Consider the following 72089-nt stretch of genomic DNA (forward strand, 5'->3'; position numbering starts at 1 on the left):
TGGAGAAGAAGGGGATGCTGAGATGAAGCCATATATACACAGCCAAGAAGAATGGACAGCTGAATTAAAAAACTGTCAACAATTTCCAGAATTTAAAATCCTGAATCATGACAGGACACTAGTGGAATTCAGGTGTTTCTGGTACGTGGACTGCTCTCACCCAATGTGAGGTTGAACTGTTGACCTTGTGTACATCCTACTTCACAAATGAGTCTGTCAGATACACTAAGCCTATAGGCTGAAGATGATGCCCCAACACTGCGGAGAAACCTCAGGTGACTGCCCAGGCAGCTGGCTGTTTCTGTCAACTCACAAAATTTTTTGGAAGTTGCTTGCATGCACTTCCTGTTTTTATTTTTGTTAGCTACTATTATTCCCTTCTTGGGTCTCTGAGGGAGTTGAAGATTAGTTAGTTATGGTTGAAGATTAGTTAGTTATAGTTGAAAATTAATTAGGATAGAAAGTACATTAGATACATCTTGGATTTACCAAAATAGGATAGATAATGGAATTATTTTCTCTGATTTGTCAAATACCTGTTTAGGTATTTATTACTTGTATATATTGTATATAGTTATTGTACTTTTGTATATAGTTTTTCTTTTGTTAGTCATAACCTTTTGCTTTTTTTCTTTTTATTAAAATAGAAAAGGGGAAATGTGGTGGTAATCTAATTGTATTGAAATATTATTTTGATTTGTACTGAAATATTAATTTGATTGTATGTTAATAAATAAAGTTGTCTGGGGGTCAGAGCTATTAGAGCCATAGCAAGAGTGTGGCGGTGGTGGCACACGCCTTTAATCCCATAGATATCTGTGTGTTCAGGGTCAGAGCTATTAGAGCCATAGCAAGAGTGTGGCGGTGGTGGCACACGCCTTTAATCCCATAAGATCTCTGTGTGTTCAGGGATACAGCCAGCATTGGAGACATATGCCTTTAAGACCTAGGGGGCTGTACATTCAGACAGTGACGAGGCAGTCATGTGTTTGGGTTTACAACCAATGAGAAGGCAGAACAACATACTTTAAAAATACGAACCGAGAGGAAGTAGGTCTCTTTTTGCGAAGCTGGGACAGCAGGAGGAAGGGTGAGATTTTAGCTCTGAGCTCTGACCTCTCGGCTTTCTCTTTTACATTGTTTCTGTGTTTCTTATTTAATAAGACGGTTGGTTACATCTACAGGCATGCACAGAGCCCCGTCTCCCAGGGAAGTATAGATTTTGTCAAACTGACATTAACACTAACCATCTCAATAAGCAAATAATAGTCATTTTTAAACTAGAAAATAAAAGACACCACATATATTCTAAATCTTTCCTCTCTTCTCTATTTGCAAGCCAAGAAGGATAGAAACCTTGTATCTTGATTGTCTTAGTGAATGTTCTATTGCTGTGAAGAGACACCATGACTAAAGTAATCTTTAGAATGGAAAGCATTTAATTAAGTCTGGTTTACAGTTCAGAGGTTTAGTCTATTGTCACCATGATGGGAAGCAGGGCAACATGCAGGCAGACATGGTGCTGGAGAAGCAGCTTAAGAATTTTATGTTCAGATCTATAGGCAACAGGAAGAAAGAGAGAACCACTGGGCATGCCTTGGGCTTCTGAACCCCCAAAGCCCATCCCCAGTGACACACTTCCTCTAACAAGGCCATGCCTCCTACAATAATGCCACACCTCCCAATAGTGCCACTCCCTGATGGGTAAACATTCAAACACATGAGCCTATGGGACTCTTATTCAAACCACCACACTTAATATTCGATCAATACAAAAATCTAAAAACAGATTTTTTTTTAGGTTTTTTTCTTTTTTGTTCTAACTTTTCTGACACACGTGGGCACTTTATTTTCAGTCTGATCTCCTTCCATGTTAGCTGGAATCTTTCCTCTAATGCTGTACCTAACAAGTTGAGTAGAAATCAGTCTGGTGCAGTATTAATGGAGCAGACAGATAAGGAAGCCAGCACTTCTCCCAGGGGAGGCCTCAGAAGAAGTTAGTTCAACCTGAAGTGATGTCAACATCCCAAGATGAACCCCCTACACCCATGCACAATTGCCCGGAATTTGTGTCGGGAAGCTAACACCGACTCGGCTCAGAGTCTAATCACATCTGCAGTGAACAAGCTCACACCTGTTCAGGGCAAAGGGCAGAGGCACAAACAGAGGGAGTGGACATGGAACATGCTTTCTGAGCCAGTTAAGGAAATTAAAAATAGTCTCAGAACCATCATTCATCAGATGCTATCCTCAATACTTAAGGAATCTCGAAGAAAGTAAAAATGGAAGGGCACCTCATCTTGAAACGTCCTTGACGATTCAGTAGTGGTCTATTTAAGGAACCTCCTGAACGTGGACCAGCTGTGTGGGAAGATCCACCCTTATCTGGCTTCCTAGGAGAGAATTAATGATGGGTGAAATCCAACCAGAGCTGAAAGCAAGGACACTCTTCACTCCTGCTTAGGACTAGAGAGGATCTACACTACAAAGAAATCCGGCCCTTTGTAGCAGAGTAACTAGAATCCAGACCTTGGATTGGCAAGGTCCCAGATGCCAAATTTAGAGAATCGTTAGGTGATTTTATTTCTCACAAGCATGATTCTTCCTCTGAGTTTTCCTCTTCAGTCTTTTTCTTTCCTTGAATTGGTTTGTGCATCTGTTTATTCGGGAACTTCACATTAAGCATTTGCTATGTCCAAAGCCCTGCCAAGTACTTGCCATGACACAAAGTCATGGATACTTAACATCCGGGGGTGTTGCTGTAGGGGCCCTCCATTCCATTTTTGTTCAGACCAGGTGTGCCTCTGGACAGCAGACTTCTCTGCAACCCACATGAACTGATTCAATGGAGATCAGGAATACAGATGAATTTCAAGTCCATATATTTTGAATAACACACTGAGGCTCTCTCTCGTGAACTTTGCTCTATCAGGGTCTCCCAGTGATTTTTTTTTTCTTAAATCTCACTGTTGCCAGCTACCAATGTCTCCTCCATCCTTGCCGCCTCAAAGGAAAGAATTCAGCCAAGAGACAGTTTAAATACAAGTTTATTTAGCAAAACAAATCAAACACGAACCCAGAGACAGATAGCAGGGAGCCTAGCTGACGGGTATTTGCATTCCATTGGTTTCAATATTTGGCATTTTCAAAGGTTTGTTTGTGAATATTTACGAGGTGAGCAAATTGACCTTTTTTCCCTGCTAAGTCACGCTGGACAGGATCTCCTTTTCAGGATCCCAAATGTGCATTCAAAAGCCACAAGGCAGGGTGTGGGGCCCAGAACAGCTTGGCCACACTGCTGCCATGACAGGCTTACTAAAAACCAGCGAAAAGGTAGGCCTGAGTTTAGGTTTACTGGCAGGCAGCACCCAGCAGTTCCAGGAAAAAGGCATAAGCTGACCCCACCCGAGGATGGGGCAGCATCTAAGGGAAGGTACCTGACATTCCCAATGTTCCAACCTTTAGGTAAGGTTAGATAAGATCACCAGATGTCCCTGAGCCCAGCATGCACCTATTTCATTTTCACCAAGACACCCTGAGACAAATGTCAGCCAATCAGGGTCCTGAACCCTGGAAATTCCCTTACCCCCAACCTCTACTATGATTAAAAAAAACCCTACCCCATCCGCGCTCAGGGTTCTCTGCTCTCATCACTGCGTTGGACAGATGGAGAGGCTTGAAATAAAGGCTCTTTGCTTTTACATACGAGATTCAGTCTCCATAGTGGTCTTTGGGGGGGGGGGGCTCCCGAAATCTGGGCATAACAGCAGGAATCAAAACCACAAAACAAATATACTATTATGAAGTCTTTGGACCATGTAGACTGTGTGTGTTTGCATGGCAACTGAGGCAGTTCCCTGGGAAAATACAAACCTGGGTTTCTTTTCTTTTTCTTTCTTTCTTTCTTTTTTTTTTTTTTTTGGTTTTGTTTGTTTGTTTGTTTGTTTTTTCAAGACAGCGTTTCTCTGTGAAGCAGTCTTGGCTGGCCTGGAACTCACTCTGTAGACCAGGCTGGCCTGGAACTCACAGAGACCTGCCTGCCTCTGACTCCCAAGTGTTGGGATTAAAGGCCGCTGCCACCACCACTCGGCCCAACCTGGGTTTCTGACACAGCAGAAAAACTCAGCTGAAGCTGTGAGGGTGTTTAACCACATAGAACTGTTCTGACCACAAGGAGACACAACTGTTGTAATTCAGCACAGTTACTTCATCTCTAACTCCCTGGCAACCAGGTCCCAGGAGGTCCCAGCATCAGAATCTGCTGGAATGAGTCTTGGTATTGATATTTTTGTTCTTACAACTCTCCAGGTGATTTCAGTGAACAGTCAGGGGCAGAGCCAACCCCCTAAGGGACTTCCAAGCAGCTCTGGTGTTGTCCCTTTGTGTTTCTTACAAATGGATGCTGAAATATTCACTCTGTGATCATTGATACTTCCTAAAGAACATAGAAAATTAGCTGTTCGTTTTAGAAGTTAAAGACAGCCAACCATTCCTTGATACCAGATGCCAAGCATCCACACCAGTGTGTCTCCAATGAAGAGTAGAATACCACGGTTCTACCATGAGGGAAATGACAAATCTCCTGAAGAAATGTAGTCTACAAGTCACCAAACATTGTTGGTGGCAAGAATTACAGTAGCTGTGCCTTTTCTTGAAGAAAAACTTGCCTCCCTGTGTCCCCACAGCTCTTCCTCCCATTAGCAATCCTAAAAGGCAAATGTACCAAAAGAGTACATTTTTATACCTAAGTGAAACATTATAGCCAAGCAACATAGTCTGCCCAAATTTTTCTAACGGAACCAATGGGGAAAGCAGGAGAAGATTGCGTGTGGCTTTTCACAGAATAATTGCATCCAAAAAAGGATAAGGCCAGTGTTGGAAGTGGTGAAGTGTATGTGAAAGCCATGCAAACTCCAGTAAATAAAAAATAAAAAAACTGCATAAAGTTGGTATAGGTTAGGCACTTTTAAAAACTTGTATCTTCTACAAGCAAGGCATCACACTATAACTGTCACATTTCAGCACTCCATTGATATTTCCAAACCATTAAAAAGTCTACAAATGTACATATACATGTCAAATGCAAGCAATAAAACATTGTAAGTATAATGAAACTCTTCTAACTTTTAATCCCAGTATTTGGGAGGCAGCACCAGGTGGATCTTTGTGAGTTCAAGGCCAGCCTGGTCGACATATCGAGTTCCAGGACAGCTAGGGCTGCACAGTGAGAACCTGTCTCAAGAAACCAAAGGAAAAAAAAAAGGAAGAAAGAAAGAAAAGAAAAGAAAGAAAAAATCTACATACAAAAACAAAAACATCCAATCCAAACAACAAAGAAAAACTCTTCTAGTTAACACTTTGAACTTTATTTGATCATTTAATCTGTCTCTATCTCTCTCCCTCCTTTTTTCCTCCCTCTCCCTCCATCTCTTTCTTCTTCCCCTCCCCCCTCTCTTTCTTCCCCTCCCCCCTTCTCTCTCTCTTCCCCTCTCCCTTTCTCTTTCCTTCTCACTCTCTCTTTCCTTCTCCCTCTTTCCCTCTTCCACTCTCTTTCACCTACAAAGAAACTATCTTGAATTAATGGCTTATCTTTTTTATTAATACTATTATCCACCCAGGCTTGTCCAGCCTCTTGGTGTTGTGATACAACAGTGTCATCTAAAAACAAAACAAACAAAACTCATAATATGTCAAATAAGTTGATGCCTTTTGAGTTTGACCATATTCATAGAGGCCCTCGGGTACCTGTGCCGCTCTCGGGCCACTGGTTGGATACACTTGTGAGTGAAACATTAATATTAAACAATACAATAATGTGTTTACATATCCAAATTTTAAGACAAATACACTTCTGTTACTTGATCTTTACTCTTTCAATGGAAAATGTGAGTCTCAGCTATGATATTTTATTCATTTTTGCTCCTTATGATTATTACATTGAGTTAGTTTTATCAATGGTTTATGTATTTATTTATTGTGTATTCACCTTGTGTACATCAAAGTCTTTCTCCAATGTTGGGACCCAGTGTTGGGGTCTAGCCCCAACTTATCAAAGGGTCCCTTGAAGTGGGGAGTGAGGACTTGAGAAATGATAGGAAGAAATATAGATGTAGACAGAGAGAAAGAGACACAGGATAGCTTTGGGAGGGCCTTGGATCAATACCCAGCAGCTTTGAGTTTATTTCTAATGGGCTTTTTATACATTAGCAAGGAGAGAGGAAAAATACATTCCCCTTTCAAGATCAAAGTACAAGGTACAAGCAAGTGTAGACCCTTCAAAACATCTGATAACCATACCCCAAGGTAAAGCATCTTGTGATTAGGCCTTAAAGTATAAGACACCTGGTAGCAATACCTTTGCACCCTATTACGCAGCCTTGGAGAACAACAAACTCTGACTCTCTGACCTTGACTCAAACCATATGGTGGTATTTTATTTGTACTGAAATGTGATTTTAATTGTATGTTAATAAATAAAGTTGCTTGGAGGTCAGAGCTAATAGCAAGCCATAGCAGAGCTGGGCATTCATGGCGCATGCCTTTAATCCCAGCATTTGGTAGAAGAGCTAGGTAGATCTCCATGTGGTCAAGGATACAGCCAGCATTGGAGACACACACCTTTAATCTCAATACCATAGAAGACCTGGAGGGCTGTTCATACAGGCAGTGACGAGGCAGTCATGTGTTTGGGTTTACAACCAATGAGAAGGCAGAACAGAAAGACTATATAAAGATAAACACACAGGAAGTAGCTCTTTTTCAGAGAGGTAGGACCACCACAGGAGGAAGGGTAAGGTTTTAGCTCTGAGCTCTGACCTCTTGGCTTTCTTCTCTACATTGGTTCTGTGCTTCTTATTTCATAAAACGGTTGGTTACATCTACAAAACCACAAGTTGGAATCTTTGTGGGCTCCCACAAACCAACCTCTGCAATGCATATTTCCATGATGTCATGGTTGAGTATCACTAATTCATTTACTTGAGCCTAGAATCAATGACAAATTGATCTACAAAGCATTTATCCCATAAAAAATATCTTCCCCAAACCAGAGGGTGCGCATTACTAACTTAATTTTCTTGAAGTGATACAGAAATTCTCTTAGGCAAAGCCTAGCTACAAAGTCATAATAAGTAGCATTCTTATGCTACCGAATACTGCTCTGTGCTTCCTTGATAAAGTTGGAGCCCAAGAGGGCTTGGGATCTCTGAGGCTTTTAAGGAGAGATAATTTGGGTAGGTATTGGTTGGTTATAGCTGTCCTTTAAATTCCAACATCATTTTTACAAATGTACAAAATGTGAATGTAGTGATAGCAATTGAGTCTACCAGAATACTTTTGTAAAAGTTTTTGTAATGAATCTTGACTAAGAAAAGCAGACACAGAATTGAAAATGCCCATTCTGTGTATTAGACATTAAAGTTAATGATTAGAATAAATCTAACCAAGTACACCTTTTTGGTTTTTTTTAAGCCAGAGAAGGACAAGATAAAACTATTGATGGGTGAAAGTAGAAGAATGATCTGGGCTTCAAGGCTGACGGGCTGCACCCTATGAAAGGTAAAAGTTAATAGCTCGGTTAATTCTTCCCTATTAAAATTAATGTGCATTTCTGAAGGCTGAAGATTATTTACATAACAAAGTCAGCTTTTGGTATTATAAGAGAAGAGCAATCCTTTTGTTGATTCCTCAATTCTTTCTCTCAAAAAATAGTATTAGTAGAGAAACTCATGAGAAGAAACATGATGAAAATCAGCCCACTCATATAAAAAGATTTGCTCCACATAGTCTCTGTCTTCTTCATGTACAAATAGTGTTTCCAATATGAGGGGAAAATGGAGTCAAACTAAACATGGGACTTGATCACATGGAGCCCATGTCTCCTCATCCCCCATTCCCTGAAAAGTCTTTCTCCAACAGCCCGAACATCTTGGCTTTTTAGACCCATAGCCCTAGAGATGGTTTCCACACATGGGGGATGGTAGCGCTCAGCCTTGAAACAGGAGAAAAGTACAAGAACAGACATGCATCTCAGAAGACAAAATTTTCAGGGAAACCAAAGGCATATAGAGCTAACAATGATTGAACATAGTAAAAGGTTTAGTTGAAGTTTCCACTTCTCAAGGGATTGCAGCCCAGTTTTAGAATTTCAGAGACCTGGTTTCCTGAGCATTCAGATTTAAAATTCTGTCTCTGTTTAAGCCCTTTCAGACTCTGTTTGCTTAAGAAAAGAGAGGAAATATAAGGCCCAGAAATCACATTGTAACGCTGCAAGCCAGCAGGTGCTGAGGGACTAGCTGCTATTTATTTAGACATGTTGTATTGCCCTTTCCAATTCCAAATTCAGCGTTGCTTTTCTAGAAGATTATTGAAATGGGACTTGTGAGACACACAGTCCATTTCAACAAACAGCAATCCAATTCTTCCTTTACACATTTCCAAGGAAGGGCAAAATGCACCTTACAGGCTGAGACACGGACTGGCAGGCATCGAAGCTACAGGAGTCCTAACAGCCAAAGGGCGCCAAGGAGGATCTTAACACACAAGACACACCTTGGAAGAGCCTCCCTTCATTTATTCATTTGAAAGCCAGCAGCATGAAGCATTCCAAGCTTACTCACCCCCAGGGCAGCCCAGGTTTTCACTCTGTAAAGAATCTCACTTGACAAGAATCAGTGTGTATACTTGCTCTTAACTACACATGTCCTGTTGATAGCTGAGAAAATGACATTGCCATTCCATTTTGCCTCCTTCCTAGTCTTCACAGTCTCAGCTTCCTGCCAGAAAAGCCCAAGGTTATTTAATTTAAAAATTAAAAAAAAAATGTACAAGGCCAGCTGAAGAGCTAGAACTCAAGGCAAAGTTCCTAATTCAGGGGAATAGCTGTTTCATGTGTTCTAAGTCCAGGTGACAGGTTTGTAGGCAAAGTGATACCCTCTGTGTCATTCCCTCATCCAACACAAGGACTGAGGCCACCAGTTTTCAGAAAATGCCTAAGGTATCACAGAAGGGGCTCCAGAAGACATGGAGAGAGACACGGGCTACTTTCCTGGGCCAGATTTAGAAAACCTTCATGACGACAAGAAGAAGCAAATGCGCCATCAGCCGCAGGCTATTCTTGTCCCTACTTTTATGCTTGTTCTGAAAATGGAGACAATCACACACATGCTCCCTGAAGCCCCCAACACAAGCTGGAACCCAGGGCCGCGACTGATCCCTACTGACTCCATCTAGTGTCCCCTGTTTAATTCTGAAGGAAGCATTGCTTCTGAAACGTACTTAATGTTTCACCAAACTATACCATGCATTTGGGAAATGTGCAAAATTCTTAGGTGTAAAGCCTGTTGGGTTATCACCAGTCCCTATAAGCACCTTCATACCCTAACCCTAACCCTAACCCTAACCCTAACCCTAACCCTAACCCCAACCCCAACCCTAACCCTAACCCTAACCCTAACCCCATCTTGCAGACCCACCCTTCTCTCCAGTGGGCTCCACCTTCCTATCTTTGAGGGTCATCAGTTACTTTTTTTTTTTTTTTTTTTTGGTTTTTCGAGACAGGGTTTCTCTGTGTAGCTTTGCACCTTTTCTGGAGCTCACTTGGTAGCCCAGGCTGGCCTCGAACTCACAGAGATCCGCCTGGCTCTGCCTCCCGAGTGCTGGGATTAAAGGCGTGCGCCACCAACGCCCGGCATTAATCAGTTACTTTTAATTGGCTTTGAATTTTATGCAAATAGAATCCTTCAGGATATGTTGTTGGGTTTTTATGAATTTTTAACTTAAAACTGTGTGAGACTGGCCTGCCTTATCTCGCCTGCCTATCATTTGTCCATTTTCATTGACCTATGGTATTCCACTGCATGGATGTGCCGTACTATATCCATACATAGGCGGACATTTTGACGGACTTCAGTTTTACACTATACTGAATAGTGTTGCCACACTTACACACATCTATGTGCACATTTTGTAGACCATATACCTAAAAATGGAACTGCTGGCTTTTAAAGTAGATGTTTAGCATGTCTTCATCTTTTTTTGTTCTGGAAGATAGTTTTGAACCTACTTTCTAGAAGAACAATCTCACTTTCAAAAGCTCCATTTGTCAGTCGGTTCTTGGAACTTGCCTAAGAACTGTAGAATGGCAGCGGGCCGATGTGCAGCTATGGAATCTGTGCTCTCCACTCTCCTTAGGAGGTCAAAATAATCAAGGACTGCTGACCAAGAGTCTGACCATCAGAGTCCCCTCTTCTACCGCCACAACCCCCTCCCTTGAGGTAGCCTCTACTGTGTGCCCTTCCGTGCCACCATCTGGGATTTTCTGTCCCTTTCTTCCTCCCTTCTTGCCAGAGTTACATACTACAGTACCAGAATTACACAGTGAAGCAAGCTTGGAGCAATTTTAATCACTATAAATGCCCTTCCTTAAGAAACACTACACCCTGCCTCCAAGAAAAGCAGCAACCAGCCATGCCAAGAACCAGGCTGACTCCATTTCCACAGGGCTTACTATCTCCTCCACAAGACATCATTCCTGAGCACTGGCCCCAGCCTGGCCCTGGATGTGGTATGACCCGTAACAAGGTAACTGAAAGCTAAAGGAGACAAGTAGCACCCTTCTCCTATTTACCCAGGGATTGAATTTATTGAGTGTTAAAGAAACAACATTGCTTAAAAACTTAGTGATGAAAGGCATGGGAGTGTAAAACAAGCAAAACAAACAGACAAAAACTTCCCAGTTCTTTATCAAGCCAGCAGTTAAGGTCCGACTTATTCTTAAGCAGAAACAGTTGACAATATTTCATGACACTTTTGGAAGATCTTCACTCCCCAGTTAGTGCGTTTTATTTTTAACTGGACATCCTTCCACTCTTTGTCATTAGTCTCTGTTAAGTCTGAGCTAAAGATTGTTCACTTTATAGTGAGACTGTGTAGCTGAATTACTTTTAAGCCCCCTTTTTCTCTTTCTGGGAGGTAATTCAGTTTCCCTCTGTAAATATTGCTGAAGCCTCTCATTTTTAGAGTGGGTTCTAATAGTTGTTTATATGCTCATCAACAGTCTTCTGGGCTAGCTGTTCCAATTCTTCTGAATGCTGAGATTTGAAAAGTGACATCTGTCCCAAGCAATTTAATTCTAGTAAGTGCTGAAACCAGTAACATTCGTTCATCCATTTCATAGAAGAAGAAATAGTTGCTTTGAGGCCATTATGTGTCGGCAACTCAGAGAACCTCATAGATGAGTCCCAGGTAGCACAGAGCCCATTTCCTAAATGTATCCGGAAACAAACAGATAAAATACTGGAAAATTATAAGGACCATAAGAAAGTGTAGTTAAAGTTTTCCTGTGCCTGCCCGGCTCCTGCGTCCTTGAGGTCCTGCAGGCACTCAGACCCAAATGAACACAGAGAGGCTTATATTAATTATGAACTGTGTGGCCTACTGGCTCAGGCTTCTTGCTAGCTAGATCTTACATCTTAAATTAACCCATTTCTATAAATCCATACTTTGCCACATGGCTCATAGCTTACTGGTATCTTTACATCTTGCTTCTCATGGTGGCAGCTGGCAGCGTCTCTGTTCTGCCTTTCTCCTTCCTCCTCTCTAGTTAGAATGTCCTGCCTAGCCCTATTGGCCTCACCATTGGCCAAACAGCTTTATTTATCAACCAATCAGAGTAACATATTTTCACAGCATACAAAAAGACATTCCCCATCACTTCCCTTTTTCCTTCTAAACAAAAGGAAGGTTTTAACTTTAACCTAGTAAAATTACATATGTCAAGTAAGAATTACAGCTACCATATCTAGTCTATTTGTATTTTGTAAAATTAAAGAAAATATTTTATCTATCCTATATTTGTTAAAGTCTAAATTTTCATATCTAATTTATCTTTTATCATAACCAAGGAAAATTAAAGCTATCTAGTCTTTAACTACATCAAAGACCTCAGAAGGATATAATATTACCTAAGTAAACAAGAAATGCATTGTAAGCAACTTCCAAAAATCTAGAATGACAGAGACAGCTGGCTACCTGGACAGTCATCCAAAGTTCCTCTGCAATGTTGGGGTATCCAATCTTCAGCCCATAGGACTAGTCTCTCAGTCATTTTTTTTCTGTGTCCTGTAGAATATCTGACAGTTTTTTCTATAAAACAGGAACCTGAAGGACCATCTTGCCTTGCAAAGTTCAGTGGTCACCTTCCCACAAGTCCTGTATGTCTAGTCGATACAACATTTTGTCAAACAGTCCAAGGAAGAACAGTTTCTTGCCCAAATGGCTAGTTTTGCCAAGAAGAAGATAAACTCCATATGGAGTGTCTTCAATGTCCATCTTTCTCTTTGAAGTAAATCAGTGCTGCCAGGAGCAGATGTGTCTCACTATCCAGAAAGTCTAAGTTTTTAAAACATTTTAAATGCCATATTCTGTAGGTCTTTGAAGTGTTTGAAGATCACCTACCTAATTGAAATATATCTATGTATACTTAGAAAACTTAACTAACATGACTATAAGTTTGATTATCATAGATGACTAATTATTAATCTGTATTTCTCAACTATACACTACAATCTTATATGAGTAGCACAAACAAAATACTTTAAACAAGAGTAGAAATATACATACAGTATAACAAAATTAACTTTAAATTTGTATCAGTAAACTAAAATCCAAAGCACTGTAAAACATATCAAACAAGTTGTTGCTGTTTAAAAGTAGATTCAACAATCTACACTTTCATCCTATTATATCTATGCTATCCCTTTTTCTTCTTTAGAAAGAGATTGTCTTTATAATCAACCCCCCTTTAAATAGAAATAAACATTTATAAACAATATTTTGGGAATTTGGGCATAGCTTCTTATACTACTTCCTGCTGTTTGTGGGCACTGGTAATCTTATGGGGATCCTGAGAAAATTTAAGAATTATGGTCAAGTCCTGACTGGAGTAGTCAGTGATACTGCATTGTCTGAGCCAGTTGCCCTGAAGCTGACTTGGATGTTGGATCATCTGGAGACCTCTCAGGGTGTCTTCCTTGATCAAACCATATGAGCCTGGAAGCAATCCATAGGTTCTCATCCTTTGTGGAAACAAAAGCAGAACCTCTTTTCCAAAGCAATGTATCCTTAGACATAAATTTTGAAATCAAGATATCTTTAATATATATATATATATATATATATATTGATTTAACTCAGCAGCTTTTACAATCAAATGTATTCTGTAGTTAAAAATCCCTAAGACAATATAATTCAGACTCTGTGTAATATCCATCTTTGCATGGCTTATTTTTCATATTACCTTTATTGTCTCTTTAAAGACTTTATTTTTTAAAACTATTTTTTATATAACTGTCTATATTTTTTATTTAAGCCTACATATATTTTTACATACATTGTAAACTATTTAGAGGTTTATTTTATCTGAATCTGTTTTATTGTGACTCTATTGTTTTAAACTGCAGTGGTTAGTAGTGAAGCAGGAGCCTTGGCTGCTGACTCCGCCCACCTCAGATTTTTAACATGGTAGAGATAATTCACCACCAGCTCTGGGAGCCATTATGTCCATTGACTCTGAGAGGCAGTGGGACTATACTTCTATCAAAGCAGCATGTAGCCCAGGAACCTCTTTGTGTGTGTGTGTGTGTGTGTGTGTGTGCGTGTGTGTATGTGTGTGTATCAGCAAAGGCTAAATCTATCACATAGCATAATGTGCAATTCCTGTGCTAAATAATGACACATTGTAAGGGGATGCTTGAATTAAAACAAGATCTTTCTAAAGATGTCACATGTGGATTAAAATCGAAATGATCTAAGATGGTAGCCACCAAGGGTGCACAGGAAAGTATCCCAGCAAAGGGTAAAACAGTGGTGGGCCTGAGTAGGAAGGTAAGGATGAATATAGCAAGGCCAACAAAGTGAGAGGTTCTGAGGGAGGGAGAGGACGGAGGAAGTCCAGCCTTGCTGGCCATCATTTGGAGTTTTGTAAGTTCCACGTGAGTGCTTCAATGGCTGAATCATATGTACAAGTTTTTCTCTGGATGATGAGTGTGCTCCTCCAGATCCTGGTTCCCAACACACCCAAGATCTTCACCCTTCATACTCATAGTGCTTTGGAAGTTCTTTTTCTTCCTGGAGCCCTATTTCCTTTGAAGGATAACCTAGTGATCATTTGTATAATCTGGCATATTATTCTCTTTTTAAATTTTATTTGTATGGTATATGTGAGTGCACACTCACGTAAAGGTCAGAGAACAACTTATTGATTTGTTTTCTCTTTCCTTTATGTGGGGTCAAGTTCATAGGTCCTCAGGCTTGGCAGGGGATGCTTTTATCCCTGAGCCACCTTGCCACCCTGCTAACATGTTATTATAGTCTATTCTAAGTGAATAAATAACACATCATACCCATATTTCTTCACATGTAATTATCCTTCCTTTAGCTAATAGGAAGCAATAATTAAGAGCTGAGGGATTGGATTGCACTGAAATTCTGTTTCTGATTTTGACTCTTTTCCTGTGTGTAGCTAATATACTGCTTTGTGCCTCTTGAGTCTTTTAGTCTGTAAAGTGGAATGACGCCTGCTGGGAGTTGCTCTAGGATTAGAAGAGATGACATACATTAACTTCCAACGAGTGACTGCTTTTTAAAAGCAAACAAACACTATAGAATTTTTCAACTAAAAAATATAGACATTGGACCTCACCCTCTTCATTTGTCTGACTTTATATTTATGCCTTTTTGAAGCTAAAAATAATGCCAGCCATCACACAGCCAGCTAATCGCAAGCCAGCTCTCCCAAGCCAATACTCTAATATGGAACAATTCAAGCCTTCAGAACCTGCTGTGGCTGTGAGCTGGGGTTGTGTGAACTACATAATCATTATCTGGATCAATCACAAATGTGGTCTGATTCCTGAGGAGACAAATTGAGGTTGGAATAGTGTGTGATTTAACAAATTTTGCTCTGTAGAGCTTGGGATGTTCAGAATCATGAATTCTACTCAATTTAAGGGGAAAAGTCAATAAGACGACGTGATTTCCATGTACATTTCATCCAAATGGGGATTGTGATTTGCAGACAGATCAAACAAGGAAATAAACTGGACCCAGTGTTCTAATACCCAAATCATTTCTCACTCAAACCACTACACTGAGTATTTCATTAGCCCAATACCTTTTCTCCCAGAAAGTTTAGACTGCTATACAGTCCTATCTCAAGAAGACTAGACTTTACTCTTTTAATAACCTCACTCTTGAAGAAAGTTATAAAATCTGTGCTCTGAGGAAGTATTCCCATGAGTTTACATGCATACAAGTCTGGGTACTTGAGTGAATGATTGAGAGAAGAAAAAATTATAAAACGAATTTCTGATACTGAGCTAGTCAGTGTCTCTCCTCTCCAATGTTTTCATTACAAAGTGGGAATCCATTTACTGACTCCTCTTTCCTCACAGGAGCGTGCTAACCACAGGTAAAAATCCATTATTCACTTTGATATCTCAAAAATATTTTTTTAAAAATTGCTGTTACTGTACTTGGCCTTCCAATCTGCTGGATATATGGGATTCCTGCTTTGCTCTGAGGATACATACCTAGCCAAGATGAGTGCTGAAGTTTTAACACCTGCCCCCTCTCTCCCAGCCTTCAGAAAGGACAACTGGTACAGCTACTTCAATTTGCCATCTTACCCTAACATTTTAAAGCTATTTTCTTAATTGGCTTTATGTTTCCTGATACTAGCCACAATCATTGCACATGAGTCTCTGTAAGGCGTAGTGTAAATTTCTTTCTTGTTTTGCCTAGAATCCTTCCCCTCCATTCTTCCTCTGATTGTCAGCCCAATTCCGGGACTTTTGATGATAGGCTGTAGGGAGTCATCTGTTCCATTTAGTGTGTGACTCTTCAATGAGGCCATCTTAGGTCCATCCCAGGAGCTCAAGAGGCAGAGACTTGATTAACCCACCTACACTCCACTGCCTCCCACAGAGAAAGTGTGACACCTAGCCATCATCATCATCATCATCATCATCATCATCATCATCGCCAGTGGTTACAAACAATAAGGTAATAATAACAAAAATCCTCTGTTCTGACCATCCCTCAGTCTTTGGCTAGGACAGGGAGATGCAAACTATTTAAGTACATATGCAGTTTTGTTTTATCCCAAAATAACACCAGTCCTTTTTCCTCTGTTAGTTCGCTCAGCTCAGCAGATTCAGGGGCGCTGACTTATTCTACTTCCCATCTCCTCCACAGGTCTCTTTCTTCTTTGCATGTGCACCTCTTCCCTACTAGTCATTGAACTGAGCTTCATGACACCAACACCATCCTTGAGCCCCTGCTCGCCGGCAATGGCCACAAGTGGAATACCTGCTTCCTCAAAGTGCCACTGCTGGTTCGGTAACTTTGGGTTCTTCTTGTAGAGAAGACCACCCTGTATTGGGCCCGTGTCTCAAGACCCCTGAGCAAGAACACCACAGAGCCAGTATCCAATGCAAAACACACAGGGGGTTATTGATAACAAGCAAGCCCAGGCTTGGTCTGTGTCCAACACTCGACACAGCAGGTGGAGGAGGACGGCCCTGAACTTTCAGGGTGAGGGGTTTTTAAAGGGAAAAACTGCAAGCAGGGTGGTACAAGCCTTGGCATTATATGATTGGGTGAGGGTATGTAACCTTTGAATTTACTGGTTGGGGGTTACAGTTATAATTTGGGGGCAGGCCTGGGCAAGTCCCAGGCTTTCTCCTTGAGCTGCCATGGAGGCTAACTGGCCTAGCACATTCACATTGACCCATGCATGTAGCTCTAAGTTGGTGAGGGGTCCCAGACAGTGAACAACTGGTTGAACCTTTGAGCAGTCAGAGTACATGCAGAAAGGAAGCTACTGCAAGGACCATGTCTTTTGTTCACAGGCCTCCCAGAAACTGCTTGCTCAAGTCGCAGGAAACTGAAATTGAGGCCTGATCTCTGAGAGAAGACTGAGCAGCCTGTTATGGCATCTTCTTGGTCCTTTCCCCAGCATCCCACAGCTCTGAGAAAAGCTTCAATCTCTCTTCCTGCCATTTCTGCGTAGATGCCAGAAGCACTTGTGTCTCTGCGGTCCTTATCATTTCCTCCAAAACTTCTAATCTTTTCTCAACAATGGAGAAGACCACCTCTGTTCCAAAGCTGAGCCCTGCACATGGCATCTTGCCTTCTTTGGGGCCAAACATGCCTGCTGGCCCGTTGTTACATACTCCAGCAAGTATACTGTCATACGGTCCACACTTAAAGGTCCTTTCCATGCCTGGGTTGGGCTTTGTGGTAGCACTGCTTCATAGAGGAACCCAGTATAGTATGTAGTTCAACCCTCAAGCAAGGCACAGGTTAAAAGGAGATTTGGTGATCAGTACCACACACAGGGTGAGGTACTCAAATAACAGCTTTAGATCTTCCAAGCCCTTGAATACATGCTTGTTTGGGGACAGTTTAGGATCCTAGAGCAGAGTACCCAACCACTTTGCCAAACATAGTCCCCAAAGATGTCAGCTGCTTCGGGTACAAGTCGTTCTCTTACACCATGTCACACTTCCTGTCCTCCTAGGATACCTTATCCAGCTTGTCCACCGAGGAGCAGATGGTACGGAACTTGCTATCAGGAACACCACAGATGGCATACATTTCACCCAGGATGCACAGATCATTTGCCTTGACCAGGAAGTTGCCTCTCTGAAGTGAACTGGAGATCTCACACATGATCTTTAAGCACTCTGAATCAGGACTCAGAGAGTCAAACTGACTAGCAATGTCAAAATTACACTGGTAGAATTCATCATAATGGTTTTGGGTCATAGCTGGGTTAACCCAGCAACACACCTTAGCTATGTGGTGGTTAATGTTGATCAGTTTATTCATGCCAAATATGGAGCAAAAGAGATAGTAAGGTCATGAGAAAAGGATAGCAGCTGTTCCTTCAGGTCACAGATAAGCTTGACATCATCTCTGCACTTTCCAATCAGGGCTCCCTTAGTTCAGACACAGTTATATCAGTCCAACATGGCATTGAAGCTGTGGGTGGCGGCATCAAATGCCATCTTCCATAGACTTTAATCTCCTATACACTTGGGGGTTTTGAGCACACACTTGTGATTTCATCATGCCCCACCCGGGCCTCCAGTATCACAAATTTGGCCACCTCCTTCTCTATCTGCTTGGCAATGGCTCTCTGCTGCTTGAGGCCCTGCACATGCTCTCCCTGAGGTCACACAAGCTCCTCCAGCCCAGCGTGATCTGCTATCCTGGCTGCTACCCGGAACGGATTGCCATCAAAACCAGCCTCGGTGGACTCATAGTTGCCTTTATTAATGACAAGAATTCAGTCTTTCTAACCCTGTGCAATCAGAGCCCATTTTTTTTCTTTTTTAGTTTTTATTAATTATGTATACAGTATTCTGCCCACATATATGCATGCAGGCCAGAAGAGGGCATCAGATCTCATTATAGATGGTTGTGAGCCACCATGTGGTTTCTGGGAATTGAACTCAGGACTCCTGGAAGAGTGGCCAGTGCTCTTAACCTCTGAGCCATCTCTCCAGCCCCTCAGAGCCCCATTTTTATCTTCTCCCAGCGCTCTTGTCAGTTTCCCACAAGAACAGGAATGAACTCCAATTTATCCACCCACTGTTACCTGATAATAATACTACATTCTTGGTGCATACTCGAATATACACCAGGCTTAAAACAACTGAGCAGCATGTATGAGATAAATAATAAGCCCCAGCCATTGCCTTGTCCGTGGCTATGTATGCAAGGCTGTTGTATAAGCCAGGGAAACGAAAGGGAATGCTGGTTGTTTCAGTTCCTAGGCCCAAGAGTCTTAAACATAAGACAAGTAAGTATTCGATCTGAATCAAATAAATGGATTAGCACGTGGCAGGGCTTAACCATGTGGTGATCCACAGTGCCTGTGCTGTCCTCTGTCATTCCCCTGAGCTTTGGTAAGCATCTAAAAACACTACCACAGCAAATGGTACAGTTACACATAAGGAGCACTGGGGAGGGAGGTTTAGACAGGCATCAGCTGCCACTGAGAACACGAATCCTCAGCTGTTGCCCTTACTGGCCTCACAAGTCAGTGTCACATAGCTCCGTGTGTGGGTCCATCGAGAAGTTCCACTTTAATTCTGATTACCTTATCCAACTCAGTCAGCATTGTCATTTCTAAAGGCCTCTAAATTATTTTTCCACAAGTGATTTCTGTGTGTGACTAATGATACGTAAATGACCAAACATACATATTTGTTTAATGGTAATATTTTTAGAATGTTTATTACACAATAATATACAGATATACAAAGACAATTTACCAAGTAGGACAGAAATTATGTACTTCTTTCTCTCTCCCTTCCTTCCTCTTTCCTTTGTTTTTGCTAAGTTTTAGGTTGAAATATTCCATATTTGTTTTACTTTCTTAAAAAAAAATATAATGAAACATTTTTATTTGAGGATATATCAACAAAAGGTAAGAATAAAATTCAGGGGGTTCCCATGTATCTCATTGTTTCCTCCAGGGAAAACACCTTACATCAGTAGGTTCCCTTGAGAGTTTCGAGCACAAACTTCTACTTGACTTCATCATGGCCCAGCTGTGCCTTGTGTTGCTCTAATGTATTATTCTCTGTGTGTTTGTGTACTTTTGGGGAATATTATTTTAAGGTTTGTTACTTTTGTTTGTGTTGCATTTGTTTAACTCTGTAAAGCTGTGTTACTGTGTTTGTCTAAAATACCTGATGGCCTAATAAAGAACTGCATGGCCAATGGCGAGGCAGGAGAAAGGATAGGTGGGGCTGGCAGGCAAGGAGAAGAAATAGAAGGAGAAATCTGGAGAAGAAGAAAGAAAGAACAGAAGAACAAGGAGAGGAGGATGCCAACCACCCAGCTACATAACCAGACACGGAATAAGAAATAACTAAAGGTATACAAAAACAGAGAAAGGTAAAAGCCCAAAGGCAAAAGGTAGATGGACTAATTTAAGTTAAGAAAAGCTGGCAAGAAACAAGCCAAGCTAAGGCCAGGCATTTATAATTAAGAATAAGCCTCTGTGCACAATTTATTTGGGAGCAGGGTGGTGGGCCCCCCAAAAGAGCAAAAACAACATCAATAGTGTACAATGCACATTTGTGGGCACAGTTTGTATGCAGATGTCAGAGGACAGCTATGTGGGGTTTGTTCTCTTCTTTCTTAACTCAGATTCTGGGGATGGGATACAGGTCATCAGGCTTGCACAGCAAATACTATCCAGTGAACAATCCCATGGGTCCTGTAAATAGTTATCAGCAGAACACATGAATTACATGTGTTACTATCAACAAGACAATATTGGTACGTCGTTTTTTAACTAATGTCTCCTTTATCCCTGAACCCTAAGTAAGATCAGATGACTTTATTCCATTTTATTATGTCTCTCTAGCTGACAGTTTCTCAGCCTTTCCCTACATTTGGTAACATTGAAAATTTATAGGTGTTCTTATCAACTATTTGTAGACTACCCCTAAATTTCAGTCTGATTCATATTTTCCTCTGAATTAAACTGGGTTATGGGCTTGGGGTCCTCAAGTAATAACTCAGCTATATGGTCAAGCCTAGTATAAGTAGTGAAGAGAGGGTGTCAGATACCTTTCACTTCATAAAAGTCACTCATTATCTGGGATTTCAAGAAGAAAAACTCACACCAGCACATTATTCTCTATGAATCCACAAATCTATGAGATAAAATAAAGGGACTTGGGTATCTAGCATCACAAGACATTCCCTTAATATGAAAATATGGTCTCCCTATTTCCAATTTAGAGTATTCGAGACTTTAGTGCAGAAATTGTCACTATTTGTTGCCATTACTAATGTCAAACAATTTGGGTGAGTTAACAGAACATCAAGATTACATATATTTGTTGTTTGTGTTTTTCATCTAAATATTAAAAAAAACAATTTTTTTCCCTTGGAAAAGGTAAAACTCCCTTGCCCTTCATCCCTTTCAAGATTGTAAAGGCTTTCTGCATGCAAAGCAAAGTGTTAAGGTAGGCCTTTGAATTAATAGCATAATTCAAAGAGCATATTCATTGAAGAAAATCCCAAGAAAAACTAACCAGTGGACAGTGCTATTTTATCTATAAAAATGGTTATTCTAATATAAACAGCACTATTTTAATTATATCTTATTTATAAGCCAATGCTTAGATTAAAAAGTATTTAGATTCTTATGACTGACTTGTATGTAAGAAAAGAGTATCAAAGTCTTAATTTAGGTGATGCAGAGTCTATGGTAGGAAGCACACATCTGGGAGAGAACTGTTAGAAAATACAGTGCCTGTGTTAGGGAACTGTTGTCAGAGTCTATCTAGGGGGTAGGTGTGTTTTGGGTATAAGGTCCATCTCCTAATAACCAATGAGTAGAGAAGTAAATCTCACAATGACTACGCATATTCTAGGTTTAAAATTGCATGTCAGTGTATGCACATAGTGCCTTTACACACAATCCAGACACACTCACACATACAAATAAAATTGTATGACTAGGTCAGGTGGTAATGGCACTCGGGAAGCAGGGCCAGGCAGATATCTGTGAGTTCAGCCTGGTCTACAAAGAGAGTTCCAGGACAGCCAGGGCTACACAGAGAAACCCTGTCTTGAAAAAACAGAAATAACAACAATAACAACAAAAACAAGGTATAGCTAATATCTCTTAAATCACACATCAAATAAAGCCTAAAACAAAAATTTTGCAACAAATCATGTCTGAATAATTATTACTTTAAACTTGCATCACCAAAAAGAAAAGAAATTTTTTAAAGGTAGGCATAAGGTAACAACAATGTTAGCAAAAAATGAAAATTTGAAGAAATGTTAAACATTATTTGACGATAAAATTTGTACTCAAAAATACAATTGAGGTCAGGCTTGAAAAAAAAATCTCCTGAAGCCAGAAAGACTAGCACTGAGTAACCTTACATATGAATACAAAATACATTGATCTGAGCTAGATGTGGTTATACATGGTTATCATCCCAATACTTGGGAATCTGAGCAAGTGGATCACTGCCATTGCAAAGCCAACCTGACACACACAAAGAGAGACAGACAGACAGACAGACAGACAGAGGCAGACACAGAGAGAGGATGTGATTAAAGTTGAGTGTCGAAGGTTACCAGTGCCTGGGGAGGGTAGCAGGGAGGTGGGGATAGATGAAGGTGGAGCAATGGACTATATTGGCGTTACGGAGTATCGGAAGCCCTAGTGTGGGGGTACATAGTATGACAACCACAGATAGTTACGTGTGTTCAGAACTCTTTGAACTAAAAGGAAGAATATTTTCACCATAAAGAAGTGATGAAAGTTTAAACAATAAATCTGTTTAACCCATTTGCACAGTGTAGCTATATATGGAAACTATACCTGGTACCTCATTCATGAACACGGTTTTTGTTTGTTAGTTTAAAAATCATTTAATTTAGCATGATTTAGAAAGTGTTCATCCTGAGCTAACAGAGTAGTTCAGTGGTAGAAGGCTTGCCTAGCGTACACAAGCATTTCTAGCACTGAAAAATAAAAATTAATTAATTAATTAAAGCCTTTCCTAAGCAAGACGGATTTGGTAAATCAAGCCAATACATGAGCTGAGGAGACCAACTGGTGGCAGATCAGTTGTAAACAGGTGAATTGTTGATATTTTGAGAGTCTCAATCTCTGTTGTTACAATGTATAAGGAAGACTTTTATTAGACCAAAACAAATTGCTGTCTTTAACCCCAACTATATAATATATATACACCTATATACATACACATATATGTACGTATACACAATGGATTCTTATGTGGAATATGACCAAGTTCACCTAAAAATCCCAACTTTCTACTATTTTGTTTTCCTGATAACTATTTGCAGGGCCAGTGAGATTGTTCGGTGATTAGTGTTTATTGCACAAGCCTGATGAACTGAGGTCCACTCCCAGAATCCATGTTAATGTGGAAGAAGATAACCAACTCCACAGAGTCATCCTCTGACAATCCACATGCAAGTTATGTCCACAAATGTGCATTGTACACACGCGGGCACATGCACACCCATATACCGACGCACACATGCACACACCACCACCACCAATAATAACAAAATTTTATGTACTCATTAATTAAATGTCAGACAAGTTAAACAACAAAAGTGAGGATAACACTGAGCAATAATATAATTGTGACGTCCTCTCTGGTAGAATTTGTCACTTAGAGAGTTATATCCATTGCTTTTCATACATTTCTGTTTGTTTGTTTGTTTTTGAGATTGGATCTCACTATGTAGCTCAGGCAGTCATAGAACTCACTATGTAAACCAGACTAGCCTTGAATTTTAAATCAGACGAGCCTTGAGTTTACAGAGATCTGCCTGCCTCTGCCTCCCCGGGGTACTGGGATTACCGATATATACCAATACACCCGGTTTTGGTTTTCATATATTACTCAATATGAGTCTAGCCTTGCACACTGGAAGCCAAGAACAAAAATAAGGAATAGCAAATATCAAGTTGCCAGCAAAACATGCACAGTATTGATAATTAAAGACCTTTTCTTTATTTACTTGCCTAAAAATCTATTTGTCCCTCTGACATGAAAGTAAGATTATCAGGTAACAAATAATTCCATTTTAAGTCACTTAGAAAGCAAAGTGGCTAAATGCATACTTTGGCTGAAAACAATTTTACTAACATTCTTTCATTAAATTATACAGAAAAAAATGAAGCTATAGGGATAATTTTAAAATTATTTTTCTTTGGGTCAGAGACACAGACACACAGACGGAGACAGAGACTGTACTCCTTAGAAAGGAAACCACTTTAAGACTTGATAGACTTTCCTTATACGTCTGCTTTTTATTTTTAAACACTACCAGTGACCTCTTTGCTGACCAACATTTTCTTGCACATCATGGCCAAGGAGGGAGGGGCAGGAGGGAAGGAGCTGGGTGAAAGTTGGTGATGGTCCGTGCCAAAATTCCAAGTTGAAACTGAATCCGGTAAAGTTTCTTCGGACGGAAAAAAAAAAAAAAAAGATTTACAGCTTCAACAGAACTGTAATTCTACCAAGAAAAAGGTATGTCCATCTGCTGTCACCAAATCAACTATGACTGGCTCTGTCATGCTTCTTTCTCCTTAATATGTGGAGGTGGAGAAAGAAGAAAGAAAAAAAAAAAAGCAAGAGGCGTTCAAAAAACTTGAGGAAGCCCTGACCCTTTAGATTCCATTTATAGTCTGAGCCGGAATGCCACCCCCCTGGACAAGTGAATCGTCCAATCCAGCAGCGTGTGTCAAGGTTCTGTTAGGCACTAAGTGAAATATATATGCATGCCCTTATACCATTCAACACTCTGGGTCCAACCTCCAGACGCTGGGCTGTGGGTCAAGCGAGCCACCTCTGCTCTTCCAAGTGTCACTCTGACAGGTTCTTCCGGAGGAGATCTTTCTTTTGTTAACCCATCCTTTTCATCCAAATGGCACCAAAGAAAGACGTGAAGAAGCCTGCTGCTGCCCCTGCCCCAGCCCCGGCCCCGGCCCCCGCCCCAGCCAAACCTAAAGAAGAAAAAATCGACCTGTCTGCTATTAAGGTAACTAAACAGGTGAATCGTTTTGGTCACTGAAACATCTTTCAACACTAAGGAACTGAAGGAATTTGAGCAAAGAGGTAAATTTTCACTGAAAAGGAACGGCATTACTCAGTGAACTGGTATGTTTTAGGAGCCAGGGATCCTGCTTAATAACGTGGGCTGCGGCACACAATTCCAGTGACATTACTAAGACTGGGTACTACAAGGGGGGTTTGTGCTCTCTCTCTTTTCTCGTGGTTCAGTCTTTGCTGATTCTGTTTTCCATTTCCCCCTAGTTTGCCAAAAGTGCAGTTTAGGGGGAAATATGCTCATCTATAGGTTTTTGCATTTACAGATACTTAAAGAGTGCACTTTTAAAATTAAAATCTCCGTGGAAATTGGATCCCTAACTCTAAAAGACATCATAAAAAAAATTGAAGACAGCTGATGAACCAGTTGTCTTGGACACATCTATTTCACAGCTGCTTCATTTCACCAGAGAATTTTTTTTCATTTCAAGTTAATTCCCTCTTCAACTTTGCTTAATAAAATTTCATATAACACTCGGTGAGATCTCAGAGCAGAAAATCAGGCACTCAGATGCTTCAGTGGTTATAACTGTCATCATGTTTATTTATGCACTGCATTTAATTCAGAATGTGTGAGTTCCTTCTAAACAAAACTAACAGGTGGGTATTGTATACCTATATAATATATATTTATATCTCCGATCATTTCTATAACTGTGAGTGTGTGCTGAGCCTCTTACATACTGATCTTGATCTAAGGAGAATGGGCTTGATTTTTGTGTGAACGCTTTTCTGTGAACCAAGTTTTCAGCTTCAGAAGAGATGATCCGTTTTTGGAAAATGACGAATGAGTGTGTCCCTGTTATCTCCGAGCAACACATCAGATATGTACCTTCTCCTCATTAACTGGGCTCAGACTGGGTCCTTGAGGCAGGTTGAAAACCTTCTTCTAAGGAACCCAGCCTTATATGGAAAAGTACAGAGTCAAAGTGCTTATGAGGTGATCCTTCCATCCAAGCCAAGGATTCTGTGTGTAGTACATCTGACATTTCAAGCTTAACACTGTAGAAGAAAGTTACAATGCATTCCACACACAAGCATTCAACTGACTCCCTTAATACAATCATGGAGCTTAAAAAAAAAAAAAAACCTAAAATAATATTGAATCAGAACTCACATGGGTTTATGTGATGAAATCAAATATAGTCATAATTTTTGTAACATTCCCACGAAATGAGACACGTTCCGAAGGGGGAAAGCATGTTATCACAAATATTTAATCTTTATCTGTACCTGAAGTTAGATTTGAAAAGACTTGGTCATAGGATGTAACATTATTAATGAATATCCATTTAGGAAAAATGCATGTTGGATCTTCCAAAAATGGTTTTTCTTTTATTTTGAGGACAAGATGCATATAGTTAGTCCATTAAAAAGAAACCAAATCTTTCATCTCCAGCCATCACAGTCCATGTCTTTATAGATGCATGCTGACTGCAGCATGCAAATGTGATTACAACCACACAGTACTTCCTGATTCTCTTCAGTGGCTGTAGAATTATAAAACAGGCCACTCTTTTTTATATTTATTGTGATTTATGAGACAGTATCATCCCTGTTCCTCAGATAAGCTTCCGGAAGGAAAGAAAATGTGTCTTCTTACAAAAAAAACAGAAGTGTCCCACTAATGAAAACAGGCTTTAATTTTCTATCCAGAGAAATCACGTATCAAAAAGTAAATGAATAAACTTCTGTTAACATCAGTTTTTTTTTTAATCCAGAAATCAAGCCAATCACTTGTTCCAGCCAGTAGAGAAGTGGCACTTCTCTGCTCTAGCCTTCCATCCTTGTATTAAATTAATACTGGTGTGAGCAAGAAAAAGTAAGGAAGTCCTGAGTGGTAGGGATGCAATACACCCCATTATCAGCTTTTCATTGTGGAACGAGAAACAAAATAGACTTTGAGAAGGAACACATCAAAAAAACAGAAGCCAAATGAATCTGAAGAAATGGAAGGAAATTAACCTTTTGTTTTCTTCAGAAGGACCATTCCCAATGGAAGCGGGCAGTAAGGAAGAAAATGAAGCTGTCTCATTTCTGCAAAGGAATGTAAATTCCTTCAGTGATTTTTTTCCCTCATCAATATGAAATCAGTACAAATTTGAGAGTGTTTTAGCAAAGCCAGAGACTATGATGCAACTTGGGAGCTTTACAAAATTTAATTTCATCCCAGTAGGTAACAGGGCTAATTAGAAAATATATTATAGCATTTCCTATTGCGATGCTTTTAATTACTTGATGTTTCTAGATATATTTTCTCATATAAGTTATAACCTTTTTTCAAGCAGAGAAAAGGAACATATCTCTATACATATTCATTAACTTTATGAAAACTCTATAAAGAACAAAACTTAATTGGATTGTAAGGCTTATTTCATAAATCCTGTAAGATTAGAAAGCTAACTATCCTTTAAACTGTGGGTAATGCTAAAGTTTAATTATATATAGGAAACAATAATTAAATTCGTTCCTCAATACTTTTCCCAACTAAGACCATGGTCTGTTGTAAAATATACCACATTTAATAGCTACATACTCGACTCACCATAAACTCTGAACAATCTTGGATATTTTTGATTAGTTTGCTTAAATGTGCTTTTCCAATTTGATTTCCTGGTTGGCTAGTTATTTATTTAGAATGCTTCTTCAGTTGTCCTGATACAAATCTTTGAGAGTCTCTGAGCAAATGCCTACCCAATATCCTATGTCCATAAACATTTTTGTGAGTGGCATTTTCACAAAGTTCCACTAGCATTAGTATAACACTAATATTACTGTTCTTGGTAGTTCTCAGCTCTCTTTGCCTTCAGAGAGCTGATATTTCCAGCGACAAATCCCAGGTCTAGAGTAATACTGCCTCCCAGGATCACATTGATGGGAATTAAAGCCTACCCTTATGATTGTGAGCGCACATAAAGGAGTGAATATTAGTTGCAACCAAGCGAAATGGTGAAAGTAAATGAGTAATGAGATGACCACGTGCCTGTATTTTAAGATATCTTTAATATGAAAGTGATTTTTTTTTTTGCATGGTGCATGTGTTGGCTGATAAGCCGGGTTTGCTGTGAGTGGAGACCTTCATCGTATCTTATAATGTGTTGCTTAAATTTTAATTTGCATTGTATTCATGCCACACTCTGGTCACTCCTGACTGGATATTGCAGGCAAAAATTACAAAATGAGTAGTTGTAAAGAATGCATTGACAGAAACTCTACCAAATAACACATCTCCAAACAATAACTAAGCACAGACTTTGAAAGACTTAAATGTTCAATGTAGCGAGTAACTTGTCTACCATTCATATATATATATCTGAATGTTTGGTGAAGGAACATTGTATATTATGTACGAGGGTCCAAGGTGTAGATTTATTTTGGCTCAGACATGAGAACTTGTTTGGGATCACCTATATTTGTGAGCATCTCAATTGAAACAAGGCTAAAATAAACCCAACCCCATTAAAAGAATTTCTGGGAATGTTTGAAGCCAGGCTCCATAAAAAGACTGAAAATTATAAACCTCACTGTAATGATAGCATCCAACATCCACTGTGAATTTATCCTGGATTGTTTTCACATTTAGCCTTTTCAACATTACAGAGATTGTTTTTGTTTCTGTTTTTTATTTGTTTGTTTGTTTGTTTTATTTTGTTTTCGAGACAGGGTTTCTCTGTGTAATTTTGGTGCCTGCCCTGGATCTTCCTCTGTAGACCAGGCTAGCCTCGAACTCACAGAGATCCTCCTGTCTCTGCCTCCTGCATGCTGGAATTAAAGGTGTGCACCACTGCTGTTTTTATCCTCTTTTTCCCAAGGAGGAAACTGAATTCACATGAGGCCCATCATCAAATAACTAGTTAAGGGGTGATGGTAAGATTTAACCAGCTGATGAAATCCATAGTCAACTGTGTTAAACATTCAGCTACCTCTGGTTTCTGAAAATTAAGCTGCTGTCTTTTTGGTTAGAACACAAAAGGCGAAGGTCCTACCTAGAGCTGTCTTTTGTATTACACTGCACCGTCCTCTGCGGCCAGGAGAGGGAGTGAGAGGCCCACTGCAGAGTGAGTTCTGCAAGACTTTGACCTTGGCAGTTCTGAGTGTTCTGTTTCTCACAACTTCCCTTACCCTCCCTTACACCTGTTGTTGGGGAGTTACACATTCTTTTTTATAGATAGAAGATGGAATTTTAGGCACTTCAAAGGAGTCTTACTCCCTTTATCCCAACTCCCTGTAAAAATTTATAAACAGGAATGGATATAAAAATACTTGTGCAATGAAATGTTGAATTTTAAGATACTTGTGGTTTTGTCTTACTCAATAAACCCTCAGATATACCAAATCTAATCTTTAAATCTATCATCATAAGGCTAATCTCCTGAGAAAAGACCTCTATTTGCTTGTAAATAAACACACTAATTTAATTAGCATTCTTTGAAGTGATAAGCAGAAATAGCAATGTCACAGATATGATGTGGTTAAGTATTAACTTTAATATCATTAGGGAAAAGCATGAGACAAATACACACAATCAGTCTCTAATTAAAAATAAAATGAGTGAAAACAATATTTCCTGGGGGGGGCGGGGAGGGGGGAGCAACAACTATTTAAGCGTATGAGTCGGGGTCAACAATGTCTTTCATCTTTGACGTGTCTCTACTGTGAAAGAAGAAAACAGGTGAAGAGAGTGGAAACCTTGAAGGACATTTTGTAACTCTCTCCACAGTGACATTCTGAAGTGTATGTAACCCGGCAATGTCTTTACAATGTAAAACGCACCTTGCCAAAGAAGAGATGAGTTCACCAACTACAAGCAAAACTGCTTTTCATTTAAAGATAGTTAAATCTGTGCAATAGAAGGAGATCATAAAGTAACAGTGCCAAATTTAGCCCTTGACATTTCAGCGCTGCAAATGAAGCCCCTGGCAAGTTGTCTTTAGCAGCCATCCCATAATTACACAGCATTAAGCACCGTCTGACTCATGGAAATTGTGGAAAGGATTATATTTAGTCTGCTGAGACTGTACTTTCTTCTCTTTGGACTGAAACAGTTCTTATATGAAAATAGGATATTATTTAGTTTATGTCTTCATCAATGTTCCCACTTTGTTTTTCACCCCAGACCAGAATCGTGACCGCAAAACCTGCAAGATAAAAGTATCGGTGGCTTCAGAATACACTAGTTAAATTTTAAATTATGTGGGTGATAAATCCAATTGTTGTAGTCAGAAATTAATACTAGTGACTTGAAGTTGGAGGCAGGGAGCTTTCCCTAGGTCAGACATTTTTCCTTCTGTCCTTGTGAGTGAGCTGTTCCTTAACTACCAGGCACCCAACAGTATATTATCTCCTGTTCATAAAAAATCCAGTCAACTTGAGTGTACTGATGTGAAATTATATTTTGACAAATTTTTTCTTTATTGCAAAGATTGCAACATAATTATCAGTTCAATTTTCAGATATCCTGTCTTTTTCCAACTTAAAGTAAGTTGACTAATTAAAGGATAGAAAATTCGAAACATGTTGGACCCACAAGCAAGCAACCCAAGAAATCATATATTCAGGAAAAATCATTTAGAGATGTTATTTAAATGAAAAGACACAGGATTTGCCATGACAGCCAGAATAAGATTCCCATTCTAATTCTCCATGTACCATCAAAGCCTCTAGAAGAGTATTCAGTATTTATTTATGACAGCTGTCCCAAAAGAAACTTATATTCCAGACAAACGGGAAAAACAATAATAATTTCTTAGCATGTACAATATTTTTTTTCAAATGCTTACATTATAAAACTTAAAAAGTGAAGAAACAAAAACACATTTTTAATTTTTAAGAAATTACATACAAATAAGTAAATGAACAATGGAAATGTGCAGCTCACAAGAAAATTTAAATTTATTTCTCAATTTTATTAGCTATGAAAAAGCAGGAGAGAAAACTGGAAAGGAGCAGACTTGGATCCCATTTTGAAACTTGTATCAAAATTCACTTAGGTCTCTATTGGTTCCTACAGATCTGAACTAAGCTATTTTTAATCGCATGGGTTTTGTGCTTAGATGACAGAATTCAGATGACCAGTCTTAACCTGCTGAGCATAGCCTTACTAGGTTAGTCTCATTTCAGACCAATGAATCCAATGCAACCATCTAGTAGCTCTTGTATCAGAGAGCCTGGACTGGTACCATGTCCTCATTGTTCTAACTTTCCCTGCTTATATGATATTTTAATAAGCATACATTTTGTTAGGCTCAGAATTATAATTCCTTTCCTTTGACCTTAAGTAACTTATCATGAAGCACAACATCCTAAGGGTTTCAAATATTATTTCTAATGGCCTTTTATGGTAGATTTTAAAAACTCTGTAAGAGAAATTAGTTTCTTTTTCTTCTTAAAGGTTTATATAGTCTAACTCTGATTTCTCTGCCAGGCAAGAAGGCAGGGAATATCCAACAATGTCCTCTTGACTGAAAACCGGCTCTGGTTACAGCAGCTTCTTTTCTTAGTTCCAGCCATTGGCATCTGTCCATCCCCTGAAATAAGGAGATCTTTGATCGTCGTCGTAGTCCACGTTCCTTCCCGGGGTGTTTCCCTTAGTATTCAACACCATACATTCCCCCACATTGCCTTTAATTACAGTTCTTCTTCTTTTGAGATACTAAAGTTTAACATATATCAATTCTGTATTTTGTTTAACCACATTGTAATGCTTTTTTCCTATAAAGCAATTCCTTCTAGATGCCAGAAAATTTATCTTTCACCAGTGAACCAAACTTGATGATGACTAGCTGAAAGACAGTTCTCAAAGCGAAAGAGTCTGTCACCAGGGCAGTAAAAACTCTTAGTAGCAGGTGTCTTACAGACTGCTATTTACCTAAACTCAACACCAAATGTGAATGGATGAGCTATCGCAATGTGAAATGTGGCCTTCTACTAACTGTGTGAGATAAAGACATAGGCTAAGAGAATAAAGATGTCTTTTAAAAGACATTGAAGATTGACAGATTAGAACTCTGGACCATAAGCACTCATATAAAATCTAAAGAAAAATGCTAGGAATATAAATATTAAAGAATTTTAAACAAACATGCCTACTATGTGCTGAGCAGTTGTGGGTGCTGAAGATGCAGAGAATATACATACTTTCTCTGGAATGTAAACTTTTTTAAAAGAATAGATCAAATTTGATGAAATATACTCTAGAGGAAAAACTTAACGTTTGAAAGAAGAACTTGGGCCTACAGCCATACTACCCTGAATGCACCGGAGAGTTTAGTGTATTAGCACTCTAATAGCTTTAATTGAATGAAAATTGATTGCGTATCTAGTAGGGGAGGTACCTGTAGAGCTGTGATAGACAAGACCCTAAGTACAAGGCAAAGTCATTGTTCTAGAGAGAGATGCTGTACTAAAACACATCCAGGTCCACATCAGAAACAAACAATGGGCTTTCAGCATTGATGTGGCCTTCCCAGCAGATTAAACAAGAAGGCTGACTAGCTTGCAATGGGAACAAGGCACCAGGTGCACCCTGGGAAAGACATGTTCAAAGAAGAAGAAGGAGGAGGAGAAGAAGGAGGAGGAGGAGGAGGGGGAGGAGGAAGGAGGAGGAGGAGGAGGAGGAGGAGGAGGAGGAGGAGGAGGAGAAGGAGAAGAAGAAGAAGAAGAAGAAGAAGAAGAAGAAGAAGAAGAAGAAGAAGAAGAAGAAGAAGAAGAAGAAGAAGAAGAAGAAGAAGAAGAAGAAGAAGAATTCTTATGAAGGCTGGAAGAATGTTTCATATGAAAAGAGGAGAGGACAGTGGGTTGCATGCCAGACAGAAAACACTTAAACTCACCCAACCTTTGAAACACACCAGATGATGGACTCTCAAACTGAGGTCCAAACCAAATGGCTATGTGATCAGATCAAGCATTTGCTCAAACAGCCGATGGTGTTCCTATTGTAACAAGGAGGAGAGGCAAGAGAGAGCGTACCATCCTCACAGAGGACAGACAGGGTTGCATTTTCCATTTACTCTTGAGCACATAACCTAGATCTAAGAGTCTGTAGACTTAGCTATAGTTTATTCTTTCTTGTGTCAATTGATTTGTTTAAGTTTATATTTTGATTCTCAGTAAGTTAAAAAAAAGTCTAGACTTTGTTTTGTGAACATGATAAAGATATGGAGAAAAACTAGGATGGAATAATTTAATAGTTTCTTACCACCCTAAAGCTTCTATTTTAATAGTAACGACAAACCTTTATATGATGTCTATGTGGTTAAGAATAGCTTGTTCACAACATAAATTCAAGTTTTGTGCTGACTTTCCAGTTTATTCACAAGCTTTTATGCAAATTGAACAGGTTTCATATGTATGCAAGGCCACATTTTTCTACCTGAAAAAAAGTGAAATGTGAAAATTATCACTATGGGCAATTAGGCAACTTCAATGTAATATTTATAGTTACTAGCTTCACTAAAGTTATATACTATTCTCAATAATAATAACTAGAAATTTTAATTTTAATGGCACAAATACATAAATATAATTACATCAAATTTAATGGGACAAATACATAAATACAATTACAAAATCGAGAAAGAGGATTAAAAAGTATGTTCTATAAGAACTTTAACTTAGACACCGAAAATCATGAGATTCTAAGTTACACAATTATTAAAGATTATAAATTTCCAATTTTAATACTCTCCTTCATCTTACTTTTAATGATTCAAAGCATATTTAATTTCTCTGTTAACTATAATTCCCCAATAACCTTTTAAAATATCAGTTTCTTTATAAAAACCTGTTTACCCAGGTACTACTAACCTAAAAATTATCATTCTTCATTTGGAGACTCAAGATCCTGTAAGATTTCTTTTCACAACTTGTAAACTTTGGGCTGAAAATGATATCTATTTTTTAATATTTTTATTGGCATCTAATAATTATTTTTATTAGCATCTAATAAATATTATTATTAACATCTAATAATTACACAGAACAAAGTATCATCATGATATTTTATACAGCACATAATTATGTATTTTGAAGAAGAGGTATATATTTAGCTATTTATTTCTTCTGGAATAGTAAGAAGGTATGTTCAAAATATCCATCTTCTCAGTGACACACTTCATGATTTTTATGAATAGCTTCCTTAGGGACAGTTGTAGAAGTCACAATTCATCTTACACCTAGTTCATTTCTTTGAGCTACTTGAAATGTGTAGAGAATGAAAACCCTTGTGTCTGAACTCCAGTGAACACTCTGAAGTGGTCATCTCCCCAAAGTCATCCCAGCATTCCCTGTTTTCAGAGAAGCTGCTGTAAAAGCACATTGCTGGCCAAGTCCCTTAAACAACTTTAAAATCTCTAAGTACTATTTTGCATTGCATGAGCCTAAATAACTTTAGGTTATTTTACTCTTGGTCTGCAGACTGAGCCCCAAAACATTGAACAAGGCAGCTTGGTTTTAGTAAGAACTTAGCAACAAACAAACAAACAAAAAAACCAAAATTGATGTGTCAGTTTTCTTGCTTGCTAAGAATTTCAGAAAATAAAAATACATAAATAGTCTCAATAGTAAAGAAAACAGGGAAGGTAGGACATACCCAAATCTAATACCAGAGACGAAAAGAGGCAGGAAGTGGAACCCCAAGCTACTTCTTGCTTAAATTATTCTCCTGAGAATATTGCTTGCAAAAGCAAAACCTTTAATGGATACTTGAGACCCTGACCAGATTGCCACGTGGATGTATCCTGAAGAATCCAAAGAACTATACAGAGCACACAATGCCTTTTCAAGTCCTCAGAATTTTACCATAAGAGATAGAGTTTTGGAGAGTGTTCTTTCTATTTGAAAACTCAACTCAGTTTCATCTAAGAAGTTCCACACTTGCTGACTAGACACTTGCAAGGTCCATAATTATCCAACAGAAGCCCGAGCCCTGGAGGAATCCTGAGTTTTCCATGAGCAAAGAAGAAACGTCTTAAAGGAAGACATGGCAGGGAACATCTCAGAGGCAAAGACCATAAAAGTACTGACAGGCTTCAGTCTCACTAGGGCTGTTCACTTGTAGATCCTGGGTTCCTATAAATAGCCCGAGGGTACGTGTCCCTCTCTCTCTTTGCCCTAAGAAAGCTAAAGAACTCCTCCAGGAGGAGTGGCAACTGTCCTGTGAAATCCGATGCTAGATATGAGGTCAGGTGGACCAGAAATAAAAGGAAGCCACTGAGAAGGAAGACTCCACTCAGGGATCGGAGCTGCCTTCAGCTTACTCTTCAGCCGCACTGCTGTGTTGCAGCCCAGAACTCCATCATGGTGGGTTCTACAAGAAAACGATATGTCCTTATAGAAGGATACCATTGGGCAACAGGAGCTTACTGAGAAGACAGGCAGACAAGGAATAGAATGGAGGGGAGAACCTGCTTAGTATAAGGATTTGGGAACCTAATACTGGTTTCGATGATCTATGACGAAGAGAGAAGAAATTACTTCCAACTATTGCACCAGATTGGGGGGGAAATGCATCTTCTTCCCCAGAGCAGTCCGTCAGCAGCTTTTGGTATTTCACGTAAGATTCATCTAAATTTAGAAGGGAAAAAAAAAGTGCAACTATAGTAAAATAGTATGCTTTAAAAATAGAATTCAATGATAACTGATAGCTAAAATTAAGCAAATTGCATCTGATTTCTTCAATTTCATATACTAGTACAAAAATATGTTAATTAAACAGAAGGACCTAAGGTGGTTTTTTTATACCATTTTATTTGCAGTTTTAAATGTATACCTTATCAGATGTATGCTACATATAGATCACTAGGACATTCTAGAAAGTGTTCAATTTAGCATTTTTAGTATCTTTACATCATTAAGATATTGAGAAAAGATTTCCTAATTATCTTTTGCAGTAGATTTTACACTCCAAGGTTCAAAATTGCCCTCATACACCCTTCCTGTGCTGAGACCCCTACATGGTTTCCTAAAGGTCTCAGAGCAGAGAACATTCACTCTGTCAATGCATTTGAAAGTTCTTTCTTTCTCTCTCTCTCTTGCCATGCAGTCCTTCAGTGCTGACCAGATTGCCGGTAAGTGATTTGAGCTTCTCTACCGAAGGCAGAACTCTGCCTGTCTCGAAATGTCACTTAACTCCACAGCATGCTCCTTTGTGGCTCAGACTGTTCGTGTCCATGCCATGCCTGAGCTCAGAAAACTGGGCTGACTTCTGGAGCTCACTTTGAAGAGCACTCAGGGGATGAGCTGGACGCACTTATAAATCAGGACGCTCTTTTCTGGTTAAAACATATTTTATGATTAATTTCTTTCTAACAGATCGAGTTCTCTAAGGAGCAGCAGGATGGTAAGTTAAGAGCTGTAGCCGTTCATATGTGCAGACTCATAGAGATGGCGAGTGAGAAAACCAACTCCCTTGGGATGAGCTAAGTGCTGCCTAATTATCCACACTGGTGGTGTTCCGCTAAATATAAATTGCTTTCCCTCACTCTAAATATAAACCTGTATAACTGAAGCCCTTGCTTATAGTTAGTGATCAAAGATCTAAGGAAATAAGAAATAGAATATAAGCCTATATAGCCACTGATTTCTGAATAAGATGAACTTGATACATAGGAAAGATTATATATGACACAGTCACAAAGGATATAGGTTTTAGAAAACTAATTTACTCATCAAAACCCTAGAGAGAGACTTGGTAGGTCTGGGGTGTTCAATAAAAGCTGTCCTGATGGTCAAACCTGCCTAGTTTCTGTGGAAACATGGCATGTGGATTAGCAGTGAATTCACAGACAGAGAAGGATCCTAGTCCAGCACCTCGTTAAGGGATATGAGACACACAAGTGGAGAGATGATACGTCTTTCTTCCTCAATGACCAAAGAATTAGGAAGAGTATCATGATCTTAGGTGAATTCAAACGGACTAGACAGTTTTCTCATGAACAGATACTATCAATGAGTCTCAAACATTTTTTAAAATTGAAGAGACCCTGGATAGCTTCCCTAAAACTTGAATTTTTTTTCCCTTTGTGTCTTTAGATTCAAAAGGGCCCAATCTCCCAAACAAGCTCAATTTTTGGGTTAGGAAGTATAGGGAGAAAATTTTAATGGGGTGAAATCATCACAGTATATGGACAAGCTAAATAAAGTTCATTTGTAGAAAAGAGAGACAGAAACAGGTTAGTTTTGTGATGTTATATGTTAGGCGATTGGCCATAATAATGTATAGTATATTGCAATATATAAGATACAAGTAATTATGGGTGGTTAGTAACTGTTCTCTACCTAAAGCCTTCCATATCCTCAGTCTCTTTCAGGATCATGTTTGTTATGAATGTTGAGTGGGTATCAGTTTAAAACAAAAGGTTATTTGCTGTAGTACAAACTCACTGATATCAATATCATGGTTATTGGCCTCATGTAGACAGTTTAGATGATTGGATACTTTCAATTCAAGATTGTTTAAAGTTATACTATGAAGGATTTGTCTTAAAGGAAATAATGATTCTAATTTGTTTAAATATACTTTTAACGGATGATGCAGCTACATCATTAACCCTGGCCTCCCAGTCCTCTATAGTTCTTGACTTACAATATCACCATGGCTGCTAAACTATTACTGGACCAAATAATGAAAGATTCAAAAACTCTTGCTGAGACAAATGTACTTATTGTTGAGTGTGAGACCCATTATCCAGTATTGAAAACAGGTTTTAGCCACAGAATTGAATAAACATTGATACATTGGCCTGGTTTTTTTTTTTTTTCTCTTTGTGTCAAAAAAACAGGTGTAAACTATTTAAACTAAGTGGGAATTCTGTGCCTTCAGCATAAATCAAAACCACTTGAATTTGTGTCCTTGCTTAATGAATGAAGATTGTTGTTCATACCATTCTATTTGGATTGAAGGGAAGGGGGGGAAAGTTCAGAAAACTACAGCATTTCGAAGGTTTAGGACTCCGGCTGTTTCTTAGCATGACCATCAGCTACATACGGCTACTTAAGCATTAATTAATTTTTAAATTATCAATGTTAAAGTCTGTATCTTCACGCTCACCAGCCACATGCAAGTGTTCAAAACCACCATTATAGGGCAGTCGGAGAATAATTTCATCACCAGATATTTTGGAAATGGTGTGGTTCTGGGCAAAAAGTCAGCTGATACGTTCTTAAAGGACAAATAGGAATACCCTGTTAGGCTTTGCCTGCACTGTTGTCTGTGAAGACAACTCCACTGTGTTCTTGAGGTTCAGCCAAAACCACAAACAATACATAAACAAAGGGGCATGGTGAAATTATAATAAAATGCGGTTACTATAGCCAGTCAAGGAAGGAGGTCTCCAGTCTGTTCTGGAACCAGGAAGAGAAGAACTAAACCTTGGGCTAAAAGTCCAGGATTAAAAGAATTAGTTCTCTGGCCTCTGCCTTTAAGTTACCAAAGGATAATGTCAGAGAGATTCCATTACAGTCATAAAAGTCCCATTTCTACACCAGCATCTGAGCCGGGTGACGGCAAGTCCTCAGAGCACTGGGCCTGGTGTCTGAAGCCAGTCGCGAGAGGAGTCCAGTTGCACGTGACCTTTAGAAAGATAAAAAATAGTATGTGACTCATGAAACCACAAGGCATAAGTATTTTTCTTCCAGGTTGGGGCAGATTATGGTGAGATTGCATAGGATTTAAATAAGAATGGGAACATGAACTATAGCGAATTGTGTACATGGCACCCAGTGTAATCTTAGATTAAAAGGCACTGGGATATCATAAAATTTGTGCTCCAAAAGAAGATGTTTCTACAAACTTAAGAAGTTTGAGTTAAACTCACATAAAATAGCCCCAGCTGGAAATTTGCTTTCTTGAAATTTTACTAACATTGCCAATTAATTGAAGGACTATTTGGAGACTCTTAAGCTTTCTCAAGGCATCAGAATATTTTAAGTGGCTCTTGCTTCCTACATAGATGAAAGAAATATGAATCACTACCACTGGGAGCTCCAATTTCCATAATTAAAATTAATTCCACATTAGTAATAACGTGGCTTAAAACTAGAGATGCTGCTTTAAAACAATTCCCCACAGAAACACCAAAAGGGTTGGCCGGTGATTGTTTAATAGGGGGAGATAACTTCAGTGGTTGGAAGAAATTATAAAAACAGAGGAGAGTTTGAACTGAACCCTTGAAGGACCTGGGGTTAATTAGAAGATTCCAGAAAATAAAAGGCCAGTACCCACCAGGGCCTGAACGTATTGTGCTTTTTGCAGAATTCAAGGAGGCGTTTCTCCTGTTTGACAGAACAGGAGAAAGCAAGATCACCTTAAGTCAAGTGGGAGATGTCCTCCGGGCTCTGGGCACAAACCCCACCAATGCGGAGGTCAAGAAGGTTCTGGGGAACCCGAGCAATGAAGGTAGGTTTCTCGAAGATCATTGAAAATTGGGAAGAGGCTCCCACACAATAGACTCAGTTTGCTCCTGAGGGTGGCAGCCTTGCCTCTCCTCCCTGGGAAGCCTCAGCTTTTGTAAATAAAAAAAGGATCTACCTTTCATTGAGGACCTGTAAGTGTGATTAAAAAAAAAAAAAACAGCACACTAGAGGAGAGAAATGGGATGGAATGATGAGACCATCGTGCTCAGCATCATATCTAAGTCCAGGGCTAATGAGGTAAGGTATAGATGAGCACAATCCCTTTTCCAGAGTCCATACCTTCAAAGGCAAAAGTACATTTTAAAGAGTAGTTTAACTTTAACTACAATACAGTTGCATCACCTCCCTCCTTTCCTCGTGGAGCCAGTATACTGAGTGAGCTTTCCTCCGTCCCCTCCCTGGCCCCTTCCTTCCAACCCTCCCCATCCTCCCCCTCACTCCCTCTCACATTCACAGACTCTATTCTTTTGACTGTTATTTTTATATAGGTGCATAAATATAAACACATACATACAACCCTTTGGGTCTGTTCAGTGTTGCCTGTATGATATCAGGGCAGACCACTTGGTTTTGAGTAATTAGGGGGCTCATCCCTGGGAAAGGTGAAATCTTCCTCTCTCAGCTTTCCTCGTTTGCCTGTAGTTCTTTGTTTAGAAGTGGGGTCTAAGATTCCCCGCATCCATGTTGTCATGTCTATTCTTGCCCTTCTTTGGGTTCTGTTCAGGTAGCCATACTGTTGAGGTTATAGGTGCATCTTCCCCGTGTCTTTCCTAGGAGACACAATCTCACAGCAGACTTCCTGATCCTTGGCTCATAAAACAAAATTTTAACAAAGACGTTGAATATAGCGAAAATATAATACACTTTGTATAAAGCCAGGGATAATCATAATGACATCCTTCTAGAGAACACCTCTTTTTTGATAAACAGCCATGAACATAAAGTTACAGTGTTCTGAAGCCACTCAGACACATCTACTGACCTTAGTCAATACACTTTGGCAATGTACAATGACCACTTTAAAGGAACTCAACTATCTTAATTAAATAGGCAGGGTTACATCTTAATGAGTATTTTCTATTTTCACATGACAATGTCTCACTTAGAATCATCCCTCTTTAACAGAATTATTAGGTAAGTCCTCATTTACTCAACACCCAAATGTGATCTTTCTAATATTGCCCAGTGTGTCAGATTTTCTTCTATAAAAGAAGAGGGAAATTTTTATTTGGGGATTATATAATGTCATCTATATACATATATAGATATGTATAGATGAAAGTTTATATGTGTGTATGTACACACACACACACACACACACACGTATGGGTAGTTTATTTTATACTTTTTTGTGAATAAGTTTTATCTCATCAGAGATTTTGAAGAACATCCTAGCATCTCTAGCCTGGAATTAGAAAGGAGTCAGGATGTCACACACTATTTGACACACACTCTTTCCTTGTGAGCCTCTTTTTAAAATTACTTCAAATTTAAAGAAATTGAAGACTCTTCAAAGACTCAGGCATAGGGGGCCATATGGAGTCAAAGTTCAGTGACATTTCACTGTGTTTATGTTATTATGGAAAACTTTATATTGTTTCCCTGGTACTTACTGAATATAGTAAATCATAGTACTAACAAAATGTATTAAGTAATCAATTTGTCCCAAACACTTTAACAAGCTTTTCATGCATTGGGTTCATTAAAAATCTCACATTAACGCTGTAGAGTACTTCTATTCTAAAATTGAGAATGTAGTGCGCAAAGAGGTTGGAAGAGTTGAGCCAAAGGGCTGAAGAGAGGACTCAGCAGTTAAAGGCATTTGCTGCTCTTGCAGGGGAACTGGGTCAGGTCCCCAGCACCCACATCAAGTGACACAACCAGTACCTCAAGTTCCAAGGGGTCCAACACCCTCCTCACCTTCTGCAGGCACCAGCAAACGTGTGGCGCACATCCCACATACATACATGTAAAATAATTTAAAGAGAGGAAAGTCAAACCACATTGGGGGGCAGGGCATACCTTTAATCTCAGCATTTTCAAAGCTGAGATAGAGAAGGCTCAGGAGTTTGACGTCATCCTCCATGGCAAGTCGGAGGCCACACAGGGATGAGTGAGATCATGTCTTTAAAAACTAACAATGAATAAAAATAGAGCGGTTAGCAAAGTTGCTCACTGCTGCATAGTTAGATTGAGCTGGGGATAAAGCTTAGCACTGGGACCATAGAATTCATACTATTGTCTGTTACTATATTTTTTTTGTCAGTTTAGTAGTTTATCAACTGACATTTAAGTTGTGTGACGATTTTTATGAACATTTGTATTTGGTTTGTGACTCAGGGGTGGTATCTTACGGTGACTACTAACTCTGTAAACGGCAAATTTCTTCCAGAGATGAATGCTAAGAAAATTGAGTTTGAACAATTTCTGCCCATGATGCAAGCAATCTCCAACAACAAGGACCAGGGAGGCTATGAAGATTTTGTTGAGGGCCTGCGTGTCTTTGACAAGGAGGGCAATGGCACCGTGATGGGTGCTGAGCTCCGCCATGTCCTTGCCACTCTGGGTAAGGGCATGCATTTCCATGGGCTTAACAGGGAAGTTATACACAGGGAAGACCATGGCAGGAAAGCCATATCATAATCAAAATAGTCAGGGGAAAGACTCCAAAAGAAAAATAAAAAAATAGTAGTTGAAAGTCTATGACTTCTTCCGTTGGCCTCTGGGACAGTGAGTCTGTTTGGGGGTGAAGCAAGAACACAAAGTATTGGACATGAATAAGTAAAACACTGTGCTTCCCTCAGGCTATAGATGGGGCATGAGGGATAATGATTATTTCATCCATAGATCCAAAATCAGCTCAAGGGTAGGGAACTAAAAAGAGACAAGCATTCATCCTCCAAGAGTTCACTCAGGGTTTCAAGAGCCCATGGCTGCTGATCCCTTATAGTGGGAATCTGAAAATATTCTGTCATCCTATTTCTAAAACTAGGAGTGTTTTGTTTCACCAGGTGAGAAGATGAAGGAGGAAGAAGTGGAAACATTGCTGGCAGGCCAGGAAGACTCCAACGGCTGTATCAACTATGAAGGTACAGCCAGCCTGCACCTTCCACTTCAGCAACTCTTACATCATTGAAGATAGATTTTTTTTTTTCATTTCTTTCTTTCAATTTTTGTTTGTTTGGTTGGTTTTGGTTTTGTCTTTTTTTTAGGTTTGTTTGTTTGTTTTTTCTTTTGTTTTCTTTTGTTTTGTTTCATGACAGGGTTTCTCTGTGTAGCCTTGGCTGTCATGGAACTTGCTCTGTAGACCAGGCTGGCCTCAAACTCACAGAGATCCTCCTGCTTCTGCCTCCCAAGTGCTGGGATTAAGGGCATGCATCATCACTGCCCAGTGATAGATTCCTTTTCAATATTAACTTATTTTTCTTTTCTTTATTGATGCATTTTATTTATTATAAGTAAATGGCCTAATTCTGAAATATTTGTATAAGGTCCCAAACAGATATGCAGAATTAATTCCAGTGTTTTTTGGAAATCCCATGCAGTCTTACAGTTTAACCTGTGTTTCCTTATGTTTTCTCTTAACTTTTCCATGATATCCCTGAAGGATAGACAATGCTAAAACTAGAATTAAGTGTATTGCAACACTAGAGTTGAATAGATTTTGAAGTCATTTACTAGCACAAAAACCATGAGAATCAAGAAACTGGATGTCAAAGAGATGTCAAATCATTTACACATGGACAGATAGACACACATATACAAAGGGGGGGAGACAGAGACACACACAGAAGTGGGGGAGGGAGAGAGGAGAATGCCACTCCATAGTAGCCAGCTGTTTATTTCCAGCTGCCAGACAACAATGTCACACAGAGGGTATGAAAGCAATACATACTCAAAGTAAATATTGAAAATAAAGCTGTGTAATATCATTTGAAATTTACAATATCCCCAATATACATTATCTCTTCAAAGACCAGCCACATTTCAATAAATCTATATTAATAGCTTTGATGAAAATATAAATTTACCATGTTCTAAATTTAGAAAAAGCATAAGAAAAAATAAACAAAAAAGAGGACAGGAAAGGAGGAGGAGAAGGGAAGAAAAGAAAATAAAGGCATCCAGCCATGTCAATCAGTCTTTGCTAGAATGTACCTTTTACCCATAAATAATTCCTATTTGGTTGTTATAAATACATTATGCAGAATAACCTCTAATAATATCATTGAGACAAATAGACAGTCATCTGCAAAATAAAGTCAAATCTCAACTTCTTTTTAATCCAGTTTGACTTTTCTAACTCTTAACTGTATATATTGTCCAACAGCTTTTGTCAAGCACATCATGTCTGTCTAAATGGAGTTTTCAAGGTATACACCTACCCTCTCTATAATATTAAGGCTTGGGTGATATTTTGTTTAAAGAAATAACAGCTTCACTGCATATGCTTTAGCTATAATTAGTATTGCCTCCTAATTGCAAGTTGTTTATATTAACCAGAATATGCCATCCTCTTGATACAATAGATGCAACATATTCATGTGAGTGTACAAGCAAAACTCTTTTGCCTTTGTCTATAAACCCTGCCTTTTAAACTATACTACGATTAGACAATAGAAATTCCACTAACCAGAGACTAGTTAATTCAGTTGGCATGTAACACTACTGAAAACATTGTCCTAAGTTCTTTGAATAATAACAATAGCTTTTAACAAATACTGCTCTAACAAACTACATTTTAGTAGCTGAGATTCAAGTGCCAGCAACCAGGGTCTTAAAGCAAAGATGTGACTTGCCTTGAGAGTGTTGACTCATGGTTTCCATCAGAGTGCTCTTTCCAAAGAGATGCTATCAACATCTAACTTGCTTCTGTTTTCCCTACAGAACACAGTGTTTGGAAAGACTGGCCAGAATGTCAGTTCAAGAAGACCCATGGCTAACTGTCCATATCTTCTTACCACTACCCAGAAGATCAAAGCAATCTAGACCATTCTAGACTGAAGGATTCCCTCAGTTTTTATAAGCCTTGAGTTTTTCATTACACACAAATCAGGCATCCACTGTTCTAGGGGAGATGAATAAATATTGATATCCAGTCCAAGCATCCCTTTATCATCTACTTGGGTCCACAACATTCTTAAAACACTACATCAATAAACTTGGTCAGTCTGGAATACTCAAGTTGTGTTGTGTCTTACTTTTTTGCTTTATGAAAATAGTTTTTAAGAACTCAATTCTTATGGTAAATTATAAAAAATATTGATGAATTACAAATTTACTTTAAAAATACCACTGCAGGGCCTGATGAGACAGCTTTGTGGGTAAAGTCAAGTGCCCCCAAGCTAGAAGACCTTCATTGTATCCCTGGGATGCACACGGTGAAAGAGAACAGATTCCCACACTTGTCCTCAGGTCACAGAATGCATGCCATGCCCCGGTCCCCACACATACACACAAATAAAAATAATCAGGTGAATAGATAATAAATTCAAACAGGAAAAAATTAAAGTCATCGCAATCTACAGCAATAACAGAGTGAATAATAAAGTTATATATTATTTTAAAAGTTAAATAAGAGGACGAGGAAATTCAGACAGGAGCTGGGGTATTTTAACAGACTAGGCAATTTAAGGTAAAATTGGGTCCTTCAAATTTATATTAATCATTATTTATGACTTAATCTACTTCCTTTGTAGTAGCAATCAGCCTATTAGAGAACTGTAAAAGACTGACTTTTCTCTCTGATGACTTCAAAAATAAAATCCAGTGTGACCTTTTAGCTGTTGCTTAAAAAAAAAAAAAAAAAAAAAAGCTCCCGAGATGAAGGGCTCATTGCTCATCTCAGGATTCTGTTCATTGTTATGCCTCTCCCACTATGACCTCTTCTGCTTTCTGTGCACATGTGCCCACATCTCAGCTTAGCCCTTTACTATACATCAAAGAAGCACAAAACCTAAATGGAAAAGTTTACAGAATAAGCTTTATCACCTCCGTGTATCACGTATACCTTTCCCCAGCAGACCCCGGAAGGAGGGAGTGTTAGTGCTGTGTAGATGTCCCCACGTCCCTGAAAAGATAACCATCACAAGGAGGATTACAAATTCTCCCAGAAGTACTGGTTTAGGTATACTCTCTTGGGAGGGGATGTTGACAACTTCAGGACAACAAACTCCTTCTGTATGGCAAAAGTCACTTGTATTCTAGTCACTAACTTGTGCTTTTGTGGCTAAGTTGGGACGCTGCAACCACATGTTTAAGGAAAACGAACTATGACCCCGTGACCTTTAAGCTAGGTTTACCTTAAACCAAGAATTGGAAACACCACAAAGTGCATATCTCGGAGAATTGAAGGCTGCATCTGTACTTTCCTTTATGGGGACCACACACCAGTGCCACTGAGAATGTGAAATGTGCCTAGTGAGATGAGTTAATTGAATTTTTAATTATGCTTCACTTTAACTTATTCAAGATTTTAATTTAATGGCTACATGTGGCTCATGATTACCATATTGAACTGTGAGGCTCTCAATACACATTTACTTTTAATTATTACATGAGACAATTAAAATAGTTTTTTTAATTCACAAGGTCCACATATGGAATTGTCATTTTTTTAAAATATATGGTAGTGCATGGACTTAATCCTAGCACTTGGGAGGCAGAAGCAGGTGGAACTCTGAGTTCGAGGCTCACTTGGTCTATATAGTGAGTTCCAGGACAGCCAAGACTACACAAAAAAAAAACCATCTCTCAAAAAACCAAAAACCAGCCGGGCGGTGGTGGCGCACACCTTTAATCCCAGCACTCGGGAGGCAAAGGCAGGCAGATCTCTGTGAGTTCGAGGCCAGCCTGGTCTACAGAGTGAGTTCCAGGAAAGGCGCGAAGCTACACAGAGAAACCCTGTCTCGAAAAACCAAAAAAAAAAAAAAAAAAAAAAAAAACCAAAACCAAAAACAAAAACAAAAACAAAAACCTAAAAAATGTTTTCAAAAGTATAAAGGTCACCGTGTAGAGAAAAGGGCGACTACATGTAGTCTCATCATAAAGGGCTCCTTTTTCTTTTACGGTCTACGACTCCATTCCCATTACGCCCATTTCTTTAAAACCTTTTTCAGCCAGAAAAGCATGGTGTCTGAGTGGTACTAAATTGTTACTTTCAAGCTTTATGTATAGTGCTTTCCTCTCAAGATTTTCTGAAACTGTTTTAACCCTCCCCACGAGACAGCTTCAGCACACTGTCATGGGACCTAACCTTATTAAATTACCATGTGTGAAACGCCCATAACTCAAGTAGCAGCAGGTGCAAAACGAAGTCGCAGGCCGAAGAGTGGTAGCCATTTTTAACACTCCCAACAGCTGGCAAGACAACAGGTGCCTGAATTCCTCAGCCTTTAAAAATAACTTTTAAAAAGCCTGTGCTGCATAAGCAAATATTTTCAAGTTTGTTTTTAAACTGTCTTCGAGTTACCTTGCCCACGAAAATACATTATACATCGATTTTTTTTTTTTGGTCTCAAAATTACATTTGAAATCTAAGCCCATAAGAATGTATTCCTCTTTAGCAATGAAATAAATAACTATTATTTAACTGGAAAATTAAGTTACATTTTTAAAACTTCTAGGTAATATTTTTCAAGAAATATCACATAGTAAAGGGACTGTAATATACCTTCCCTAACTTGTCATCTTGTGGCAGCCTTCCGTAGCAATGGTAAAATTCTTTTTCAGTGATGACAAATATAACTTGCAACTTAGCAGAATGAAGAAAGAATATCTTCCCTCAACGCCATGATTTTCATAAAATCGTGAATCTACAGATCTCCTCAGCAATGTCTATAATCCCCAAAGAATGGAGATTAAACAGTAAATATCAATTTGAACTCCAGACTAATGACCGAAACACTACAATCACCAAGGCAGGAAAGTTTGGGGGTGGGAGGGTGAATAAGTAATTCAGGCAAAGATTTCAATTTTACAGTTTGGTAAGCAATAAGTGGGTGAGTCCCAGGCTAAGAAAAAGCCATGGCATGGGGAACAGTGATGGGTTACAAGACCTGCTGGCGAGCCTTCCAGAAGCTTCACAAAAGAGAGGTATTCTCAACCAGCATTAGCATTTGGTAGGAAAAAATCCTACCTAACTTTTCCTCTCCTAACAGTATCCTAACAGACTTTATTTCCTAACAGTGTGACTGACCAGAGACACCACAGCCATGCAAAACAGAAGCAGTGCCCCTCCTAGATCAGGCCAAATGTGGCCCATGCCTTGAACTCCAGCTTTAGAGCACCCCACTCCAGCCTTACTTCTCACTGAAAAACCCCCTCCCTCCGGATCCAAGCAGTATACTCAGGAATACAGCATGCCACTCTATCCTAGGCCACTCAAGGTACGCAGGAGCCCAAATTTCCCTGCCTAATGGTGTCAAGCCTCCTCCAAGGACAAGAGTGGGCATCTTCCTAGGTCCACCCTTCTAGGGGAAGACCTGCAGTGGTGAGTATAGCCATGAGACAAAGAGGCTGTTAATGCCTCCTAGCATTGTTTGTTCACCTGAGTCTTATTCACCAGGCAACTCCTGCCAGTCCAGGACAGTGCTGAAGGAAAGAACTGAAGATGAGCAAGCTCTGTGTTATGTGGCAGATCACCAAGAAGTCAAAAATTCCACCTTGGCTTTCTTGGTAATTATGACACCATATTTTTCAGAAGAAAACAAAAAGGTCTACAGAAGGAAACAAAAATCTATGTCACAGCTTGTTAGTTTGATCCATAAGCAAGCATTTAAATTTATTCTAACTGAGTCTCTCTCTGTGCTCTTGTCTGTAAGATTTGAAGGTGGACTTTCTGAATATAAAGCTTAGACTTTTCAGGGACCAGTCTTAACATTGCTCAGAAATAGAGGCCCACTTCATTTAAATAATTAAGGAAATAATTGCTGAGTAATACTCCATTGTGTATATGTAGCACATTTTCTTTATCCATTCTTCGGTTGAGGGGCATCTAGGTTGTTTCCAGGTTCTGGCTATAACAAATAAAGCTGCTATGAACATAGTTGAGCAAATATCCTTGTGGTATGATTGAGTATCCCTTGGATATGTGGCCAAGAGTGATATCCTTAGGTCTTGAAGTAGATTGATTCCAAATTTTCTGAGAAGTTCCATACTGATTTCCAAAGTGGCTGTATAAGTTTGTACTCCCACCAACAGTGGAGGAGTGTTTCCCTTGCTCCACATGCTCTCCAACATAAGCTGCCATCAGTGTTTTTGATCTTAGCCATTCTGACAGGTGTAAGATGGTATCTTAGAGTTATTCTGATTTGCATTTCCCTGATGACTAAGGATATTGAGCAATTCCTTAAACTTCTTTCAGCCATTTGAGATTCTTCTGTTGATAATTTTCTTTTTAGCTCTGTAGCCCTTTTTTTTTATTGAATTGTTTGGTATTTTGATGGCTAGTTTCTTGAGTTGTTTATGTATTTTGGAGATCAGCTCTCTGTCAGATGTGGGGTTGGTGAAGATCTTTTCCCATTCTGTAGGCTGTCTTTTTGCCTTATTTATCATGATCTTCGCCTTACAGAAGCTTCTCAGCTTCAGGAGGTCCCATTTATTAATTATTGCTCTCAGTGTCTGTGCCACTGGTGTTATTGTTAGGAAGTGATTTCCTGTGTCAATGGGTTCTAAGCTACTTCCTCCTTATTCTTCTATCAGGTTCCGTTAGCTGGATTTGTGTTGAAGTCTTTGATCCACTTGGACTTGAGTTTTGTGCATGGCAATATATATGGATCTATTTGCAATCTTCTACATATTGACACCCAGTTATGCCAGTACTACTCAGCTGTAAAAAACAATGACATCATAAAATTTGCAGGCAAATGGATGGAACTAGAAAATATCATCCTGAGTGAGGTAATCCAAACTCAGAAAGACAAACATGATATGTACTCACTCGTAAGTAGATACTAGATGTAAAGCAAAGGAAAACCAGACTACAACCTACAGCTCCAGAGAAGCTAGGAAATAAGGAGAACTCTAAGAGGAACAAATGGATCACCCTGGGAAGAAGAAATAGATGAGATCTCCATGAGTAAACTGGAGGTGGGGTGGGGGGACGATAGAGGGGAGTGAATGGGGGATGAGAACATGAGGGAACTGGATGGTCAAGCTGGGGGAGGGACGAAGTAGGAGAGCAATGAAAGAGTTATCTTGATAGAGAAAGACATTATGGGGTAAGGGAGAAACCTGGAGCTAGGGAAATTCGTAGGAACCCACAGGATGACCTCAGATTAGACTACTTGTAGTAACAGAGAGGATGCCTGAACTGGCCTTCCCCTGTAATCAGATTGGTGAATACCCTAACTGTCATCATAGTTCCTTCATCCAGTAATTGAGGGAAACAGATGCAGAGATCCACAGCCAAGCACCAGGCTGGGCTCTGGTAGTCCAGTCAAAGAGAGGGAAGAGGGATTCTATGAGCAAGGGGAGGAGGGGTTCAATTCATGAACTTTAGACCAACAGCTGTGGAGCCTGCATAGGACTGGACTAGGCCCTCTGTGTATGAGAAACAGTTGTGTAGCTTGGTCTGTTTAAGGGGCCCCTGGCAGTCAGATCAGGATCTATCCCTGGTGCATGAGCTGGCTTTCTGGGGCCCATTACCTATGGTCAGATGCCTGCTTACACTTGATTCCCCGGGGGAGAAGCTTAGTCCTGCCTCAACTGAATGTACCAGGCTTTGCTGATTCCCCATGAAAGACCTTACCCTTTTGGAGGAGGAGATGGGGGGATGGGCAGGGAGGGGGGAGGATATTGGGGGGGATGGGAGGAAGTATGAGAGGGGGATCTGTGGTTGGTATGTAAAATGTAAAAATATTATAAATTTAAAAGTGGGTGTTTTCAATTACTGACACTAATATCATGCCACATATGTAAGTTGATAACTACCATTCATGTATCGTCCTTCTCTGCATGCCTCCAAAAATATCTGAAGACTAAAGGGTGTTCACAAGGGTGTGTAAAAAATTTGGAACTGACACCATAAATGTAGAATCTAATGTAAACTCTATTGGCTTTTATAAGATCATATGACAGTCAAAATGAAAATCAAAATAAGAAAAAAAAAGAAAGGAATCACAAATACTATGTTCAGTAATCATACAGCAGCATATCAGTTATATTTTCTTTTTATCCTTGAAAGGACAATAATAAATTTCCTTTCCTCTCCAACCTGTTAAAGAGAAAATCAATTCATCTCATAAAATCTTTATATAGTACAGAAGTAAGTATATTACAATTAGCAAAGAAGTAGGTAATTGGTAATGTTTGGCAGTGAAATAAAAAAAATACAGATGTGGGTCTAGGGGAGATAGTTCTATTAGTGAAATGATCCCCAGAACCCACCTAAAAGAAACGGCATGGATGCACAAAATTCTCGCCCTGGAGAGGCTGTCAGACAAGACGAGCCTATCTGGTGAGTCCCAGGCTAGTGACAGACCCTGTCTCAAAAACCTGGTAGACACTGCCTGAAAAATACCATCTGACGCTGACTTCCGGCCTCCACATATGCATGCACATAATGCAACTACACAAACATGCCACACACAACATATTAAATGTGTGTGTATATAAACATGTGTATAAAACATTATAACTAAAAATATATTTGAGGGTTTTTTAACTATAAAAAAAAATCCATCAAAATCTCAACCCACGTGCATAAAGTGTACCTCATCACCACCTACTGCTGGTAACTGGTGAAGCTGAGTTTAAACTTCAGTGCAGAGGATGGAGAGTTGACTCAGTGGTTAAGAGCACTCATTCTCTTCCAGAGGACCATTTCTTGGAATCCACATGGCAGTTCACAATGACCCGTATCTCTAGTCCCAGGGAATCAACTCTTTCTTCTAGTGTCCAGGCTCAAATGTTCAAGTGTTCTAGGCACCAGGCTCAAATGCGGTGCTCAGACATACATACAGCCAAAACACACATACACATAAAGTAAACTAATCTAAAATATTTTTAAAGTTAAACTATAATTCAGCCAAAAAAATGTCCAAATGGCAAATCTACACTTCCTTCTGTTGATTTTTTTTTCTGTCTCTTTCTATTAGACGTTTGTCAGAGAAATCAAAACGTTCCCTAACCAGCAGGTGCTTGGGAGCCTGGCTTAGGTCTGAATCCCCTTATGGTTCTTCTAAGCTGTGCAACCATGTGGAGTTCACTTGACCTTTCCAAGTTCATCTTCTATTAAATCGTCTTTAAAGGGATTATTATGTGATACAAAATAAATTCAGAGTGTCAGTTCCTAGGCATGTGGCAAGCTCACGTGTCCTCTTCTTGCTTTCTGTAGTACTGCCCTCTGGACTGGTATGAAGATGCCATAATAGTAGGTTCAGTTTACTTTGTGGAACCTGTGCAAAGACCAAAGTTAGACTATAAAGAGATCTACTTATTCATACTAGAAAAGAAACTACCAGATAGGAACCTGCAACACCCTGGCCAAAGTGATCAAGAACTAGCAACTTTTATTTACTCCCTATTTTATCCTTCTACAGCATGTACTGTGTTATCTGCCCACTCTCTTTGAAATGCTCAATCTCTTGGCTTCTACATCTGCAACATTACACTTTTCCCTTTTCCTCTAAATCTCCCTCGTGTTTCTTAATCTCTTTGGTGAAACTGCTTTCTCTACTCATCTCTTAAATCTTATGGCTGCTCAAGAGTCTCTCCTCTGTCCTCTTTTATTGTATACACTCTCCCTTGGTGACCTCAACTCTTATAGTGAATTAAGCTATAATCCATGTATGCCTGCCTCCCAAATCCTTAGCTTTTGCAATTCTCCCTTGTGCTTCAAGATGCCATATGAAGCAGTTTTCCTGCTCTGCCCACTGACATCTCAAAGTCATGTCAAAATCAAATGTCAAAATCAGAGCACACACTTCCTCCACATTGACGTGGAGTGATATATGTAATCATTTTAATCTAACCTCCTTTCTAGCTCTCGCAACTCATCAACTACCAACCTATCACTCTAGCATTCTTTTAAAAGTAAGTCTAGCTTGGCAGCAGTGGTACACACCTTTAATCCCAGCACTCGGGAGGCAGAGCCAGGCCAGCCTGGTCTACAGAGCAAGATCCAGGACAGGCACCAAAAAACACAGAGAAACCCTGTCTTGAAAAACCAAAAACCAAAAACAAAACAAAAACATAGGCAAGTCCAACTCTTTACTTTTCCAATTGTCAACATCTTTGTTGGCACAGCCCTGAGCTCTTAGTTCCTGGTACAGTCTACTGATGGTTTGTTCTTTTCGTCGCTCACCATATCATTCTCCTTCCCAAGATATCTACAGTGTTCATTCAACCAAAGCCCCTTTCTAAACTAAATAGAATGGTGTCACTCTCTAGCTTTGAGTACTTCAAAGGTCCTATTACCTCCGAGAGGAGACCAACACACTCCAAACTGGTTCAAAAACTTCTCTGAGACCCCTGTGCATACCCTCTGTGCCCCCTCTCTCATCACCTCCCCCCCACCCCCGCCTCTGCCCCTACACTGTGTGAGCCAAATGGAACTCCATAAGGATCCACTTACCCCTGCAGATGCTTCCTTCTGGAAATGTGTACATGGTGCTCTTTACCTTCAAAGAAGCTTCTCCATTTCATGACTTCTTTATCCAGCTAACTCCATCTCAGTTTTCATGCCACAACTGCGTTCTGAAGTCCTTTCACAGAGACTCTGAGCTGTATTGCTGTTTTCTGGTCTCCCATGGGGTCCAACCTAACCCAGCAAAACATGCATTGTTCTAGATTTCAACTTCTAGAACTTCTTATTACCTATTCCCCTATTGGAGTATGTTAAATAAAAAGATTAAAATGTAATGTTGAATACAATTATGTTTAAATTGAATAATATCCTTGAAGATGCATATTTTCACTGCTCTTCAGTTTCTTTCATTTCTCACTATTGCAACTTTCAGGAGAATATTCTGCGCTACTACATCCGATTTTTTATGTTCCAATTACTCAGCAAATAGGAAAATTCTTTGATTATTTATTTATTTATTTATTTATTTATTTATTTATTTATTTATTTATTTATTTATTTAGACAGACCATGAAACTGCTTTATTGCCAGGCATGGTGGTGCACACCTTTAATCCCAGCACTCAGGAAGCAGAAACAGGCAGATTTCTATGAGTTTGAGGCCAGCCTGGTCTACAGAGCAAGTTCCAGGAAAGCCGGGACTGCTACACAGAGAAACCCTGTCTCGAAAAACAAATGAGCAAACAAACAAAAAAAACCCATCCTGCTTTCTTTAAAAAGATGAATGACCAAATCCAGAGTTCAATTCCCAGTTCTCAACCACCTGAAACATCTGTCGTTCTGGCCTATCGTCGATTCCCCTGGCCTCCAGGGAAGGCATTCTGACTCTGCTCCTCAGTTGCTCCTTTTTTTGCCTGCTGCACTTTTTTGCCTTCCTCCTCTCATGGCCCACAGATTTTTGTTGCCTGCCTCTTCACTTCCCCATGTACAGGCTCTCAGTCTCATATATCATAAACTCAGCTTAGCTCTAGCAATACCCAGTTCTGCCTTTAGCCAAACAGATGTTTCTCCCAAATGCTAAACCCAGCCATCCTCAACTTACCCAACATGGCTCCTGTACATCACTGTGCAGACCACTTTCCATCCATCCTGAATGAATGAAAGCAATCATCTTATCTGAACAGAAGCTCTTTCTTTTTGTTCCATTTCTAATCTTGAATCTACCTTGTGGCCCAGACCATGAACTTAAGACTCCTATCCATTGTGTGCCTCTCTGTGGTGAAAATTTATCTGTGTCCCCCAATAAAATTTATCTAAGAATGAGAGGATAATTATTAGTAAAAACAGACATCATGCAATGTTAGCACACGCCCTTAATCCTATTACTTAGCTGGCAGGGTCTCTGTGTGTTCAAAGCCTGATGACTCCACCTGTCAGCATTTCTCCCCATTTTCCCTTCATGTAGTCTGCCATAATTTGGTCCTCAGATTTCAGAAATAATTAACTCATGTTCAAGTCACAACTCATACCCCCAATATTTCCAGTTAACTTTTCTAAACATCAATATAACTCTTGTCACTCTTTGGGTTTCAATGTTTAGTAATTCTTTTTGCCCAGATCTTCTTCTTCTTCCTCCTCCCCCTCTCCTCCTCCTCCTTCTCTTCCTCCTCCTCCTCATGCTCTTCCTCCTCCTTCTCCTTCTCTTCCTCCTCCTCATGCTCCTCCTCCTTCTCCTTCTCTTCCTCTTTCTTCTTTCTGAGACAGGGTTTCTCTCTGTAGAGCTAGCTGGCCTGGAACTCACTCTGTAGACTAGGCTGGCCTAGAACTCACAGAAATCTGCTTGCCTCTGCATCCCAAGTGCTAGGATTAAAGGCGTACACCACCACCACTGCCCAGCTGACCTTGAATTTACAATCCTCCTACTTCAGGTTTCTCAAGGGTAGAGCAGTATACCACCACACCTAGCATTTTTCTTTGAGATAGTGTCTTCTTATGTTACCCAGTCTAGGCTATCACAGAGGGGAAAAAAAATCTATCCATATTTATTCTAATAAACAGTGAACCTCAGAGATTATTTGGATTTGGATCAATAATTCAGCTTAAAATCAATTAGTTTTAACAAATAAAAGACAATACAACTTTGCACTACAAAATGCAGGTAGGCATCTGCAAATGTCAAGGTAGTGTTAGTAGCTCTCCCTAGGCAAGTGAAACTACAACATTTTTGTTCATTTGCAAGTTTTCTTTACTTTTATGTGCCCGTTCTTGATCTCTCTGCAGAGGTGAGGCATATCGATTTTGTACTTTGTAATGAAAAGTAACATACATGTTGCTTTCATTTTCTTTTCTTTTTAAACCTTTATCAAGTTTGTTCTTTGAGGGCTTCATACATTCATGCAGTGCATTCTGACCTCTCACCACCACCACCAGCACCCCACATACTCTGCTTTTCTTAGTTTTTAAAACAAATAATGGCGATAGAGCAAAGGTCAAAGGAAGGGGAAAAAAGATTGCAAGGAATTTTAGCTTCTTTAGGAAAATGTTTATCTGATAAAAATTAAACAGGTCATTAATGCGACTTCCAGATACTTACCCAGGTCACTCAGTATTGCTTCTCAGCTCACAATGGCGAGTATGGTAGTCTCCTTGCAGACCTTCATATCTGCTAAGGAGGACTTTGCAAGGAAAATGAGTTTTCATTTCTTTGTGGGTATTCATTCATTTATTTCATTATTTCCTTATAGTAGGGTGTCCCTGGTTTCTGAGTTCCTTTGCCTAGTTTTAGAGGCTGTAACATAATGTGTACATTGTCCATAACAATGGTAAAACAAAATGGAAGTCTTTGCTTCCAAGTAAAGCCACTGGGTTTTCCTTTTGCCGGGGCAGTCAGGAAGCTCATAACAATTTTTTTTTTTGTTTTGTTTCTGCAAACTGTCCCACACTTGTTATATGTTATGGAATATTACTTTAACTATGTAAAGGTGTGTTGCATTTGTTTATGTTGCATTTGTTTAATTATGTAAAGATGTGTTGCTGTTTCACACTGCCTGCCTAAAATACCTGATTGGTCTAATAAAAAGCTGAAGAGCCAATAGCTAGGCAGGAGAAGGATAGGCAGGACTTGTGACGGGGTGGGGGTAGGGGTGGGGGGGGTGGAGCTAGCTAGCCAAACAGCTGCAAGCCAGACATACAGAATGAAAGAAAGGTAAAAAGCCAATAGACAAACACGTAGATGAAGAAAAACAGGTTAATTTAAGTTATAAGAGCTGGTGGGGCAAGCATAAGATAAGGGCAAGCATAAGATATGGCCGAGCATTTAAAACTGATATTAAGTCTCCCTTTCATGATTTGGGAGCTGGTTAGTGGCCTAAAAGAAAGCCCACTACAGTTATATATATTTCTACTCCTCTATATCTTTTTATCGAACTTTCTAGCTTTATTATTAATTGCCTCACTGAAAGTACTTTTATTGTAAGTCACAGCAAACCTGTTTGGTGGTATAAACTGTAATAAGCATACTGACAGGCTTCATAATTTCATCTTTCTAGATATAAACTTTATTTACCACCCATGAAAATCAACTTCCTGGATCAAATATAAAGATGATAAAATGGATCATAAGGTTTCTGGACATCCAGCATTTCCTACCAAATAATATTTCAGTAGGTAATGTATAACCAGATCAGAAACAAGTTTAATATCCCTTGAAATTCACCCGGCCTTAGATGGAGGACTTAGCACATCATTTACCAACTTTGCTAAAATCACAGGCAAAAGGAAGTTGCCTAAACCACAAAAATACTGATTTTTCTTATACTAGTGGGAAAAAATCAAAGCTGTGAAGTATCATCATAACATAATAATAATATGAAGGTCCCCAACAGGGTAATAATGACAATGTGAACTCTTTTATCAGGGTCTCCTTACTTAGGCTCTTGGCTCTTGCCTGTCCCTTCATCACACTCTTGAGTAACCAGAATTGAAATTAAAACCCCATGCATCCTTTTGTTGACTGCAGCATCCTTTCATTCTCATGAGCTACACTAAGCTTGAATGCCCTGTTTGCCTTGATAAACTTTCCCAGCCTCTTTGTAACGAGATGGAATCTGCAGCTATACATTAATGATCGTTCATTTGTTTTGCAAAGCATGAAGGGAAGTTAATTGAATTTGTTTTTCTCCTTGCATAATGTGTGGTGGTAAAAGAATTGGAGCTAGCAAACTAGAAAGATTTAAATACTAGATTATAGGCAAGACAATTAATTTTGCTTAATTCAGCTTCCTTTTCTTGATAATATAACCCTTTCAACAATGATGGTATTTGATGGCTTTGTGCGTAGGCTGCACAAGCCTGCTTTGAATATATGCAGCTAAGTCATAGTTGATAGCTGGATGACCAGTGATAATTTGCTATTCTGTTTGTTTCGAGTGTTGCTTCAGCCGCTGTGTGTGTGTGTGTGTGCCTGTGTGTTGGTATGTATGTGTAATTTTGAAAAGAATCATTTAAAAGTCATCATCTTGTGCGTGTGGGTGTCCGGAAAACAATGAGAACAGCCTACCCCTAGCTGGTTTCTAGCGACTCCCCACCACCACCACCACACCAACATGAAAGCCAAACTTGCAGAACAAACAGATGCCTTCACCTGCCCTGTACTCCCTCCGGCCTGCCTGCCCTCTTTTCTCTCTAAAGACTCAAGCCTCTTTAGCTCTTTGTTTCTTCCTTTTCTCATGTGGTCTTCATTTACCATGGTCTAAAGAGGCCCACAGAAATCCACAAAGATACCCCCACAAAAGACTGCTGGTAATGGTCGAGAGACAGCCGGGACTGACCTACTCTGGTGATGGGAAGGCCAAACACCCTAATAGTTGTGCCATAAACCCCATCCAAGGACTGAAGAATCTGGATGCAGACATCCACGGCTAGGCCCCTGGTGGAGCCCTGGGAGTCTAATTAGTGAGAAAGAGGAGGGTCTATATGAGCGAGAATTGTTGAAACCAAGGTTGGATAAAGCACAGGGACAAATAACCAAACGAATGGAAACACATGAACTATGAACCAAAGGCTGAGGCACCCCCAACTGGATCAGGCCCTCTGAATAGGTGAGACAGTCGATTGGCTTGATCTGTTTGGGAGGCATCTAGGCAGTGGTACCAAGTCCTGGGCTCGTTGCATGAGTTAGCTGTTTGAAACCTGGGACTTAATGCAGGGACGCTTGGCTCAATCTGGGAGGAGGGGACTGGACCTGCCTGGACTGAGTCTATCAGGTCGATCCCAGTCCTCGGGGGAGACCTTGATCTGGAGAAGGTGGGAATGGGGGGTGGGCTGGGGGGAAGGGGAGGGGGGCAGGAAGGGAGAGAACAAGGGAATCTGTGGCTATTATGTAGAACTGAATAGTATTGTAAAATAAAAAAAAAGGAAAAAAAAGAAATATTAAAGATAGATTCATGCAGAAACAAACAAAAAAAAAAGACTCAAGCCTCTCAAGTAGTGGACAGTTGGAGTGGTGTGAGATTAACATGCTTCCAAAAGTAGGGCAAAAGCTCTCTTCTTCCAAGGAAAGAATCCAATGTTGTTTAATTACTGACACTCATCTCTCTTTACAAGCTCCAATTATACAAAACAAATGTGTCTGGGATTCTCTTTTAATAGTGTTATTTTAAAACAGTATGACCATTAGATAATTTAGAACTGGAGAGCCTCTCTGACAGGAAGAGTCTTCTAGTGCTACATGTGTTCCAGGAGATGAAAGAAAAGCCACCAAATGAAGGACTTCTGATCCCAGCTTCCAATCTTCCTATCCCTTTAGCCACACTGGGCAGATTTTTATGTAATGGGATAAAGGAATATTGAATACATGTAATAGAGTTATGGGAGAGAGCATTATAGATGCTTTAAATAAACACTTTAATATGATTAAACAGTGCAGATTCTAACTCCAAAGTTAGGTATAGCTCACCTCAGGGATATATTTATTTGTGTTTGGTTATTTGATTATTTTGCGGAATAGTAACAGAGGCATGAACATTAGTTCATGTGATGGAAATACATCAGAGGAGGAAGGATAAAGAAAGGGGAAAGAGAAAGGAGAGAGAAGATAGGCAATGGGAAATTGCAAAGAGAGTCCACCTGCAGGTGGTAATAACCTCTTTGCTGTAAGACATGCCACATACAGTCTTATTTTCTGTGTGCAGTCTTTGGAAATTTCTGAATGATTTGCTCATGGTTGGTACAAGTGAGTCCCTTAAGGACAGTGAGAGTCCATTAAGTTCTAAAGTCAGGAAAGCTGGAAACTGACTTATACTATTCCTAAGAGGAGCACACACAGGTCTTAAACTATTTCAGTCCATCCCCATGAGCATCTGGTGCTAATCGTCTCCGCACTGGGTCTGGCTCTTCATTTTGGCAATATTATACTAGTATGCAATGCACTGTGATTAAATTCACTCCCTACATGTGGCTCTGTGGTGCAATGGATAGCAAATTGGACTTCTAAGCTTGGTCTGATCCCTGGCAGTGGGATCAGGATCTATCCTTGGTGCATGAGCTGGCTTTTTGTAGTGCATTACCTGTGGTGGGACACCTTGCATAGCTTGATGCAAGGGGGAGGGGCTTGGACCTGCCTCAACTGAATGTACCAGGCTTTGCTGACTACCCATGGGAGGCCTTACCCCTTTGGAGGAGGAAATGGGGGGGGGGGTAGATGGGGCGGGGGGAGGCTGGGGGGGCAGAAGGAATGAGAGGGGGATCTGTGGTTGGTATCTAAAATGAATAAAACATTTCTTAATAAAAAGAAAAAAATTCACTCCCCACACCCTCTCTCACCCCTCCCACTCCTGATGAGCCCTTCTTCCTAATTTGGCTCCCTCTCACCCTCACATTTCTCCTTAGTAGGGCACTGTCTTCTGTATGCAACACAGGTTATCAGTTGTGAACATACAGCAGCTGTGATTGTCTCCATGGGGCTCAGAAAAGTAGTTGTGATTTTTTTTTATAAACTACTAGCATATTCAATATATTTATTTATCTATTATATATATGTATATATGTATACACACACACACACACACACACACACACACACACACACACACATATATATATATATAATGTAGGATCTCACTTGTAGCCCAATTGGCCTCAAACTCATGACCTCCCTGCCTTAGCTTCCCTAGTTCTAGGGCTATAGGTGTGTGTCCACAGGTCTGGCTTTGCCTGCTATTAGAGGTTGGCAGACAATGGAAGACTGGGTTAAGGGACTCATGCAAGTTTCTTGAAGGCAGAATGAGAATGAGTATATAGCCTTTGTTAGAGTCGTTTTCAGTACATCCTTCTACCTCTGTGGCACGGCAACAGCTTCGGTATTGTGACTAGATAGTAATACGCTCTTTAAGTTAAAGATACAAATTCTTGTTAAGTAGAGGCTGTGTCTACAGAAGACATTCACTTTAAGGTTCTAACATATGCTCTTCCCTTTTAACCACACTTTAATTCTCCTGGAGGAATTGCCTTCCTTCTACTGTGTATGTCTTTGTGAAATAATCAGTAGTGCTGCCCCTCCCCTCTCTTACTGCATAGGCCAGAGCCACATGAGGTGACATTCCATAGTCCAGCTAGGATGTAAAGGTAGCTCAGTAGTCTGAGTCCTCCAGAGCAAATGAAGGAAATACGTAGTACACTTGTGATGTTCAAATACAAATGTAAAAAAATAGGCATAAATCAGTGTTTTTAAAAAAAATACAGGAAAAGTAAGGGCATATAAGAAAACAAAGGAGCCCCTGGCACGTAGGACCTGGTCTAAGACTCACCATGAAGCTAAGATTGTTGACCCTGTTTGTTACCATAGCACTTTTAAGGCTATGACAGGAGCATCACAAATTCAAGGTCATCCACCACTACCTATTGAGTTTGAAGCCTGTTTCAAAACAAAGCAAGTATCTGTCAAGGATTTCCAAAGAGCTTAAAAAGGCCTATAAATCCCTTTTCCAAGAAAAAGCTTACAGACAAGAGTGCAAGCCATGTTTACAGCCAAACATATCTTGACCATCTGCGACCCATGTATAGTAAGATTTCTTTGACCTTCTTTGAACTGTTTTTATTTCATCACTTGTAAACACTACAAAGTGCCTCATAATCCACTCATAATCTCATGTACTAAAGAACATCTCTTTAGATAAAAATAAGTGTACAAAATAGTGTTACTTAATCTTTGAAGCTTTACAAGATTATATCTCTTGAGCAATGAAACTTCAAAGGCCACTAAACCATGCATACATGCATATACGCTCATGTATTAGCATACGGCTAGGTTCTATGTTATGGACTTTCAAAGAACTTTTGGGGAATATTTATGAGGTGAGTAAAGTGACCTTTTTGCCCTGCTAAGTCATGCTGGACAGAATCTCCTGTTCAGAATCCCAGGATCCTTTCAAAAGCCACACAGCCAGAATCAAAGCCACAATACAAATGTATTTATAACGAAGTCAGGGTCTTTTGAGAATGCCGACCCTGTGTGCATTCGCATGCATGTGTGCGTGAGTGTGCGTGTGTGTGTGTGTGTGTGTGTGTGTGTGTGTGTGTGTGTGTGTGTGTGTGAAGAGCATTAAGACACATCCATTAATGGGGACTTTTTTCTTGAGAAACTTATACCCACTCTTGGATATGAACTATTGCTAAAGTCTCAGTGTTTGTCTCCTGTAGCATGAATCTTAAAAGTTCTTATTAATAAAATCAAACCTGAACCAGGTATTGGGGTGAATACTGAAAGATCAGAGAAGCAGAACAAGCCACAGCTAATCTCACCTCGCCAGTTCCACAGCTGATCCTGTTTCCCTCAGACTGGAAGCCTCTGAGTCCTCATCCAGAATGAATCTCAGCTGAACTGCTGCTCCAAACCCCATAACCTTAACCAGCTAAAAGCTTCTAGTTTCTGGTCTTCAGGCCTTATATATCTTTCTGTTTTTGCCATCACTCCCTGGGATTAAAGGATCCCTTCTTGGGATTAAGGGCATGCCTGGCTGTTTCCAATGTGGCCTTGAATTCACAGAGATCCAGAGGGATTTCTACCTCTGGAATGCTAGGATGAAAGGTGTGAGTGCCACCATTTTCTAGCCTTTGTATCTAGTGGCTGTTCTGTCTCTGATCCCAGATAAGTTTATTAGAGTGCACAATATTTTGGGGAACACAATACCACCACAGTCTCTCCAACTCTCATGCACACACTTTAGTTTATGTTAAAAGAATTTTTTCCACCTGGTGGTGGTGGCGGCGGCGGCGGCGGCGGCGGCGGCGGCGGCGGCGGCGGCGGCGGCGGCGGCGGCGGCAGCGCACGCCTTTAATCCCAGCACTCGGGAGGCAGAGCCAGGCGGATCTTTGTGAGTTCAAGGCCAGCCTGGTCTACAGAGCGAGATCCAGGAAAGGCACAAAGCTACACAGAGAAACCCTGTCTGGAAAAAAAAAAAAAGAATATTTTCCTTAAATAACCTCCGACTTTGACTATAACAATTGATGCTGAAACTCTTTTCTGTGGTGTATAGTGTCAGTCAGGATCCAGCCTCACCTGGGTCTCGCAGGAGGTTTCTGAAAGAACTCAGACTATATAGCTGGCAGCAGTGTGCTCGGAAAGGTAGGAACTCTATCCTACTAACTGTCTGTAATTCCTTTTTCTTAGGGGAACTAGTTTTTAAATTAATGGCCTTCAACTGACTAGATGATACCCACACATCTTATCAATGTAAATCTGCCCTAATAAAGCCCACTTCTTACAATTGTTATTCTCATCTACAAAAATCTTTGTAGCAACATCTGGAATATTGTTTCTCTAAACAACTGGTTATTATACTCCATCCAATTGACACCCAAAGTTAGTCATCACAGGTGTGCATCTGACCTCCAAATTAATGCTAATGTATGTAATTCCTAGTTCATGGACGCATACAGAGGGAAATTCAAGGGAGTAACTTAAGAGAGAGTAATGAAGCGGTTATACAAGTAGGTATGGGTAGAGTAAGAAAACTATACGAGAATGAAGCATCCATGTAGCACAAACTCTAATTGGCCTCAATCATAAAACCTAGAGTCAGATACATTCATAAATGCTGAAAGATCAGAGAAGAAAAGGAGCTAGCCACAGTCACCTCTTATCTCCACAACTTCTCAGATTGAAAAGGGGCTGAGCTCCTCTCTCCTTCCACCTTATATTCTCCTGTCTGCCCAGCCATATCACTTCCTGTCTCCACTTCCCTAATGTTGGGATTAAAAATGTGTGCCTCCCAAGTGCTGGGATCAAAGGCATGAGATCTCAAGCACTGGAATCAAAGGTGTGTAGCACCACTGCCTGGCCTCTATGGTTAACTAATGGCTAGCTCCCCACTCTGATCTCCAGGCAAGCTTCATTTGTTAGAACACAAACAAAATATCACCACATTTTCCCCTTTTTGTTTAAAATAAAAAATAAATAAATAAATGCAAGTTAGTAGTTAGTCAATACAATCAAATTTGGAGTCATGTTAGGCATGTTTTCAAGGTCAAACAGAGATATATTTTAGATAGACAGATTGTCTTCAAACCCTTCAGAGATCTACAGAATATGGCATTTATGACATTTTAACAACATAAGTTCTTTTTTTTATGACAATGAGCCATGTCTTCTCCTGACAGCACCAATCTACTTTAGAGAAGATGATAGGCATTGAAAAAACTCCATATAGAGTTTACTTTCTTTGTGATAAAAGTTAGCCACTGGGTAAGAAAGTACTTTTGCCTTGGCTACTGGCAGTATGCTGTCCAAATTGGACAAGCAGGACATAAAAGAAAGTAACTGTTGAACTTTGCCAAGACAAAGCAGGACAGCCCTTCAGAGTATCCTGCTTCACAGAAAAGTCTGGACCTCAGCTGAGACAGTCCTACTGGACCTGAGAACCATCCAACTACCAGAACCCTTGGCCATTCAGGCCAAAAGACAATAAAGGAAACAGACAATAAGGAAACAAAAGACCCATCTAATGAAGACATTACAAGAATCAACACCTGTGCCTATAATTATCCTAAACTTAGATGGGTAAATACACAGTGTAAGAATACATGCAACAACATAAAAACATACGGCACCACCAGAACCCAATGGTCCTACAATAGCAAGACCTGAACATCCCAATGCAAATGAAGCAGAAGAAAAAGACCTTAGAAATAACTTTATAAAGATGATAGAGGCTCTTAAAGAGGAAATGAAAAATATCCTTAAAGAAATAGAGGAAAAGACAAACAAAAAAAGGAAGAAATCAATAAATCTCTCTTTTTTTCTTTTTCTTTTCTTTTTTCTTTTTTCTTTTTTCTTTTTTTTTTTTTTTTTTTTTTTTGTTGTTGTTGTTGTTGTTTTTCAGGACAGGGTTTCTCTGTGTAGCTTTGCGCCTTTCCTGGGACTCACTTGGTAGCCCAGGCTGGCTTCGCACGCCTTTAATCCCAGCACTCGGGAGGCAGAGCCAGGCGGAAATCAATAAATCTCTTAAAGAAAGCCAAGAAAAAAAACAATAAAATGGATGAAGGAAAGAGTTATTCTAATGATATTCTAGGCCTGCAGGCTGAAGATGGATGCACCAATTTACAGAGGAACCCTGAGTGACTTTCCAAGCAGCCAGCTGTTTCTGTCATTTCTCACATTTTTTAGAAGTTTCTTACTTGCACATCCTGTTTACTCAGGTAATATTATTTCCTTCTCAGGTCACTGATGGGGTTGAAGACTTTATAGTTGTAGCTTTCCTTGTTACCAGATTCAAAAAAGAAATTAACTAGACAGGTGTAAAATGTATAGGGTTGACAGACATTAAAAGATAGTTTTGGTAATGCAAGTTAGAATAGAAAGTGAATTAGGTATAACCTTTCAGACTCACAAAATAGAATAAATAATGGAGTATTTTCTCTGAATTTGTCAAATGTTTATCACCTAGACATTGTTGATATATTTATTGCCTGCATATATTAAATATAGTTATTGTACTTATTTTATATAGTTTTTTATATTGGTTATAACCTTTTTTATTTTAGACAAAAAGGGGGGAAATGTGGTGATATTTTGTTTGTGCTCTAACAAATAAAGCTTGCCCTGGAGATCAGAGTGCAGAGCCAGCTACTAGTTGACCATAGAGGTCAGGCAGTGGTGGCACACGCCTTTAATCCCAGCACTTGGGAGGAGGAAGCAGGAAAATTAGGAGTTCAAGGCCACCCTCTGCTACACAAGATTGATCCAATCTAAAAGAGAAACAGATCCAGGCAGTGGGAGGCTTTGATCCCCGCACTAGGGAGGTGGAGCTAGCCATTAGCTGACCATAGACGTCTGGAGGTCTGAAGAGACAACAGATAGGAAGTGATATGGCTATCTGGAGAGAGAAATATAAGGCGGGAGGAGACAGGAGCTCAGACCCCTTAGGTCTGAGGATTCTATAGGTAAAAACTGTCTCTAGTGGCTGGTTCCTTTACTTTTCTGATCTTTCAGCATTTACCCGTATCTGACTCCAGGTTTTTATTATTAAGACCAATTAGAATTTGTGCTACACATCCAGAGGGTGGCGATCATGGGGAGCCATTCACACCCTACATCTCAAAAGCAAACAGGCAAATCTGTCTTCTTTCATTTCCCATCTTCCAGCCTCCTACAGGTGTCAAGATCCAAGCAGAAGCCACAGAACCAGGGAAATAGGATATTAGAGCCTTGTGTACCAAGACTCTACCCTAAGCCTCCTGCACTGAGCAAGGCAGAAGAGGTCAATGCACGGATTTGGGGGAAACCTAAAAACCAATCGTGTCACCAGATGAATATGATTCAATAAACACAGTGGGCTTGGGGCGATTTAACAGCCTGAGCCTCATGGTCTCTCCTTATGACTGCCTGTTGTTACAGAGAGACAGTCTTCCAGACACTTCCTACTTACTGTCATGGTTGGTTTTATTGTCTACTGGATTAGACTTCAGAGCAACTATAGGATTGGTGAGGCCTGGGAAGACATTTTTAGAGATGATTAGCTGTGGTGATAGTGTGTCCCTCAATATATTGTGCACCCTAATAAACTTTCTGAGGGTCAGAGAACAGAGCCAGCCACTAGATTAGACATAGAGTCCAGAAAATGGTGGCACACACACCTTTAATCCTATCACTTGAGAGGCAGAGATCCATCTGGATCTCTGTGAGTTCAAGGCCACATTGGAAACAGCCAGGCATGGTGACACACGCCTTTAATCCCAGGAAATGATGGCAGGAAGCAGAAAGGTATATAAGACATGAGGACCAGGAACTAGAGGCTTTTAAGCTTTGAGGCTTTTAGCAGAAGTTCAGCTGAGATCCATTTGGGTGAGGACTCAGAGGCTTCCAGTTTCAGGAAACAGAATTGGCTGAGAAGTTGGTAAGGTGTGGTTAGTTGTGGCTGATTCTGTCTCTCTGATCTTTCAGAATTTACCCTAATAGCTGGCACTGAGTGTGGTGATATTTAATTGTGCTGAAATGTGGTTTTATTTGTATGTTAGTAAATACAGTTTGCCTGGAGATCAGAGGTCACATAGCCATAAACAGAAGCCAGGTGGTGGTAGCACATGCCCTTAATCTGATCACATGGCAGGCAGAGTCTCTGTGTGGTCAACAACACAGCCAAGTGTAGTGACACGAGCCTTTAATCCTAGTACCAGCCATAGAGATCTGGAGGTGTATACAGACAGGCAGTGACAAAGAAGTCATGTGGCTGGGCTTAGAGCCAATGAGAAGGCAGAACAGGAAGGCAATAAAAACACAAGTTAGATGGGAAGAAGCTCTCCCTGAGAAAGTGACAGCGGTGAGGAGGTAAGATAAGGCAGTCATGGCTCTTCCATTGTTCTCTGATCTCTTTGGCTTTTACCTCTGTATTTGGCTTTGTGTTTCTTATTTAATAAGACTGTTTAGAAATTCCTCTACACACTGAGTTTTTTATTAATAAGACCATTTAAGATTCATCTACAGTTAACTAATGAGGAAGATCCAGCCTAAATGCAACAGCACCATTCCAAGGGGGCCCAACTCCAGAATTAAATGGGAAAAATAGAAAGCCAGATGAATATCTACATCCTCTTCATTCAATTTCTTTCTGCCAAGCAGAAGTGAAGAAGCTTCTCTGACACCCACTCCAGCTTCTAGGATGTTCTGCCCAAGTGCATGAGGCCAAACAATCATGGCTGCCCCTGCTGTACCTGTGAGCCAAAAACCAATCCTCTCATGAGTGGATTTGGTCAACTATTCACTCACTTTGATTTAAAAAGAAGCATCTAGTACACTTCCCTTTTTGTCCAAAGCATGGCAAGGATTCCATGTTTCAGGGTGTGACTTCAGAACACCAATGCAGGGCTTGCAAGATTGCAAAGAGAAGTTAGCAGCTGGTAGCAATCCTCTGCTTTCCAGAATTTTCAAGTGTGTATTGAGAAATGGAGAAATTATTGGGCCATCAGGCCCAATGGCCCCTTTACATCCAGCCAAGTGACACAGTACTTGAAAAGGTGTCTGAAATTGAGAAACTGATGTCTCCTCTCTTTGTGCTTTCAAAAAAAGCCTGAAAGAGTTTAAGAGGCTACTCCTGCAAATACTGCTAAGGCCACACAAAGAGGAGTACAACTTCATGGAAGGGAACTGTGCCTCCCCCTTATAAGGACAAGAGGGTAGAGTGTTGCCTGAAGTCAAGGGGATCTACAGAGGATACCATCTTTGAACCTCACTCCAGGTAACACCTGGGGAGGATCCGTAGCATAGATCTGGAAGCCCAAGCATGGGGTTCAGAAACGTGTCAGAAATGCTTGTCTATTGGCATTGAATGGACATCCTCCACTGGCAGAGGAAATGGAGACTCCAACACACATGCCAGACAATGAAGGTTTGTATTCCTTGTTTTTTTTTTTTGAAATCCTCTCTCTATCATATCCCCCAGAGAAGGCTGCTCCAGAGGTCAGAGGAGAACGAGGAAGACAGAGTCTGAGGCCAGTTCTTACTAGAGGTGTGCAGGAGTAGGTTAGGATGGAGGGAAACAGCATTGTGTTTGGGGTTCTTACAATAAATAGGGTAGTGGCGGTGGCGAGGGGGAGATGCTTGTGCATGTGGAGGCAGGCCAGAGGTTTACGTTCAGTCCCTTCTACTATTACTGATCATCTTATCTTTTTGAGACAGGGTCTTTCTTTGCACACAGAGTTCAACAATTGACTAGACCAATGGGCCAGAGATCACAGGAGCGCTGCCAGTCTCCATATCTCCCCCTTGGCTAAGATTCCAGACATGTACAACCATGCCCGGGTGCCATAGATCTGAACTCAACCCCTCATGGTTGTGTGGCTGGCACTTTACCAAGTGAGCCATCTCATAGGTCCCCAAATGACACATTGTAATTCCTAAAGAAAACAAGATCCTTCTTTTGGCTGAAATGGATAATAAGAGGGGCTATTTTTAATTGAATAAAAATGACTAGAAAATTCGTTGTATGTAAAGTAAGGCTTTATACAGGATGAAAGATACTCAACAGAAACGCGCCACAGAAGACTGCAAGCCTGAATAAAGCTGTTTCTCTACCCCTGCCCCATAAAGTCCAGATCACTCAAATATAGTCATCTGAAGACTAAAGTTTTGTTATCTCGTCTCTTTCATGAAAGGTAATGACGGGCATTCAGCTATCTCGCTGCTTTTTTCCTGCAGCATATCATCTATCTGCAAATTTAATCATCAAATCAAATATCTGGAGAAGTTTTCCAAAGTAGTTTTCTCACCTCCCCCAAAGTCATTTTCTTATTCATTGCATTTGACCAGTCAGATCCTCAAATCTATTATTTGCACGTCACCCAGGCATTGACCCCCACGCCCACAGCCTCCTTGTCAATTTGCACCTGTTCAGCCAGCTTGCTTTTCATTAATGTTATTTATGGGGTGTCTTCTTATATGAAAATTTTATAGTGAGACGACTCAAGTGTGGCTTGTACAAAAGCAGGAAAAGGCTATCAAATTTTCTTTCCTATAAAATAATTATAACTCTCCTGCAGAAATGTCAGTGGGCCGTGTTTCCCCTCTAAAATCTTTTTAAAGTTGTGGGCTTCAAATAAAATATTCAAAATAGGTTGCACCAAGCAGTATTTAACTCACGTTTTATTTGTGTTACCTGAGTCATTTCAGGTTTTGCCAATTGTGGGAACAGATGGGCTGAGGACCACAGAAAGCCAAATATTTCACCAATACTGTGCATCCTGACGAGACCTCCTGGCTCCTCCGGAGGATGATGTCAGCAACAAGGTCATCTGGGCATCCCTGGGACTGTCCCATAAAGGCTCATTCCCTTCTGACCAAGCAGAGCTGGTGCATTACTCAGCAGCCAATTGTACAATTTAATTTGGTGTGACGTTGCCACTCTCAACGTTGCCTCATACTTGCCATTTTCCACCGGCATCCACGGAGTACCAGAACATCCTTTGGACACCTGCGGCTTGTGATGGGCGATGGCTGCCCTCGGTGATGTCTGCTGAACACCTCTCCCTTCTGTCTTCCAGACCGATTAAAACTTCCTCAATGGTCAGAGCGGTGGGGTTTTCTATTTGTTGTTGTTTTTGTATTTTGTTGTGAGAGAATCTCAGTCTGTGATTCGTGCTGTTTTCAGACTTAAGACCCTCCTCCTCCTCCTGACTTAGCCTACTGAGTGTGGACATTAAATGTATGAGCCAAAATTCTCTACCTAGGAGTGATGGAGTCAGTGCCACTCTTGCCTTGGAATAAATTCTGTTAGAGTCCCTCCACGGGGCTGCTGCATGGCTAGCATTTTACGGTTTCGATGAAATTTGTTTTAAAGTGTGATTTTGAACCTTGCCTCGATGGGGTACACAAAGGATGCTACATTTACAAGCAAATAGTGGAGTACAGGCTGTGAGCCACAGTCAGGCTGCCTAAGCCGGTGGAGAGGGGCCCCATGTCCTGGAAAAGGAGAAGCTGTCAACTTCCTACAGAGGCATCACCATCTTGCTCTGCCCCTTCGACATGTTCTTCAGGGGCTGCATCTATCCAAATGAGGTACCTTTTCCTGTTTGTACAACCACGTTGCAAGGGCTCACAGCAGGTGAAGGCACAAACATTCCTTTGGTGAAGCTGGGGGAGGAGATCAATCATAGGATAATTGCTATGGTATAATCAGGATCGTCTTTCCCTCCCTGGTTCTAAGAACCAAGAACCAGGGCCAGGGCAATGGCTCAGGACCTGAGCAAGTACTTGCTGCTCCTCCAGAGGACCTGAGTTCAATTCCCGGCACCCACATGGAGCCTCATAATCCTCTATAACTCCAGCCCCAGGGCCTGACATACTAGAACCCAAGTGGTGCACAGACATACGTTCAGGTAAAACACTCATACACATAAAACAATTAAAAATAATTTTAAAAAAATAATAAATTCTGTGCATTATGCATATTGTTATGAAGATATAAAGATTTGGAAACTCAAAAGGACCCCAGACAAATGGAAACCACTGCCATCATCCACTATCCAGAAGCACCTAGAAAACATAATAAAATGTATTCCCTTGAGAATGCTGCCAGAAGTGGAAGGAATATCTGTAAAAGGCAAAAATCAAAATATACATGTGCTGAGCACAGTGACACGTGCCTGTAATTCTAGTATTTGAAAGGCAGAGTCCAGAGGATCAGCGCAGTTTTGAGGCTTTCCTGAGCTCTGTATAAAGACTCTATCTCCAAAAAAAAAAAAAAAAAAAAAAAAAAGGAGAAACAAACATAAAGCATATATGTTTGTTGGCAAACATGAAATGAATGTATTTCTCCCTTTTAGTTTAGCACACTGTGGGGGAGTACTTTGGCTGCCAGTTAAATGTCAAGGCCTAATCATTCCTGTCTTTGAAAAGTGTTACACAGCTCTAATGCCAGCCTTATGCAGGGATCTGTCTCAGACCCTCATGGTATATCCGTAATGAGCAATCAGCATTGAATCTGGATCCCGAATCCATTTCTAACAGCTGTGTGGATGTGAACAGGGTCTGTTGAGTAGTCACATTTCCCTTCTAAGATCCTACAAATAGTTTGAACAGAAGTACTCAAGCATTGGGGAACATTCTTGCCTATAGTCCTGGTCCTAGATTAAGAAATCCGAGGAATTTTTCCCCCACCCAGAACCAGCTGTAGATGTTTTGCCCATGTCTCTTCTAGGCATTTATCAAATTAATGAGTATAAATTGTTCTAGAAGAGAGATACTTTGCTCAGATAACTGAGCAGAGGCCTTTACTCTGAGAAACAAACAAGCGGACTGAAGCCAATATGCAGTAGATGTGTATCCATTCTTCTCACCTGCTTGAATTTCTTGGGATAACTAATGACAATATTTGAAACTCTTTAGTTTTATAGATTCAAAAGAAGTTACTAGCAAAGGTACAGGAAAGTCATGAAGTTTTCATCTTCCTTCATCCAATGCTGACATATCATGTAAGAATAAAATAAGTAAAAAATAATGTTGACATTAGCACCATCCACAGAGGTCACCCAACTACACATGCATTCCTTGTATGTGTGTGGGTGTATATATGTCATGAGGTTTAATCATATGTAAAGTTTCATGTAACTATAACCACAATCTGATTCTTTTTTTAAAATATTATTAAGAGATTTTTCTATTCATTTTACATACCAACTACAGATTCCCCTCATCTCCCTCCTCCCCCCCCTCCCCCCTCCCCCCCTCCGTCTTCCCCCCCAGCCCCACCCATTCCCACCTCCTCCAAGGGAAGGTCTCCCATGGGGAGTCAGCAGAGCGTGGCACACTCAGCTGAGGCAGGTCCAAACCCCTCCTCCCTGCACCAAGGCTTTGAAAAGTGTCCCACCATAGGCACTAGGCTCCAAAAAGCCAGGGACAGTGCACACTGTTGCTGCCTTGAGAAACACTCTTCCTTTAGACAGATAATTATGTTCAGAGAATCTAGGTAGCTAAAAACCAATCTCATTCTTACACCAACTTTCTAGATTAATTAGATCAGTACAGCCTAGATTAAGTTCATTAGAGGATTCTACTCAACTTTCTTCTCTTAAAAAAAAATCTGTGTTTCACAAGGATAATATGGATTACCTTATAAATATTTCATCTCCAGTTAATATCATGATGGTGGGTAGCCATAGTCTGTAGCAGAACAGACCACTGTGAATCTCTTAAGGGAAAATTCATTGTACAATAAATGCAGACCCAGAATCTCTCAGTCTCTTCTAGAATTTCCTTCATCTTCTGACTCAGCACTTAGTGTTCCCTGAGAACTCCGACTTCCATGAAAAAGTAGCTGTCTGCTCCATAAATGTCATATGCATGTGATTATCAGGTCTGAAGACAAGGTGAATCCATTTCAAAACACTGTCCCTCCACTCTGGAGCACCCCAGAGATCTAGGGAACATGCTATGAGAGCAAAGACTTACTGGACAGTCAGCCAAGA

The 72089-nt window shown here is 40.0% G+C and overlaps 1 protein-coding gene and 1 pseudogene across 2 annotated transcripts; one reads left to right on the forward strand and one right to left on the reverse strand.

The window, feature by feature from the left end:
* Positions 1-16213: 16213 nt before the first annotated feature.
* LOC102927596 (histidine--tRNA ligase, cytoplasmic-like) lies at positions 16214-20677 on the reverse strand (annotated as a pseudogene).
* Positions 20678-24377: 3700 nt separating this feature from the next.
* Positions 24378-44289, forward strand: Myl1 (myosin light chain 1). 2 transcript variants are annotated; one of them, XM_006974963.4, is made up of 7 exons: positions 24378-24630; positions 36009-36036; positions 38950-39093; positions 41503-41676; positions 42122-42199; positions 43441-43483; positions 43998-44289. In XM_006974963.4, the coding sequence occupies exons 1-6, from the start codon at positions 24517-24519 to the stop codon at positions 43467-43469; spliced, it is 567 nt and encodes a 188-aa protein (XP_006975025.1). In that variant the 5' UTR covers positions 24378-24516; the 3' UTR covers positions 43470-43483; positions 43998-44289. The 2 variants fall into 2 exon arrangements, with proteins under 2 accessions (XP_006975025.1, XP_006975026.1); XM_006974964.4 differs by lacking the exons at positions 24378-24630; positions 36009-36036 and adding exons at positions 34778-34997; positions 35740-35764.
* The last annotated feature ends 27800 nt before the right edge of the window (positions 44290-72089 follow it).

Source organism: Peromyscus maniculatus, chromosome 13, assembly GCF_049852395.1.
Source record: "Peromyscus maniculatus bairdii isolate BWxNUB_F1_BW_parent chromosome 13, HU_Pman_BW_mat_3.1, whole genome shotgun sequence".
In the NCBI taxonomy this organism is placed as follows: domain Eukaryota; kingdom Metazoa; phylum Chordata; class Mammalia; order Rodentia; family Cricetidae; genus Peromyscus; species Peromyscus maniculatus.

Bases quoted from the DNA above. Each gene is read 5' to 3' on its own strand.
- Myl1 (XM_006974963.4), top strand. From the start codon at position 24,517: ATGGCACCAAAGAAAGACGTGAAGAAGCCTGCTGCTGCCCCTGCCCCA. The intron at 41,677-42,121 runs GTAAGGGCATGC...TTGTTTCACCAG, and splicing joins CCATGTCCTTGCCACTCTGG to GTGAGAAGATGAAGGAGGAA. The intron at 42,200-43,440 runs GTACAGCCAGCC...ATTGTCCAACAG, and splicing joins CGGCTGTATCAACTATGAAG to CTTTTGTCAAGCACATCATG.